At 43.2% G+C, this 71767-nt stretch overlaps 3 protein-coding genes across 3 annotated transcripts in view; all 3 read left to right on the forward strand.

Annotated features, from left to right (window-relative positions):
• The first annotated feature begins 13721 nt into the window (after window positions 1-13721).
• Window positions 13722-31406, forward strand: CEP57L1 (centrosomal protein 57 like 1). The gene is made up of 11 exons (XM_056856389.1): window positions 13722-13790; window positions 17184-17322; window positions 20057-20236; window positions 21085-21206; window positions 22551-22667; window positions 24166-24243; window positions 27164-27259; window positions 28222-28299; window positions 28386-28615; window positions 29472-29616; window positions 31119-31406. Exons 1-11 carry the CDS (start codon window positions 13785-13787, stop codon window positions 31341-31343), a joined length of 1416 nt encoding a protein of 471 aa, XP_056712367.1. The 5' UTR covers window positions 13722-13784; the 3' UTR covers window positions 31344-31406.
• A 4906-nt stretch (window positions 31407-36312) lies between these two features.
• Window positions 36313-49166, forward strand: LOC130483445 (putative uncharacterized protein C6orf183). The gene is made up of 6 exons (XM_056856203.1): window positions 36313-36449; window positions 38973-39045; window positions 41669-41779; window positions 43496-43609; window positions 46550-46744; window positions 48999-49166. The coding sequence occupies exons 1-6, from the start codon at window positions 36313-36315 to the stop codon at window positions 49164-49166; spliced, it is 798 nt and encodes a 265-aa protein (XP_056712181.1).
• Window positions 49167-69602: 20436 nt separating this feature from the next.
• The window catches only part of LOC130483446 (uncharacterized), a 15452-nt gene continuing 13287 nt past the window's right edge, over window positions 69603-71767 (forward strand). Inside the window, exons 1-2 of the mRNA XM_056856204.1 lie at window positions 69603-69713; window positions 69812-70015. Of these exons, the coding sequence (XP_056712182.1) occupies window positions 69621-69713; window positions 69812-70015 (297 nt within the window). The 5' untranslated portion in view covers window positions 69603-69620. The remainder of the gene's footprint in view (window positions 69714-69811; window positions 70016-71767) is intronic.

The following is a 71767-nucleotide window of genomic DNA, read 5'->3' on the forward strand; positions in this document are numbered from 1 at the left end:
GGAAAAAAAAGAACAGGATTGGGCAATGGAGGACTAGAATTGGTACATCAGAACGCAACCGTTAAGCACAGAAGTTGCAATACTCCAATTTAAAGAGAAGAATTTGTTCATAGATACAATGAAAAAAATTGCAGGAAAAAAAAGAACAGGATTGGGCAATGGAGGACTAGAATTGGTACATCAGTACTGGACCATTAATTCTCGATTAAGCTTTCACCCCTTATTTTCATTAAAGGTTCATAATCTCTCGCTTCCTTACCACGCGTTTTATTTTCTGCATTCTCGGTGACACAGACAGACCCTCAGAGTGCTGTTTACTAATTTTTTTCTGTCCTTTAGCACTCGCTGAACCCACCATCGAGCCATTACCTACAGATGGGCTGCCTTTTAGAGTGGAGCTCAGTTTACCAACACCAGCACGCCGCACCTCAGTTAGGCCGCATGTAGCCCTGCGGTTTACATTTCTAGTCAGTGGAGGATCAACTCCCAGTTCAGAACTGTTCTGGCACTCTAATCCTGCCATTAGCGGGTCCTCAGTAGCCGCATTGGAAAATATGCAGGTAGCCACCAAGTGACCGTTGTCCTCTGATGGACAGCTTATTCTCTGCAAGGTCTGGGTCTCCCCAGACGCATGGCATGTGCACAACCCGCCCCCCCCACCAAGGGATTGTATGGCCTGGACTGCTTGCATCATGACTGCACGGTTCATAGCCATGGACCTCATAAGCGTGTACCGTTGTAACCTGGCTTCCCTCAACAATCTCTTCCTATCGTGAGACTCGCACTCAAATTTTCGCTGGTCAATTAGGGAACGGCGCTCCTCCGCCTGCATAAATTCATGATGACGTTGCGCAGCGCTCTCCTCCTCCTGCTCTGATTGTCTGAGCATCTGATTCCCCACCTCAGTTAGCAGTGCCACTCTGCGCACCCTATTCTGCTCCCTCTCAAGCATCCGCTCGTTGGCTGATAGAGTGATCCGTCGAGTATTGGTTGCCAGCGCTCCCACATTCCCTGCAGAGAGCAGTTTAGAGAGAAAAAGAGAAGGTCACATGAGCAGCATAGACCTGTTTTGGAAACACCGCAACTCATTAACTCACCCATGGTTCGGTTATCCTGTGGCGCGATCACCCTTCACCCCCCAAGCAAATCACCCATGGATCCCTGTTCTTCTCCATTTCCCTCTATTAGTAGGGATTGTACTACGAGGATAAGTAGGCCGGTTATTTAATTATTTATTCTGTTCAGGTGCTGTTATAACAAGACAGAAAGGCTGGAGAAGTTGCTGTTGGCTTGGGGTTTTGATGGGCGGATATTTATGTTGTATGGAGAAACTGGATAAATAGTAACTGACATCATTTACAAAACCTGAGCACACAGCAAAAAGCTTGGGATCGTTAGGCTGATGTGCTGAGCAAAGTTATGTCCTCAGTCAGGGCCATTCCTTGGGGGGGGGTTGGTGTTGCTCCCACAGGACAGACAGCCCGGAGAGGACCTTGCAGCCTCTGAGCATCACCATATGGAAAAGCAGCATTATACCCGTCACCGACCATTTTCTCTGCAAAGTTCTGTTCGCTCAAAGTGGCAGTAATAACAAAGTAACCGTAATTCTTTAAACGGTGTGTGGTGTTAAGAATATATGGGTTTCAGAGAAACGGGGTAAACGGAAGTTAAGCACAATCCTCCAAACTACCATACATTCAACACTATCAAGTTTGGGCTCAAAAGGCTGTGTGAGTTGCTCCTGACTCATCCAGGAGAAGAAGAGGGGAGGGGCGGGTGTGAATATCCCAACCTCGTGATCCACTTAATGGAAAGTCAAAGCAGCCAACAGTAATCTTCCCTTCCCCTCTTCACAGGAGATAGTCTGTGCGAAAGGCGTGGATGAGAGAATGGCTGGGGCCGGGCAAACAACCACAGGTGCCCCCTTCATGCTGAGGAATGTGAAAGCAAACCCAGTGCTCCATAGTACAGTCCAAACACTCCAAACCAAAGCCCTGAACCACCACACCTCCCTGCCCCCCTCTGCCGAAGTTAACCAGCCAGACTCTGTTGTCATCCTCCTTCTCCAATGTAGAACCAAGAAAAAATGGGCCAAACAGCCACCACAATGTGTCACAACTCCCCCAAAAGCTGCTGCTATTTCAAAAGCGCAATTTTTACAAACAGCACTAGCAGGAGGGTCTCTTTACCTTGCCCCCCCACACACCAGCGGGTGACGTGTGTGATGTAGATCATGCTTTCACAAGGCTCCCATATTTCAGAGCAATAATTCAGCCGCATCCTTACAGTCACAGCACCAACATGAAGTAACCCCCCCCCCCGGCCCCACTTGGGCAGTAATGTGTAGCAAGCCTGCCCCCCCGGAACACTCCCCAAAAGAAAATGTCGCTTTGTCGGTACTAGCGCAGTAATATAGTAACGGGAAGGTTAACTTGGGATAATGAAAACAACAGTAAGCGCCCCAAAAAAGAGTACATTACCTTCCCCAGGATCACTTTCGGCCACTCCCAAGGAAACAGTAGTCTCGTCGGGGTCCTGAGTCTGGCTTTCTCCGGGGGGGGGAGATGCACGGGAAGCCACCTCCGAGGAGTCTTGGAAAAGGAGAGCGGAGAACCGTTAAGGGAGCATCAGACAGAAACGCAGGAAAAATAAGCGCACAGGAGGTTACTCACCATGGGTTACTGGAGAGGAGGCACGAATATCTTCCGCATTAATGGTTGCGAGTGTGTCCCCAAAAAGGTCCTGCGATCCGGGTGAGATTGTGGTCTCGCTTGATCGTTCCTCCGTTACCAGCAGCAGGTTCATGCTCCTGGCAACTCTCAGCGGGCGAATAGTCTCGTCTGCGCCCAGAATAATGTGCAGCTGGTCGTAGTACTGACACTTTTTGATGCTGTTTCCAGAGATGTTGTTGTGCGCCACGCAACGCTTGTACTCACGGCGCAGAGCTTTAGTCTTTGTCCTGCACTCCAGAGCAGACCGGCGGTGGCCCTTGCGTCCCATCTCAGCAGCAATCTTCTCAAAAACATCAAGGTTACGGTGGGACTTGTGCAAAGCCCTCTGCATGGTATGTTCCCCCCAGATATTCAACAGATCAAGCGTCTCGCGCTCCCTCCACGAGACACCACGCGCCCCCGAATTTCTTTGGCTGCCCGTCATAGCCAACGGATGGTATGGCAGATGTGGTCACGAAAAGGGAGTGCAAACACAAAGCAGGGTCTTTCAGAGAGAATGGGTCGCATATGGCCTTTCCTCGAGACACATTTGGTTTTTGCACGGTGGCATCCCATCAGGAAACGTGGAAACCATAGCAACGGCTAGCATAGGTGAAGTGAGCGACACCTGGTGGCCACGGCAGTAGGCGCAACTCAAGGGCGTTCTCATTAGCGTGCAGGACACACCCCCAACCAATCACTGGTTTTGTGGGAGGGGAAAGTACACATCACGGGGAGGGGCAGCACAAGCGGCGCAAACATTTCTTCATGGGTACCCGAGGGAGTTAACGCGCGCTCCAAAAAAAGAACGGCTTTTAAGTGGTTTAGGTAAACTCGCGTTTTATGCGAGTTTTTCCCCTCTTTCCCAAAAAAGCCGGGTTCCAGGTGAAGAATTTGAAATTAGGACCGATTTTAAGTAGATTCGAAGGCGCTTCAAACCCCCATGAATAAAACTCCTTTATGTGTGGAAATGAGCAACTAAAGCTTTTCATAGGATAGAGGTAAATAACATTCTATTAAGCCTCTATTAAAGGGACTGGACATATTTTTCTCCAGGCAGTCGGCAACCCTAAGGCACTAACATGAGCGTTAGAGACTGAGCAGTGCAATCCTATGTAGAGTTACTCCAGTTTGATTTCCATGCACTTAGACTATGGTAACTTTGTAAAGGATTGCACTATAAAATATGTAGCATAGCAAACAAAAAATAAAAGTATAATCCACTCAATATATGTTAACGTTTCTATATATTTCTGATATGTCATCAGAAATCATGCCACCTTGGCATAACAGATTTTTTTTTTTAAGGGCATTGAAATTCCTGCTCCATGTTCAATTCTAATAGATTAAAGAAGGGATAGGGAAAGAGGGAAATAATGAGTTACTGAACGGGCTAATATCTATTCCCCTCTGCCTCCTCCCTCTTCATAAACACATGAAAATGTTAACTGTGTGTGTAAAGTGCCATCAAATCGCAGCCAACTTATGGTGATCCTGTTGAGATTTCCAGGCAAGAGACGTTCAGAGGTGGTTTGTCATTGCCTACCTCTTTGTGGGCTAAGAGAATTCTGAGAGAACTGTGACTGGCCCAAGGTCACCCAGCAGGCTTCATGTGGAGAACTGGGAATTGAACCCAGTTCTCAGAGAGAGGCAGAGCTAGACACATCATGACCCCTTACTGGCAAACCTATGCCCAAAAGCTTCACAAACAGCAAGCAGTTATGTAAACACTGACTATTTCCCAAGAAACTGAAATTATTTATTTTAAGAGTAATAATTAGGCATATGATACTCAGTGGGTCTGGTCAGTGATTGGATAGGACACACTCTATACATGAGGGGAAAGGTGGGATAGAAATGTAACAAGTAAAAATAGTTTTGTCATTATCAAACAACATGGGCAGCATATGTTGAGTTTTTCAGATTCAGCTCACACACAAAAAAGCATTCATCATATTTAATTTGGAGAGCCAATGTGGTGTAGTGAACAGACTGCCAGAGATGAATGAAAGAAACCTAGATTAAATCTTGATTAGTCTTTGGGCCAATTGTCTCTTAGCTTAAACTACCTCAAAAAGTTTGTTAGGGTAAAATGAGGTAGGGAGGCAGTGAGAAGAATTAAATAGTCCAGAACCATGTAGGCCTACAATCACAAGCCTAGCTACCAGGAAGTAAGCCATATTACTTTATTATTATTATATGTATATCTCACTTTTCTCCCCAATAGGGACCCAAATTGGCTTACAACATTGTTGGCTCCTCCTGTATTTTATCCTCACAACAACCATGTGAGGTAGGTTAGGCTGAGAGTATGCGGCTGGTCCAAGGTCACCCAGCGAGCGTCCGTGGTAGAGTGGGGATTTCAACCTGCATCTCCCACATCCTAGTCTAACAAACTAACTACCACATTGAATTTAATGCGATTTACTTGAGGTAAACTGCAACTTATTTCCATTAAAGCAAGTTATTTCACATTCATATACCCCAGTGGGTGTTCTTAAATGATCTGCAAGTTGTTTTGAAAGGTAAGTGGCTCTAGCATTAGCATAACCACACTAAAGGTAGTAATAATAGCCTTTGTATTACAATTCTATAATCAGATCTTTGATACAATCAAATTCCTCTGCATTTGAACTTCAAAAGAACTGAAACAATTATTCACTATGTATCTGACAAGCGAAAACTAAAATTCAGCAAAAATAGTCCCTACTAACATTTTCTAACCTGTTGACTTTAGCTCTTCTGCTCAGAGCCAAGCATTCCTGGCAAGTAACCACTTGGATGCTTCTTTCTTGTTATGACTGAAACTATTTTATTACTTGTTTTTCTTCTTTTTCATCTGAACAGAGCTAGAAACAGAAAATAGAGTTGCTATCTTACATTAGTAGAACTTAAAAAAATACAGTAGAAACTATAATTATGCAATGTATGGGCCGATCGTATGCAGAGTTATTTTCAGTGACCTTAGGTGCACAATTGTGTACAGGGCAACCACATTACATTTATGAGTGGTAATTGTTTACTTTTATGACCTAAAAGGGCCTATTGCCCATAAAGCCTTTGAAACTAGAAGGCCAAAATGTGCCCTTCCTTATGACAAGGAGTCAGTGGTCTTTGAGGCAAAGGTAATTGTTGGGGTTTTGTCTCACTTATACAGTGTCTCTAGTTGCCTCGAATAAATGAGTGGGTTCTTTTGACAGTTTATGCAAGTAATTAAGAGGGGAGTGGACATATTCATGGAGGAAAGGCGTATTCATGGCTATTAGTTAGAATGGATACTAGTCATGCTGCATACCTATTCTCACTAGTATCAGAGGAGCATGCCTATTATATTAGGTGCTGTGGAACACAGGCAGGATGGTGCTGCTGCAGTCTTGTTTGTGGCTTCCTAGAAGCACCTGGTTGGCCACTGTGTGAACAGACTGCTGGAGTTGATGGGCCTGGGTCTGATCCAGCAGGGCCTTTCTTATGTTCTAATTGATCAGGCTACAAATGGGAAGAAATAGCCACTGTTTCTTGACAGCAGGGGTAACCAGTATCCAGTGGGGGAGAAAAAGTTTTCCCATAATCACCCTGTTTGTGTCCTTGATTACAACCCCCTTGCTTTCTTTCATAAAACTCAGTGTTATATGGACTTCTGACAGATAATAAGTGCCATCAAAATATTGCCAGCATTTTCCTCCTTCCTGTAAAAAATATTTTTAAAAATGTGTTGACAACAGATATATCACAGCTAAACCAGACCTTTTCAACCTACAGACACAGACAAATGCTTCAGTCTTGGTTCAGAAACTTGAATAACGTGTCTGAAATGTTTGCACCAGTATATTCCAATATATATTATACAAGAAAATGTTCATATGATGAACCCATAATTTTGCCTTACACTGAGTCAGACCGTTGGTCCACTGAGGTCAGTATCATGTTCTCAGTGGCAGAAGGTCTCCAGGGTTTTAGTCAGAGGTCTTTCATATCAATTACTACCTGATTTTAACCAGACACTTGAATTGAACCTTCTGCATGCCACACTCTTCCACTGAACCCCAACCCCACCCCAATATCACACCACCAGTGATGTATATGTTCCATATGTTCTCTTATGTCCCTATATAACCCATACTCCAAACAGATGAACTGTCAACAAGACTCTTGTAGTTTCTACAAAATTGGCATTATTTTAGCAACTTGACATGTATTTCAATTGCAATTTTACTGTGACACAGTGGAGGTTTTCCTATGACATTTTGGCAAAGTTGGGAGCAGGAAGACAAGAGAACAGTGCTAGAACACATTATGTTTCCACTAACAAATAATCACTGAAGGAGGAAGAATTTTTAAAGAAACTGTCAAAATAGCCTGTGCAGATGTTCAGCCAACTGTTTCTGGATGGAAAACAGGAGGGGGGAGGAGGAGTTTTACATTCCAAGCTGGCCTTTTTAAATAGTCTCTTGCCAGTCAAATTGGTTCCACAACAACAGCCAGAAAAGCAGGGAGTTTCCCAATATTGCTGCTCATATTGTAGCTATTAGCTTCAATTTCTTTTGGAATGGGGTCAGAACTTTTGAATGATTCATATCACTGAAGGCTGAAATGAGAACAAACATCGTCTGAAGTATGCAAACCACATTAGAGGACTAACAGAATTGTTTTGCTGAAATATAGGCCACAATTGCCATGCTCAGACCACTTTCACTTAATCTTATTGAAGTAAATGATTCTGAAACCAAAGATGTGAAGACTGTGAATAACATTTTAATTTTAGATTTGAATCTGAAAATGTTTGTTAGCCTTTCTGGCACAACTGTTCAGTAATTTTCCCAGCTCAACAATGAGTGTGTGAGAATATATCAGACCTATTTTCTTTCCCTTTGAGATACATTTTAATTGTTAAAATTACAAATATAGCTTCAAGCTAAAGCTAAATTAAGGGAAGTAGTTTTAATTCATTTTTTAGACCGCAGCACATACCAAACACTATTATGAAAGGATAACTTCAAAAAAAGTTTCAAAAAATAGAGGTGTCTATTTTAGTTCCCTGGTCTGCTGTTGACCGGATAGTCACAGTACTTCAGCAAAAGAAATTCTGAATTGTAATGTTTCAGGTCATGTTATACTGTTCAATAAGGTCTCAATTAAGGGTATGAGTTACTCTCACACTATGGGTGTTAAATTAGTTTGGAAAGGCAGGCAAGATTATATTCACATTACTGTTGATATGAATAGTATATATTTGAGCTTTACATGAACATGTCACACACACACCATGTCTCTTACATTTCATTAACTTTTGATCCCAATTTTTTTGTCGATGCCTGTCTATCTGAGTGTGAGTGAGAGAGAGAGAGAGAGAAATGCTGAGGATACACTTAAGGTTGCCAACCCCCTGGTGGGGCTTAGAGGTAAAGGTGCAAGCACCGGGTCGTTCCTGCAAGCACCGGGTCATTCCTGACCCATGGGGTGACGTCACATCCCGACGTTTACTAGGCAGACTTTGTTTACGGGGTGGTTTGCCAGTGCCTTCCCCAGTCGTCTTCCCTTTACCCCCAGCAAGCTGGGTACTCATTTCACCGACCTCGGAAGGATGGAAGGCTGAGTCAACCTTGAGCCAGCTACCTAAAACTGACTTCCATAGGGACTGAACTCAGGTCGTGAGCAGAGCTTTTGACTGCAGTACTGCAGTTTACCACTCTGCACCATGGGGCTCTTGGGGCTTAGATTGCTCCCAGAATGATAACTGATCTCCAGACAACAGCGATCAGTTCCCATGGAGAAAATGGTTGCTTTGAAGGGTCAACTATATGGCATTATACTCCACTGAGGTCCCTACCCTCCCTAAACTCCATCCTCCCCAGGATCCACCCCCAAATCTCCAGGAATTTCCCAGCCCAGAGTTGGCAACCCTAGACACATTTCATGTATCCGCTAATGCTCTGATTCCACAAAAGATTTTGCCATAATAGATCTGTTATTAAGATTCCAGAAGACCCCCTTTTTGTTGCAACAGACTAAAAATTTGATGCCTTTCCAAGGTTGTTGATAGATCACATAATAGTGATAGATCGGTACACCACGCTCAAGCATTAATACATGCTGTCAGTGTGCTTTTAATCCTATGAGAATATACATAAATGCCATCAACATTGTGGAAGCCTACTCACCACTGGCTGTTAGTTATTATGAGCAGTAGGCATCTATAAATGGAAGATATTAAAATATTAATGTGCCTGCATCCTTATGCACCATGGCCCTGATAGTAATGAAAATCAACCAACCTTAAAACAAAATTTAAAATGATTATCATTTGAGTCACATTAGTTATCATTTAATGCGTGCCTTTTGTGTGTATGTGTTTGTAAAGTGCCATCAAGTTACAGTTGACTTATGGTGAACCAGTAGTGTTTTCAAGGCAAGAGATGTTCAGAGGTGATTTGTTATTGCCTGTCTCTGTAAAGCAACCAATTAGTGGTCTTCCCTTAAAGTACTAACCAAGGCCAACCCTGCTTAGCTTCCAAGATCTGATGAGATCAGGCTTCCCTGGGCTATCCAGGCCGGGATTTTTCTCTGTACAGGAGTCTACAAAAGTAGTATGAGAATGAGGGAGATTTCTTCCATCATCGCATCTCCATGCTAAGAAAGCTTAAAATGGATTTCTGTATTGAAGGCTGCTGCTGAAAGTCGTAAAAAGTGCCAGTCTTGCTTCATTTTGCATGTACTGTACAGGACTACAATTCTATCAGTATCTGTGCGCACTGATTGGCGCATGGCAGTGACTGCAAATTAATTTTTCCAGAATAAATAATGCAGGGATGTTATAGTCCTTCCTTGTTAGTCCCAGTATCTCTTACACACACTCCCAGAACCAACTGAGAGAGAGAGAAAGAAACGTGCAGATCAAGCTTTCCTTTCCTTTTATCCCTTAGAAGCTCCTTGACCAATTGATCTTGAGCAGCATATATCTAGTGCTGGAGGGATATAAGGACTGAAACAAATCTTGCCACTGACAATGTAGCCTTGGGGTCCCTATTGCTTAGTAAAAAAAGCATTATGTCAGTCACAGAGGCATTGGATTTGTATATTAAAAGGGGGAAATATAGTGCAATCGAAGTTCCTCGTAAAAGCGGCATTCCAAAAGGGCATGAGCTAATGAGTCAATAGAGCCAGAAGAGCAAGGGCAGGTCCTGTCTGAGTAGGGTATATTCAGAATTCTGCCCTGCATTACCGTAGAAGGGTTAGCATTCAATCTAGCCAAGAAAAAAGCTCTACAGAGACGAGTTGTCAGATAATATGTATAAACCTGGAGAAAATAAGAGGCTCAGTGCTGTATGGATGGGAAAAATCCAGACAGCACTCACAAATTTGACATCATATTGGACTTCTATTATTTATTTTGTATGTGTATCTTCGTTATCGTTGTATATATTTTGCGCTTTTGCACCACTTCACACTTAGATAATGTGTATAGGCAGGCAGACCACATGGAGGGGGTATTGGGATGAAGAGACGCGACGAGCAGGAAAAGTAGTGCTGTTATAATCGAGCTCTTTAATGCGCTTTTTAATTTTGGATCAAGCTTTATATTTGGCATGAGTGAAGGGTAGGCGCTTTTCCCCCCTTTTTTTCCCCCCTTCCAGCATTTTTGTGCTATGGACATCTGCCCAACAGGCAGAGATTCAACAACGACACATTTCCAAGCCAGAAAAATGCAAAAACCGGAAACAACTGCATGCTCCGTCTCTGCATATCGCGCAGTTCCCAAAAGCACGAGAGCCCTCGCTGGGGGAGCGGCCACTGCAGGCCGCCCGGATTTCAAGCCCCGGAGCGCAGCCGCCCAGCACGCGCCTCCCTCCCCAAGGCGCCGCGCAGGGAGCCCGGGGCGGGAAGCTATTGGCGGGAGGGGGAGGGGGAGGAGGAAGGCGCAGCCAATGGGGTTAGAGGGAGGCGGGGCCTAGAGGCTCCGAGAGCGGGCGGAGAGGCGGGCTGTTTCAAACCGAGGCTGGAGGGGCTCGAAGGCGGACGCGGCTGTGAGTGGGAGCGGAAGGCGGGAACCCGGAAGGCGCCTCCCCCCTTGTGACTTCCTGTTCCCCCTCCCCCCCGCACACACACACACTTCCGGCGATCGGATAGTTGGAAATGGGAGCTTCTCCCCCCTGTCCGGCTTGTCTGAACCCCTGGCCGTTAACGGGCCTGTCCCCCCTCTGGGGCCCTCCGTAAGGGCATCCATGGCTCAAGGGTGGGGAGTGAGTACAGTTTTGGCAGAGGAGGGATCGAGCTATCGGTTCTAAAGGGCCTTGGTGGTGGTTTGCAGGCCGCTCGCTTCTCCCTCCTCCTGCTGGCAACGGCCTTTGGGGTGAGGGTTGCCAACCTCCAGGTACTTCTCAATGCAGGTAGGGAGGAGAATTAGCAATATTCAATGAGGGGGGGGGAATTCATGGAGGATACGGCCGTTTCAGATTCTTTGAAAGTTCCTCTTGTATGGCACCTCTTCATAGTGTTTCAAAGTGGTGGACGCGTATTGCTTCCCACAAGGGGTGAGATTCAAAAGTGTACCCCTTGTGGGAAGCGATATGTGTCCAGCACTTTGAAATACTATTAAGGCATGCCATATAAGAGGAACTTTATTGAAGGACGGATGAAGAATTCCTATTCAACGAATTTGAAACGGCCGTATCCTCCGTGAATTTTTTCCTCATTGAATATTGATATTCTCCTGCCTACCTGCATTGAGAAGAGCGCAGAAGAAAGATGTTTGTACTCTCTGAGACGCGTCATATATGAACTGTTCCCTTCCTTCCTTCACCTTTGAGGTGGTTGATTGTATGTTTGTTTTACTGTTGTATTTGTGTGTTGTATACATTTTATAGGTGACTTAGAATATTGATGTATAAGGTTATACACAGTAGCATATAAAGATATTTTTGCACTTTAAATTTGATTTCGCTCCTGTACTGATTTCCTAATCTCCCCGATACTAGTACAGTGGTGTCTATTTCTCCCCCAACCTCCAGGTACTGGCTGGAGATCTGCTATTACAACTGACCTCCAGCCGACTGAGACCAGTTCACCTGGAGAAAATGGCCGTTTGGCAATGGTGCTCTATGGCATTGAAGTTCCTCCCCAAACTCCGCCCTCCTCAGGCTCCGCCCCAACCCCCCCACCCCACCCGCCAGTGGCGAAGAGGGACCTGGCAACCCTGTTTGGGGTGGGTTCCGCCATCACCTGCACAGGCAGCAAGATGTTTGCCTGTGCCAGCCTTTCTCTCCTTCAGGGCCCCTTCGAATCAGCAGAATCAGATTTATTAGTACAGCATGTGCCAGTAAAACATTTGTGTCATCTATACATGAGATGAAAGATTACATCGATTTTAAAAAGACAATACCTGGTTAAAATTCTTGAATAATATTTAAGAAACTAAAATTCACTAAATATTAAAGAATTTTTTACAAAATAATCTAGTTGCCATGACCCAACTTTAAGCAGCAGACTTTGTATGTGACTGCTAATGAGATTTATGAATACGGCGAAGCCATTAAAATATCGCTGGCCCTTCAGACGCGGCTCGCAACAGCTGGCACTGAGGGGGCTGTAGGTGGGCCCCATGCCCTTCAGGGGAAAAGGGGGGCAATAAGTAGCTGTTGCTGCTACAGGCTGAATTATACTATTTTGGAGGGAATGCTCCAGGCGGGTATTGCTTTTTTTCTTAACTGTTTGAGAACGGGACACGGGCACAAAGCAGGTTTTCTGTCCTCACGAATGCTCTTCTTTCATTTTCAGTGTTAATGTTGCAGTATTTGATCTCTAAGGTGAAGGATGCCTGTGTTTGGTAGTTGTTAGCCAGGATAGCAGGAAAAGCACTTTGCATCCACCCAGTGATGCTGCTTTCTTACTTGCATGTTCCAGCATTTACACGCGTACACACAAGATTCTGGATTTTACCACCTCTGTCTTCTGTGTCAAAGTGGCAGACCCTAGGGTCAGAGTTGGCCTCCAGCAGTTTGCAAAAAGGCCTGCCACTTTTTCTGCCCTGCAAAATGAGTTTCTAAAGCATGATCAAATGTATTTTCCCTTCTTTCCCTGGGCAGAGGAAGAGAGTAATTTTATCTGTTCTCTTTAAGCAGACTCTCATCTTTGGCTTAGTTTTCGTATTCGGGAGTGATAAACTGGCATCCTTCAGCCCTGTTTTTACTCACAAAACACATTTACTACGTATATTGAAGTGCTGTCTCCTTCCTACCAGCTCCTTCATTAATATGGATCCACAGAGGGCCGGAGGAGTCCAGCAGTATCTTTTCCATTCCTATGTCAACATAAATAAATAAACGTTGTTTGTACGGTAGCAGCGTAGGTCAGAGAAGCTGTGCACTGGGGTACACCTGATGCCCCAAGGTCATGGTTCATCAAGAGAAGCCCAGATCATTCTCCTTGTTGCATTTAATTTTGTGTGTGGCCTTCTGTCTTTGCAAATGGACCTTTATCCCCGTGCATACCATAATTAACTCATTATTTGGTTGAGCACCTAAATGCTAACCATTGTGCAGAACATTTAAGAAGTCAGGATTGCAGACTGTTTTGTTGGTGGCACTCAGACATTGTGAAGCATCCAAAAGTAACTTCTGCCAGAAAAGTAAAATGTGCAAAATAGTTTGCTGGTGTATGATAATGGCTGGGTTATGTGCGGGGCGGGGAGGAATCATTTGAAAGAAAATAATAATGAAGGAATAGAGGACAAGAACCACTAAGAGGCACAGGATACCCTAAGTTGTCTTTCACGACAAACTGGGCAAAAGTTTTAATTTCTTTAAATTAGGTATAAACTTGCACAAAAGATCCTGAAACAGACCTTGGACAGTAATGGATCATAAAATATAACAACAGGCTGCATTATCTCATAGTGATTTTTCTGTTTCAGCTTTGTGGGGAAACTGCCAGACTGAATCTACCCTCTTGTGTGTAAGCATATACTCTTCACTTTTCACTTGCATATTTTTTCTTTCTAAAGTTAGAAAACTACGTGTGGAATTAAGTGTGGCTTGCTTCCTTTTTCTTTTCAGGTGATAGAACATTGGATCCTCTGTAATGGAGGTGAGTAATCTGTCATAAGAACATAAGAAAGGCCCTGCTGGATCAGACCAAGGCCCATCAAGTCCAGCAGTCTGGTCACACAGTGGCCAACCAGGTGCCTCTAGGAAGCCCCCAAACAAGACGACTGCAACAGCACCATCCTGCCTGTGTTCCACCGTACCCAATATCATGTATCTTTAGCAGGTCTTAGGTCAATTCTCAGTTCCAAAGGAGCAAAACTCCTTTAATGTAATTGTAGAAAGTAGAAGGTAACCCCAACTTGTGGTTTTTCTGCAGATACTGTTTATGTGTGTGTGTAAAGTACTGTCAAGTAACAGCCGACTTATGGTGACCCAAGCAAGGGGCAGAAGCAGAGGTGGTTTGCTGTTGCCTTCATTTGCAGAGCCTTCCTTGGGGGTCTCCCTTCCAAGGGCTGACCCTGCTTAGCTTCCAAGATATGATGAGATCAGGCTGTACCATGCTGCCTTCCCTCCATGCTTTTTTTAATACATATGCTTTATAATCATTGCTAGAAGATGGGCAACTTGAGCCTGTGTATCTGCTTTCCATAGACTTGTGTGTGTGTGTAAAGCGCCTTCAAGTCGCAGCCAACTTATGGCGACCCCTTTTGGGGTTTTCATGGCAAGAGACTAACAGAGGTGGTTTGCCGGTGCCTTCCTCTGCACAGCAACCCTGATATTCCTTGGTGGTCTCCCATCCAAATACTAACCAGGGCTGACCCTGCTTAGCTTTTGAGATTGACGAGATCAGGCTAGCCTGGGCCATCCAGGTCAGGGCTTCCATGGACTTACTCCCACATAAGTGTGCATATAGACCAGGCTAGCCTGATCTCACCAGATCTCAGGAGCTAAGCAGGGCTAGTATTTGGATGGGAAATCCAGGGTCACTACACAGAGGCAGGCAGTGGCAAACCATCTCTGAATGTCTCTTGCCTTGAAAACTCTACAGGGTCGCCATAAGTCAGCTGTGACTTGATGGCACTTTCTACCATCACCAAGTGTGCATATGATCTGAGCCTTAAAAGGTGATGCTTTATATTCTCTACTGGGATGAGAACTCATTTAAATAATTCAGTGGTGACATGTAAAAGAACCACCGTCTGGTATGTATATACTAGTACATATAATTTTCACAGTTTAAGGGAAGTGTGACTAATGTTGTTCATGAAGAAAAAATAACTCAGATCTTTGACCTTGAAAGAAGCAAGAAGTCTAGAGCTGATGTAGTTTCTGTGTTCAGTTTTCTACAATGGTGCCAGAGGGCTTTATCTTAATTGTGAAATCAATTGTGGTAAGTAAACATACAGGCTTCCATGTCAGTTGGGATGCATCAGATGCATCCAGGCAGCTCAGTGTAAGTAAACATAACGCACTGGGGGATATATGTATGCTCATGGATTTCTATGTATCACGTACTTACCAGGCACAGACTTTCTTTGCTTCAGTAACAGAGTTATATTAGATGCCATCATACTATTTTTAGTGTAGTGGTTAGAGGATCAGACTTGATCTGGGAGACTTGGATTCAAATTCTTCTCAGCCATAAATCTCATTGGGTGTCCTTGTATCAGTCACTCTCCTCGTTTTTGACACTTGTAGAGCATGGTCCTGCTTCCATTGCTATTGTGAGGAAACATCCCTTTCTTTTATTATCCACAAAAAATATAGCTTCCATTGCTCAGAAAAGTGTAGCACCACAACAGGTGTGCCCTCTTGAAAGAACCATGTAAACGGGGCACAGAAATTGAGTAATTTGGCTCTTTGCTGGGCCAATGAGAGATTGCACGTTCTTGTTTGTAATTAGCTAAGTATTAACCCTTATACTTGTAATTGTTTCAATTTTTTTACATATTTGTGTATATTTTCCTTCACTGAGTAAGCTCCCCAGAATTGCTTTATCACATTCGGGCGGCATCTTCGCCTCAGAAAGAGCCATTTGAGCAATAGAGAATGAGTCTTTCTGTTTGGAAGGAGCGAAGGCACACCTTGCTTCTTCTTCAAAACGGATCACCATCAATTGGCTATTCTTCCTTCGAAGGGAGAAATGCCAACTGCCAATATTGACTGCCTCCATCTCAGATGAAAGGTGACAGCTTTGCCAGCTCTCTTACCATCCCAAAGAAGCTCCAGTGCCCATTTCCGTACAAAGGACGTGGCGTGTTGGTGTTGTGGGATGTGTCCAGGCTGGGAGGCAGGTGCTGTGATCTGTGGAACTCCAGAGCAGTTGATTAATGGGACATCAGCTTGCTTGGGGAAAGTACAGCTAGCTTGAATTGCAGTTCTTTTTGTTTCTTTGAACTGCTTTGGGTTTCCAGCCATGTGTTTTCCCCCTCCTAAACCCTCCCCTCACTTGTTTTTGTTTTCTCTGTTCAGGTGATTCTTTTAATGTGGCGATGCTTGTCTCTCAGGTCTTCCTGTATTGCTAAAACAGCTTTTAACATCCCTTTCCCCCTTTTTATTTTCTGAGTAAAGCATTTCCCCCCAGAGCTGAGAATGTTTGCATAATTTATACACCTTAGTCTGGCGGTTAAGGATTTTTGAGGTGAATCAGTGAGCATCTCTGTCTGCTCTCTGTGTGCCTGTGTGGACAGAGCTACAGCACTGCCAGAAATCCAGCAGCTTCTATCATGCAGGAGCAGAAAAAGGGTGGGATGCACCGGGAGGGGAGAATGAGCTAACATTGCTCAGGAAATCCTCTTGGAGGGGAAAAGTGATTCCTTTTCTCATTCATGCCCATTACAAGCTACCATAGTTGTTCTTTTTAAATATGTAACAGGAAGGACAGCATAACTAAAGAAATGTGCTGTGGTGCCTTAGACACAATTGCCTCTTCAGGGAACGTGCCTATGGAAGTTCAAGCTTCAGTAACCTAATTGATCTCTGAGCCAATACTGTTTCCTAATCTTCTCTTTTTGGATTTGAAACTAGCTTTGTGTTAGTCAGGCATCAGAGGGAATGTGGCTGAAGTTGTGTGTGTGTTAAGTGCTGTCAAGTCGTTTCCGACTCATGGCGACCCTATGAATCTGTGTCCTCCAAAGTGTCCTTAACAGCCTTGCTCAGGTCTTGCAAATTGAGGGCCGTGGCTTCCTTTATAGAGTCAATCCATCTCTTGTTGGGTCTTCCTCTTTTCCTGCTACCTTCAACTTTTCCTAGCATGATTGTTTTTTCCAGTGACTCTTGTCTTCTCATAATATGTCCAAAGTACGACAGCCTCAGTTTAGTCATTTTAGCTTCTAGGGTCAGTTCAGGCTTGATTTGATCTAAACCCCACTGATTAGTTTTTTTGGCGGTCCAGGGTATCCGTAACACTCTCCTCCAACACCGCATTTCAAAGGAATGTGGCTGAAGTTATGCTTAATTAATTCTATAAGTGACATTGTGTATCTTTTTGCAGTCTGTAGATACTGAGTCAAAGCACAGTTACATAGGAAGCTTTATTCAGCCTCCACATAAGATACCCGTTCCATTTGCTGACTTGTGGCCGAAGACGACAGCAGCTTTTGCAGCAGACACTCCTGCACCAAACAGCCAAGGTAAATCAGTGCAATGTGAATTATTACTAATGTGAAACCTAGGTAGCAAATCCTTGGCTTCTGTTGGATGAATTTTGGACCCCAGGTTTGAGCTTTGAGCTTTGTCAAGATCCAAGGAAAATATCTGAAGAACAATGTTTGGTTGAGTTTCAAATCTTAAATAGTGAAGAGGTTATCTGTGGCATTTATCAAAGCTGGCATCTCTTCCAGGTGCAGCTAGGCAGGGGTGGTGCTTTGTAAGTTTAACATACAGAATAAAGGGAAATTGCCTGAGAGGAAACCATATTCCTGTTTTAGCTTGCTTCAAGTTGGTAGGTGGCCTTTCCTGGCAAGATACAGTGGCTCTGTTGAGAGAGAAAATGCCAAATCATGGCTTACATTAATAATACGATCAAAAAATGGGGGTACAAATCTCTTAAGTAAACCATACTTTAGAACCCAAATGGTGGCTTAAGCTTCCAAAAATGCAGATAAAGTCTTTATTGTTTTCTAATAGCCCTTGTATAAGGTCAGTTGGAACAAAGCTTGTTCGCTAGCTTTCCGAGATTGCTAAAATGTATGCTCCACTTTTCCAATTTCTGCTCAAATCAGCCAACCATATATCTTTAAAAACACTACGCAACCTAAAATCATAAGTCTACCACAAGGAAGGAAAAAATTGCTTTATATTACAAAAACCCATTGTCTCTTCCAAACATCAAATCAAACAGATGTCCATGCAGTGAATTAAAAAAATCAACAGATGGCGAAAGCCTTTTGAAATAAGGAGCCTGCCTTCTTTAGCTGAATTTAGAGGTGAAAATGCATGGAAGGTTTTGCCTTGGATTCGCCTCTCTCTAAATGCACATTTTCCCCAGCCAAATTCTGAAAACTCAAAAATAAGCCCACATGCAGGGTTTTGAGAATTCAGATGGGGAAAGTGTGCATCTAGAGAGCGGCGAATCCAAGGCAAAACTTTCCATGTGTTTTTGCCCTAGGAGCTTTGCAGGCATTCCAAGGAAGGGGAGTGGCACCAGAAAAAAAATACTCCCTATAGATGCCAAGCTCGCTATCCTAGCTGAGGATACAGATAGAAGAGCCTACTGGAAATCTTTAAGCTGGAGCATGGACTTACATCAGGAGAGTTCAGGCTCCAGGTAGGAACCAACATCTTGAACCCAGAAGCAAGTAGGTCCTTGCAACTATTTCAGTGCAGCGGTGATATGCTTTTTCGCTCTCAGTGACTGGGGCAGCCCTTTTATTTTCTCCGCACTTGTTATTGTCAAATGTGTGTGCTCAATATCTTTTATATTTTGAGCTCTAGTACTTGATACTCTTTCTCTTACATAGTAGAGGTCTGCCTCTCTTTTTCCTGGCATTGTAGGTAAACCATCTTGGAAACAATCTAGTAGTTGCTCATCTGAAGGGTACCATACTGTTCAGGTTACCTTATCTATGGTAAACTACCAGCCATTCTGACGTAATCAGTATATGATTACAGTAATGCTAGACTGCACTTTTTTTTGTAAGGGCTATTAAAATGAAACTTAGATTTCTCTATATGTGCGGCCAGGCCATTTGAGAGAGGAAGCACTAGGCCCGTGTTGGCGAACCTATGGCACGCGTGCTGGACTTGGCACGCCGAGCCCTCTCTGTGGGCACGCGTGGGTAAGTTGAGCAGCCGTCGCGTCTGCCTTCCCTGGACTCCCCACCGCCCAGCTTAGGGGCTTTGAACAAACGTTAATTGTTCAAAAGCATGCCAAATGCAAACTTTTACCTTTCAATAAAAAGTTGTTTGTATCATTGAAAGCTCTGTTATTGTGTTTTTCTTTTAAGGCAAAAGATGTTAATAATGTATGTGTTGTTTTTTAAACTAAAACCTCAGTATTCAGGTTAAATTGCCGTGTTGGCACTTTGCGATAAATAAGTGGGCTTTGGGTTGCAGTTTGGGCACTCGGTCTCTAAAAGGTTCGCCATCACTGCACTAGGCTCTTGAAGCTGCCGGGTTTTTTAAAAATCTGAAGAACTTTGATCATGCATATTCTAACGGCAAAGTCTCCGGTCACCTATATTAGGACCTTATGCTAGATGTTTGTTAATTCCCAAATGCTGGCTGCACATGACTGAGTCACAAAGATCCACTGACAAATTGGCAAATTCCATCCTCGACTAAGAAATTCCCTTTTACTCTTTACCTCCAAACTCTCAGAGGATGCTGCTTACTGCCACAGTCTTGACTTTCTTTCCTCCAACTCCTCTCTATATACACAATGCTAGGGGAACCAATGGAGATATTAGTAGAACTACCAAGTCAATCTAATTTCTGTTCGTGTGATTAGCTAATTCTGCAGCTAGGAACAGAGTCTAGTTTCTCATTCTATCTGCTCATCTTCTTCAGTTTGAGTGGTAGTTATGTAGAATTGGATGTCGTAATAGAAAATGAAAGAGACCATTTATCTCTGCCTCTTCAGCTTTCCATTCAAATGAAGGGTGTGTGGTTGTTTAAACAATTGTATGTTTCAGGCAGGTAATGAGGCATGCAGAAATAAAATGACTAGGTATGTAATGTCTCAACTGTTGCAGGTTGATGCAAGGTATTCTAATTCAAGTAGCTTAGCTTGGGCTCTGTTGATATAGCCGGGCTTTAGGCTACTCGAGCCCGCTTCTCCAAACCCCCGATCCTTTCTTTGATAGACATGACTGATTTATGTATGGAGTATAGAATTAATTAAGAATTAAGTTGCCTGTTCACTAGCTCTAGTGTCAGCTCTGAAAAGTCTTCAAGAAAAGATCCATCGCCTTGAGCTGGAGAGGTCACACGCTGAACATGACCTGAACTGCCTGTCCAGAGAAGCTGCCCAGTATAAAAAAACTTTGCAGTGTGAATCAAATGAGAAGGATACGGCTCATCAGGAACTGATGCAAGAGAGGAAAGGTATTTCCTGGTATTGCTGGTAACAGCCTTACCAGCCACATCTGTTACACCTTAATCTCAGAGGAGTGCTTATGTTGCTGGTTTGACATGCGCTATTTATTCCCTCTCCTAATGTGTAATTGGGATCTGTAATAAATAGGGCTGTCTAGTGATTCAGTAATTTTCCTTTCCTTTTATCCCTTCGAAGCTCCTTGATCAATTGATCTTGAGCAGCATATATCTAGTGTTGGAGGAATATAAGGACTGAAACAAATCTTGCCACTGACAATGTAGCCTTGGGGTCCCTATCACTTAGTAAAAAAGATTCAGTAATTTTTAGCTGATTGTCTGCCTTCCGATTCTTTAATCCATTGATGGAATTTGCATGTTGGCCAAACCTTAATGTCGATTTGAGATACTGAAACAAGCATGGGATAACTTACCTTTTAGGAAACTTTGCTCAATCAACGGTTTGGTACTTTTTCTGGCCAATGCTTGGTGCTTATTGTATGAAGGAAAAACCATCTTCAATACTTTTTAAATTCCCTATGAAACCGATTACTAGTAGTATTCCTGTAAAAATTGTACTGGTTTTATGTGAGTCATAACAGATTTCTAGATTTTCTTGTGGGGTGAAAACAATTTAAAAGCACCCAAGTGAGCTCCAGAAGTGGCCGCAGCAATTAATGCCTCTCTTCAGCAGACGCACAAATTTAGGTAAGGTAGAATAATGGCATTGATTCTGTGGCTGTCGATCAGGGCCTCGCTGTCATGAAACTCTTCCTTTATCGCAACATTGTTTTAATCTGGAGTTGTGAATGAAGTTTTAAGTAAAGCAAAGATCCACCCTTCCTTTTCCCCCACCTTAGATGTGAGCGTTCAGTTAAGCGCAGCTCAGTCTTGCTGCTCCTTGTTGGAGAAACAACTAGATTACATGAGGAAAATGGTGGTCAGTGCAGAGCTGGAAAAGAAATTGGTTCTGGAACAGCAGGTACACAGCTTTAATTCTTCATATTCCTTGTTTCCTCTTCCTTTGTTGCCCTGAGTCAAAAAGGCTATACCATGACTTGTGTGTCTTTCTTCCCTTATCTTGGTTGTCTTTTAAAACAGAGACACCCTGCTAAGTTCAAGTTGTGCAAGATTCATGCTTAGTCTTCATAGAGTAGCTACAATGAGCAGGCATAAAGACATTTTTCATTTTGTATTTCCTGCATTGACAAGTACGTGTAACTTACTGGCAAAATTAACCTGTTCCATCCCACAGATAACCAAACTAGCAAAGACCCCTTTGGGAATAAGGGCACATATATATTTATAATTTATTTCCTCTTTTGTTTTCCCTACCTGTGTTGTTGGATAGAGCCCAGAATAAACGAAAATAGGCACTCACTCAAATATTAGTCCTGTATTTTTTAATAGAAGACTTTTACAGGATTATCAACTGAGATTTGAAGTAAACGTTTTAGGATATGAGGATGGGAAGCTTCTCATAATTATACATAAGAGGTGTTCTGGTGTCCAAGAAACAGCTCTTTACATTGTGTAAATAGCTGAGGATGGTTTTGGGATGAAAGATATTAAAAAGGTAAAGGTAGTCCTCTGTGCAAGCACCAGGTCATTACTGACCCATGGGGTGTCGTCACATCCTGATGTTTACTAGGCAGACTGTGTTTACGGGGTGATTTGCCATTGCCTTCCCCAGTCATCCTCACTTTACCCCCAGCAAGCTGGGTACTCATTTTATCGACCTCGGAAGGAAGGAAGGCTGAATCAACCTTGAGCTGGCTACCTGAAACCGACTTCTGTCAGGATCGAACTCAGGTCGTGAGCAGAGTTTTTTCTAGCTATCTGAAAACCTGAACAAACTGGAAATATGGGAGGCTGTTACTTCTGCCCAAATCTAGAAATGTCAAATGTAAATATTACAAAAGAGCTTTTTTCAGGTGTGAACATGAGAGCCATGTGCAATTTACCCCCTAAAAATACATATTCCTAGTCGTATCCTATGACTGATGGAAAGATGCATTCTCACATGGGTTGTGCAGTGGTCATGGGGAATACATTAACCGAGGCAACTATATATACACATTGTAGTACATGGGTACATCCAATCCCTGTCCATCAGCACCGCTTTCCACACACATGAGTTAGTTTACAGTGTTAGTTGGTGCCAGCTGTTTTGTGTAAATTACATGCATGTGTAAGCCTCCTACCATGCGTCTAAGGCATTTGCTGGATCAGGGTTCTACCTATTTTGTGGCACTGAATTTGCTGTGAGTCATTTAAGCAAGGCTTGCAGTTGGTTGCACAATTGTTATCTCGTGTACATTTTCAGATCCAGCTCCAGAAGGAAAAAGATCAGAATCAAGTAGAGATATGTGCGAAACTTGACAAGCTTGAAATTCTGGAACAGGAGTGTTGGCGACTTACTGGCACTCAGAAAGCTGCAGAAGTAAGTAAATCTGAGACCATTATTAGTCAGCTTTCAAGGAGCACCATCCTAAGACCCTAGCGCATTGCTGGAGTGGCGCCAGTGCTGCTAGTCTGGATCCGGTGCTTGTCCAGAAGAGGGATATATGTGAAAGAAAAACTCCTCACCAAGGGACAATGAGTATAACAACCTCAATACATCCCACCAGTCATGGAGTGGTGTGTCTATGATGTCCCCATGATGCGCAGACACATTGAACCACATAGCACTTGCTGACATGGCCCCACTCCTGTGAGGTCAGGCCACCCCACTCCACCCCACCTTCAGACCACATGAAGGGAGGGAACAAAGGGAGCACCGCATTCTACACTGGAAGGAGCACCGCGGTGTGGCCAGGAGGAGTCCAAAGCTAAATATATGCCTTGCTGCTCTGCAGACAGGGGTTTGAGTTAACCTCCTGCGACCAAGTTCCCTTTTGCTAGGTGCAGATGCAGCGAAAGAAGCTTGGCTGTTTTAGCCACAGCATCCACATGCTCATGTAGCTCATTAACAAATTCAGGTCTTGGAGTGCCCAGGCTTAAGGAGCACCATTGGTTAGGGGTAAGGGGGCTGCAGACACTGGGGCAGCACCAAAGGAACGTTCAATGGCATCAGGTGGAAACCCGGGGCCATGAGTTCAGATCCTATGAAGAAGACTAAGGGATCTAGCAAGAAGAAAAAACCTTGCCTTTGGCCAGCAGCAGACAAACAGAAGGACGAGTCAACTTGTTGGGAAGTGGTCTTCTAACCAGCTGCACAAGAAAAAGACTTTACATTAGGATTCCCCCAGCTGCCCTGGTGTCTGTACCAGCCATATATACCAAGACAGGGAGGACAGTGGAGAATAGCATGGCGTATCCAAAGTTGCTGGTTCAAATTCGGCATCTGGCTAGGAAGTCCACAATAGGACAAAATCTCAGCCATGTCTTGAACTGGTAAAGATTCACGAATGTCAGCTCCTTCCACTGACAGACAATTGGATCTCATCCAGCATGTCAATAGGGATTTTTAAAGCTGTGCCAGGGTTCATGCTGAGAGTGTTGCACTGGCGTCAGGGGCATGACGGGGGCTGAAGCAGCTGCTGCTGCTGCTGAAGTCCTACTCCCCCTCTGACATGTCTCCATTTGTGCACTGACTCCAGGGTCTCACTGGCTCAGCACGTATTCCAGCTACACCAGTGTAGGGTTTAGTTGCCATCCTAAACTGTTCAACGGTGGAGTTTAGGATTACACCGTAAGCCTAACATTTGCCAGTCTGTTAGCTGAGACTTTTTCTTAGGGATTTATGTGTTCCTTTGGTACCACGAAGACAATGGTGTGTCTGTTTCCTACTCCTTAATCTCAACTTCTTGCAGTTGAAAACTTCAGTCCTAGTCTTCAAAGCTGCATAAACTTGGTCACGTTAAGCATTTTAAAAATTTGGATCATCTTTGTTCTTGTGAGTCGTTTCTCTGATTTTAATTTTTCCCTTTATTTTTAAGGGAAAGATCAAACACCTGGAGGCAAAGCTTCAGGAAGAACAACACCATCGCAAGCTAATACAAGACAAGGCAGCCCAGGTGGGAAAGTCAAGCTGTAGCATTTCCACAATAATGCAGTGAGCTGGATCTTGCAATTGGGCAGCAGGAAGCACTGATGGTCATGAGTGGTCTAGGCTTTCCCCTCCCCCTGACATGCATGTCCAACCTTGCAAAAGGGTTGCATGACAGATCTGGAATAATAGCTATGAGGGTGGGGAGCAGGGCAAACAGCTCTTTCTGCTTCTTCTTGTGTGAGCAGAACTTTGCCAAGAGAACAGGTAGAAGAGAACAGTTTTCCACTGCAGTCTCCCAGCCTGCATAGCTCCATGTGGGCCCTGCGATTCTGGGAATAAATTTACCTGGGGTTGGAAATGACTGCTGGGGGAGGGGAGAGCGGAGATGATCAGGAAACCTTGCGCTTGTGCTGGATCCAACATGATAGCAGGATCTGCCGGCAAACCTGTGATATATTTCTGCTGTAACTGCCTGGGGTGCTGAAAATAACCCCTTAACATGACACAACTGTGCTTTATTTCCTGTGTCTTTGGACTTCATAGTTATGGACTTCATAATTTGGACTTCATTATTATGTTGCACTGACCATGCGACTTAAGCCACTTGTGAATAAAGCATATGTAATGGTTCTGAACCCTGCACTGCTTTGCTTTTGAAAAATGGCAGTATCTTGAAAACTAAATTGGCCAGATATATATTGGAGAGTTAATCTTTAAACTTTAAGTGATTCAGTATTTTATTTTAGTGAAAAGAGAGTGCTCTTGATATCCTCTCTTTCTGAAAAGAAGCTATTCATTGGCTTGTGCTAAACTGTTTTTCTTTTCTGCGTGGAATCTTTGTTTCTGCTGCTCATCAGTAATGAAGGTCGGTCTTCCATTTGATTGCCTCTGTGCCTTAAATCCCCCAGCTTGCCTCCCGCCCACCCATCTTCCCAGCCAGTTCTTTTGTTGTTGTTGTTGTTGTAAATGCTAAATTTATTGGTGGGATCTGTGCCTGTGCAGAAGCATTTGTATTTGTAAACCATCCTTTGAACTATAGCAAAGGCGGCTTAGAAATGTACCGAACAAATAAATTAGTATTCCTACGGTGGCCCATTCTTGGGGCAAAACGTTTCAGCACAGCAACGGCCTAAATGGGTAATGAAAGTCATTACTCTTTCCTAACAAAGTAGTATCTACTTTCCTGAATAGTGTGCCACTGTACAATCTGTCATAGGTAGCATCATTTACCATAGCCTCACACAATACGCTTAACCCAGAACTTACAATTAATTTAGCTTGTTTGTTCTGTGTTCTGCCTGTGAATAGATCAGGTTACTTAGTCCACCTGTAGGTACAACTGCACAGAGACTGAAGAAGAAAAACAGGTTGCTCATCTGTAAGTGAAGTTCTTCAGGTAGTCGGCTGCTCAGTCACACAACCTGCCCTCTTTCCCTGTTGCTGGCTGTGTTGTCTCTTGACATATGCAGAGGTGCTTATGGCAGCCACAAGAAGCTGCCTGGGAAGACACTCGCCCCTCCCCTTGTGAGGAGGGATTTGAGCACCAGTTATTTGGGTAAAATGGGTATATCAGCAAGCCTTAGTTAATATTATGAACAGATGGGGAGAGTTAATATAATATCTATCAAAGTAGTAAAAGGATGCTTCCTTCCTCCTGGCCTATTCATGCATGATAATGGAATATTAATTTGCCTGAGTGGCTATAAATGAAGAACGGAAATTAGAACTTAGCTTAGCTTCCATTGCAAATAGCACAGGGTGGTGGTGGTGTCTCGAGATTACCGGGCCAGGGTATTCCAATGCCTTACATTTTTGTCCCTGCAACTCCCACGATCATCCTGAAGCTGGTGGCCAATATTGAGATTCCTAGTTTTATTTTCTGATGAGTTATGCCTACCCCAGATGGACATGTGGACTGTTCTGTTATTATAGATTCATGGTAACAACCAGTCAAGTGATTTGTTTTACAGTATTTTATTTGGATCAGGGTCATAACTAGGGGCCCGGTGGAATCTTTGTCCGGGAGCCCTTGGTGGCTCTCAGCAGGCCTGCTTGCACAGTGTTTCCTGGCCAAGCAAAGTATTTATGCGTATGGGATATCTTTAATTGCAAGACTGATTAGCCCCAGTCTCTTCTCTGTAAGAAGGTCTCCCTCAGAATGGTTGAAGAAGGAATGAAGTCAGTAAGATTCTTTGTACATGGAAAGTACTGTGTGAAGAGACACTGTTGATTCTGGTGTCAGCTGGCTACCATATGTTTACAAGTATAAGCTGATAATGATAGGTGGTGCACAGAGCAGATGTTGCTAATGAGTTTAAACATGCAGTGATCTGTTGACAAACGTTTTGTACTGTGTTAACATGGCAAAAAGTGCAGTTTAACCCATTAAGAATATGAGCTCCTTGAGAGCAATCCAGATTCACTGGAGTGATCTTAAATGACTCAGATGGTTCAGTCTATAAAAGCTATTTATTTTAATGATTTCCTGTACTACTCTAAAGAGATGAGGTCCCTGTCATAGTGGACTCCATTGATACCTGTTTTGTAAGAGATTATAAAGGTAAAGGTCCCCTGTGCAAGCACCAGGTCATTCCTGACCCATGGGGTGACGTCACATCCCGACGTTTCCAAGGCAGACTTTGTTTGCGGGGTGGTTTGCCAGTGCCTTCCCCAGTCATCTTCCCTTTACCCCCAGCAAGCTGGGTACTCATTTCACCGACCTCGGAAGGATGGAAGGCTGAGTCAACCTTGAGCCGGCTACCTGAAACCAACTTCCGTTGGGATCGAACTCAGGTCGTGAGCAGAGCTTTTGACTGCAGTACTGCATCTTAACACTCTGCACCACGGAGATTAGTTAGCCATAAACTTGCATATTTTTCTCTCTCACCTATGGATTAAGAAAAAGGTCTTCCTTTTATTCCCTTAAAAACAAAACAAAACTGCAGCTCCAAACAGGACTGGAGATGAATAGAATTTTGATGTCTTCTCTTTCACCTCAAAACGAAGCAAAAAAGAAAAGTGGGAAGAAGAAAGCAGTAAAGGTAAAAAGTGTTTGAGTTCATAGCTGTATCTTGGATGCTACTGAGAAATTAGACAGGTGGTTTCTCTTCTGCAACCCATGGTTTGAGCATTGCCTCCCATGGCTGCCTAGGAAAATGCCTCTTATCTTGGCAAAGAGATTAAAATAAAGTGAGTCATAATTATTGCCATGTCTGGCTATGTTTTCCTAGTCTTTAAAAAAATTAGATAGAATTCTCCAATTCCGTATAGTAAGAGTGTTGGCTTTAGGCATCTGTTCGCTTGCTCATATGTCAGGCAGTTCAAATGGGAACTTCTAAGTAATGTGCAGAGTAAGGTTGTATTCACAGCTCTAGCTCCCCTGCTGTTCCTCCAAAGCAGCAAGAATTTCCAGTTTCCCGGGTCTTTTGCATTTCATTTGGTTAACTTCAGAGTCGATTGCAACAGAGGATTAGGAGCTCAGGTTAACAAGTTAAATCATCAACAGGAAAGGGGTTGGTGATTCTGCAAGCGTAAAATATGACACTCTGGATGGACAATTGCTTGGAAAACATGTTCTGTCAATTGTGACTCTGCTGTATACTTCCAAATGTGGAGAGGTCTCAGCTGACTGGGAACGCAGAAGGACAAACATCTCCAGCACTGACGTGTTCATGGAATAGTTCTCCAATTTGCTTCCTGTTCAGGGAAGCTTAGTTAGGAAACCTTAGGGTGAGAATGAGTGAATGAGAAATTGGCCTGTTGAGACTTCATGGGGAAAATGTTAAAAGAACACTTTAAAACCTAAATAATGGGAACGATGTGACAGTGGGAGAGTAGAGTTCAAGCTGATCCCAAGAGATGAAGGTTCTAGTAGAAGAAAAGCCTGGTAGTCGTGCCTAAATAAAGAACAAATAGATGTAACATAAACATAGCTTATGTTTATGGTTTTTAAAAGGGTAGGACATTCTTATGTGCTGGAACAAATCCAGTTTTTAATTTTCAGAAAAATCACAGTTTGAGGAAAGAATGCAGCTCTCAACCATACCTACCAGCTGGAGGGCTGCCTTTTGTTGCTGGGAAGGTAGCTATTATTTTTTTCTTAAATTAGGTTTTATTGAGATTACTGCCTATTTTTAATAATGTTATAATATGCTGTTTTCCTTCAAGTCTGCCAGCTCAAGTCATTCTGTTGTTGCAAATGTTCAAAGTATCTTGCATTTGGTGAAAAGTCGTGGTGCAGATGTAATTCCACAAGGTTCAGAAGGAGCTGAAAAGAGGACATCTAGATGGACCGGTGTGTGCAGATCTGGATCTTCTTATTCTACATCTTCTTCTGCTACTGACAATCTTTCTGACCTTCTCTTGGTCATGCAGGATGAACTGGGACAAATGAGCTTGTAAGCACTTCTTTTTTCATTTGTATATGAAAGGCTGAGATTATTTGAGTTTGGAGCAAAGAGTTTTGAATTCAGTCTGGGAAATGGCAGAGAACAAAGGGCATTGCACAAGTAGTGCCAGGAATGCTTTTATTTGTACATTCCTTTTGAAAATGAATATAATATAGAAATCAGAAGAAACCCTGTTAAAATTGGATTTATTTTCTGATCAATGTTGCCGTTCATATTTGTAATAGATTCACTTAAGCTGAGATCCAAAAAACCACGACTGACTAGATCCTGCAAGTCCAAGGGAACACTGAGTTTGTATTTCTAGAAACAGCAGCTCCTCCTGCAGTGTGAAAATCTGCTTTTGAGACTGAAAAGACTTCCCAATGCAATTTGGGATCTAACATTGGAAGGAGGGGTGCCATTTAAAGAAGAAAAACAGCTATGCCTAAATTAGAACACTGGCACACAGCCACATCTACGTAGATTCTATAGCAAAGAAGTTTCCAAACAGACTAACATCCACATAACAATAGTGGGGCTCTACTAATGTGTGCATTTTTATATTACAAGAAGTGGTATTTTTTTCTGGAGAGGACTGTAGAATGGTTCTCATGCTGTATTAACAGAAGGCATAACACTGTTATAAAGGAACAAAGATGCATTAACTTCTGGAATGAGCAATATTGCCTAGCAGTGCTAGGGTTGTCATTTGCTGTTGTGTATGACTAAACAGACCAGAGACTAACATTTTTTATGGTAGTGCATAAGTGAAAAATCGTGGAAGGTGAATAGATGGGAAGAAATAATAGGAAGGATGGTGGACAGTTAGTGTAAACAATGGCTGACTAGAGTTTGTCTTCAACAGTGAACATCAGGAACTGCTGAAGCAGATACAAGAAACTAAAAGCCAAGAAGTTCGGGAAGACCTAGAACGTGAACTAGAGTGTCTGGTGAAGCAGATGGAAATTAAAGCAGAGCAGATCACCAAGCTGAAAAGGCATCAGGACAGTGTAAGAGATTTGTTCCAAGAGAATGTTGGAAATCTCTCCTTGCTGATGCGGTTGCGAGCAGCTAGCTTGGTCTAGACTGATCGATGGCCATCTTCACCTGGAAGTCCGACATTTCTTATTACATTAAATTAGTGTGCTGATACATACTGGATGTTTTATTTTGATTATCAGGACCAAGTTAGACTTTACAGGCAAGGAATGTGAATAGGTCCCTGATGGTTTTGTGGGGCGGGGAGCAGTTGTTACAGAAAAAACCTTGAAAGCTGTAACTAGCTGTCCGTTCCTGCAACACCTACTTTCCCACCCTTGTTAGGTAAAGATACGGGGTCATCTGTATACGATTCTCCACAGTGAGAGAAGTAACTTAGAGCAGTGGTCTTCACCCTCCTGGGACCCACCTTTAATGCGCAGGGGACAGCATAGGTCCCACTGAGAAACAACCGTGTGGCTGGAATTCAATCATGTGGCTGGAATACTAAAAAATACACATTAGAAAGCAACATAGGCACAATTTGACATGTGAAGAAAAAAAGGTGCACAGCACCAGAGGTTGCGTTTATATCACAGGTGCTGATAGATGAATTTATCTGCTATCAGATAGGGATCCCTATATTTCCCAAAAAATGGCACTCTGTGGCCTGGCGGCAAAGAAAATCAGAGATAAGCAAATATAAATTGTGGAAAGCTGGATAGAATGGAATAGGTATATTTTAATATATTCCTTTTAATGATGTTGGCTTGTATATTTTAAAATTGTTGTGATATTGTTTTTACATTGTAATGGCCTATGGTCTTATACAATAAAATTGGCTTGCTTATATAACAGGTTATAGCTAATTCAAAAACATACAATATAGATGTTACAAAGGTTCAAAGTAAAACAGGTAATGTTAACATCAAAAATTCCCAAATGGCTAGCCAAATCATGTATTGCAGTACAATTATTATGAACAGAAACATAAGCATTGGTTATAGTCCCCAAAACCACTACAGTGATGGTATGCCGACTAATGTCCTGTTTCAATAGCTCTTCTTCAAACTGTGACCTTATGATTCTACAACAAACAAGAGTATAATAAGTATAGCCATCACATAATGTAAACATAGTACTAATTTCCAACCAGGTTACATAGAACTTATTGTAGCTATCATCCAAACTGAAGAAATTGTCCTGTATGAAATACAAATCTGTAATAAATGAAATAAAGTACACACCAATTACAGTGAGTACTTATGCATAAGTGAATAAAATGGAAAATCTCTCAAACCCAGTGAGAAAACTCACAGTCTAGAACAATGAAGCCATAAATTAGAACAATTTGACATATGACGTATCTGTCCCATATGATTTACAATGATATTTTTGCATGCAATAAAAATGTTCTCATGGCAAATACGTAATACCAGTTTAATTTGTTTATCTATTGCTTTGTGCATGTAACACTGTAAGGCACAAGTACACTTTCTTATTAGAACTGTAATGGATGTTTTTTTCTTTGTAGGTTTATAAACTGAAGCAAAAGGCCCGAAAGCTGAAAAGGAAAGCTGCTAATTTTACCTCAAAGCCCGATGACTTTAAAGGAACTAAAGAGGCCGCAGTCCCTCCAAGAGGCATTGTGCATGGCACTTGCTCTGTGAATAAGACTACAAATTCTCTTCAGCTGTTAAAAAAAGCTCAGAAAATTCAGTCAGTATTGAAGCAAGACGACATCTTATGGGAACCATAGCTCTCAAAACTAGTTTCATAGATCACTATCCATCAGGAGCTGGACTGAATAGAACTTTGGTACCTGATGCTTAAATTGTGCACACATCTAAAATTCTGAGATTTAAATCTGGGGAAATGAACTTCTGTATTTCTGTATTTTTTAAAAATATATTTGTAATTTGGTTTTAATAAAGTGTACATTCCTTTTTTAATTAAAGGCCCTGCCAATCTATATGGAGTAATATGTTTGGGGTTTTTTTGCGGTGTTAGGGGACAGATTTTGAAAATCTGTGATAACAAATGAGCACTTGAGTTGCTTCTGTAGTTATAACAGGATATAAATCTTATATGGACTGAGTATAGGAGCCACACTTTGATTTAGACTCAATCTAAATCCAGTTCTATTCTCTGCATGAGGTGTCATCTCAAAACCGTCTAGCTAGTTGAAACCGAACAAAAAATAAACAACTGTGCTTGAAGATTAGCCTCACTAGAGGATGAAAAATGTAACTGCTGCAAAATGAGTCTAAAGGTTTGAAACGCATCTCTTTACCCAGCTCTTACTAAAATGCTTATCAGTCAGGTAACAGAGTTTCCTGTTTCCCCTCCCCCATACTTGGGGGCCTGTTGCACAAATATTTTGACGTCCACATTTGCTTAATATCTTGCCCAGTAAAAATGTATTGTTCTGACTTGTCCTGGTCTCCAGATCTGATAAAGTATTTGTTTCTTCTATCCATGGCCACGTTTCGCAGATTGAAATGACGTCGTGTGTCTCATTAGAAGCATACTCAATTACTGTAGACAGTTGTGTGTACTGAGGTTGTTATGGTTACAGCCAGGCCTGTGAATGCCCTGTGGTCACTGTTGCTGCTTCATTGCTACTTTAGTGTTTGATCGCATCAACTATAGTAACCTATAGTGGTTCCAGTAATCTACCAGGGCCTTTTCTCTTTTGAAGGCCGTTTAACTTCTGGGCTTGGGAGGCTGTGTGACCTTGCCATCGTGCCAGGTGTTGAATTGGTCTCAAGTAACTGATCTAAACTAGGATTAAAAAAAAAAAAACTTTTAAGAGTTTTAACAAATCGGTTGCTAGTCTTATCACCAATACTGAGGTAAGTGCAATTGCTTTGAGATCTGTTTTGTCGCTGTTTTAAATTCCTGGCAAAATAGCAGCTGTGAGAAGATCTTTGAAAAAGAAGCTTGTCTAAATTCAAATTCAAAAACCTTTATTGGCATAACAAATCGTACAAGGTATTCCAGAATTTGACAAATGATAAAAACATCAATATCTAAATCTGTAGCAATAGACATGAATAAAATGAGGTATGCCGGAGTACAGTGAATATAAGGTATATATAGAAAATGAGTGTCTACAAGTAACCGGAATAGCAGCTATTATATTTTTTGTTTGATTTTTATCATTAGTGCTTGCTTCAAAAACATGGCTACTGTTTCTGTAGTTTCTGGATCATACCCGTTCAGTAAAAGTCTAAACAAAGAGTGGGGGGAAGAGTTCCTATCCAAAATTGATGGCATTAAAAATTTAGTACGTAGGTCCACTAGCATTTCACATTCCAATAAAATATGATAAATGGAGTCTATCTGATTCAAGCCACAGCCACAAATTCTCTTTTCCAAAGGGGTAAAGAGGCTTGTCTTTATCATCTTGGTATTATGGCTCACACAAGGCAGTGTGCTGCTATGACTGACAGAGCTAACTAAAGCCAAAATATCGTTTCTGGATGCATTTCTCCTCCTCAGAGCTCCAGTATCTGAAGCGAGTTTGGGTTTATAGGGAGAAGCTGCATGTGTGGAAGGGGAAGGGGTTCAGCTCTTCTTTCATTTGTATCCCTGTTGCCCGAGAAATGACCTGTGTCTAAAGGCTCTGCTGCCCACGCACCAATTTGCTGAGCAGAGTTGGAGAGCCTGTCAGCCTTTTGCTGTCTCCATAGCAAAAGGGTTTAGGTGTAACTGATATGAGATCTTCTAGACTGGTGAAGGTCTGTCTCTCTCTGCTAATGCCCATTGTGAAAAATTTCAACCATTTTAATTTCATAACATTCAGTGCAGATATTAGGAGAGCAATCTTTAGCTTAAAGTTATATATAAATTCTAAATGAAAAACTTCCCCCCCATAGAATCATAGAGTTGGAAGGGACCACCAGGGTCATCTAGTTCAACCCCCTGCACAATGCAGGAAATTCACAACTACCTCCCCCTCACACCCACAATGACCCCTACTCCATGCCTGCTGCCCAGAAGATGGCCAAGATGCCCTCCCTCATGATTTGCCCAAGATCATAGAATCAGCATTGCAGATAGATGGTCATCTAGCCTTCTTCCAGGGAGCTTATCACCTCCTGAGGAAGCCTGTTCCACTGAGGAACCACTCTAACTGTTTGAAAACTCTTCCTAATGTCTAGATGGAAACTCTTTTGATTTAATTTCAACATGTTGGTTCTGGTCTGACCTTCTGGGACAATAGAAAAGAACTCTGCACCATCCTCTATATGACAGCCCTTCAAGTACTTGAAGATGGTTATCATATCCCCTCTCAGTCTTCTCTTCAGGCTAAACATACACAACTCCTTCCACTTTTCCTCATAGGACTTGGTCTCCAGACCCCTCACCATTTTTGTTGCCCTCCTCTGGACACGTTCCAGCTTGTCTACAGCCTTCTTAAATTGTGCCCCAAACTGAACACAATACTCTAGGTGAGGTCTAACCAGAGCAAAGTGATACCATCACTTTGTACGATCTGGACATTATACTTCTGTAGTTTCAGCCCAAGATTTCATTTGCCTTCTTAGCTACCACATCACACTGCTGACACATGTTCAGTGTTTGGTCTACTAAGACCCCAAGATCCTTTTCACACACACTACTGCTAAGGCAAGTCTCCCCCATCCTATAATTATGCATTTGATTTTTTATACCTAAATGCAGAACTTTACATTTATCTCTGTTGAAATGCATTTTATTAGTTTTAGCCCAATTCTCCAGTCTGTCAAGATCATCCTGTATCCTGGCTCTGTCTTCTACTGTATTTGCTACCCCTCCCAATTTAGTATCTTCTGCTCTGGTATCATTTTGCTCCACACCAGCTCTCCTTGGATCAGTAGGAAGGTGTTGATCTTATAAAACTGGAAGTCTTAAGAAAGCAGGAATGCAGTGCCAGATTTCTTATGGAGAATAAAAGGTTAGAGGAGAAGAATTAATGATTTATAAACAAAGACAATATTTCTGTGAAAATGGGTGTGTGTAGCTTAATCTCAATTTTCCCTATTAGGTACTTGCCCTTGTCTGTGGCTGTAATATAATCCCTTTGTCCAAGGGTAAAATGCTTGGCTAAGCACAGAAATGCTGTTTGGCCCAGAGACAGACATTCCAAGCCAGTGGTAGGGAGGGTCAATTGTGGCTAAGGGAAGCAGGGCAAGGGCATTGCAAGTAAAACACTCTAATTGAAAACACAGAACAGCAAAAGACAGCCAGCCACGATTTTCCATCGTGCTATTCTTCAAGTTCAAAAGCATTGGATTAATAATGGTTGTCCTTCACTCTGGCCTGCTATCCAATGCTCTCATATGAAATGAATTAGCATGGAAGCATATATGGAATTACAGTAATTTATGCAGAAAGACTAATGGCTATAGGTCGCAAACTCAGTATTTTACGGGAAGAAAAACTGGCTAAGAAGTAAAGCAACACTGCTGGGAATGTTTTGGAATTGGATCTACTTGGAACTCGGATGCTTACTAATTGAATTGACCACAGATGTTTAAAAAAATGAGAGTTATCCACAGCGCAGTAATTTAATATTTCAGGAATAAGACAGTTTTGCCGAGTAGAAGCTTTATCCTGTACTCAATGAACCTTCTGCAATGTAATCCCTTGAAAACGTATTTAAAAGTAGGGCTATGCCTACTTGGTTTGTACAAGAGACAAACCTGGATTTCTGACCTTCTCTTTTTCCTGTAGACACAGTTACAAAATCGTGATTTTTCAAAAGTGGAACTGCTCCTTGGGAAAGATTGCAGCAAAGCCAGGATAGCTGCCATGTAGGTGGGCAACTCTGGATTTTCCCAGTGCTTACCCACACAGCAAGTGTTTCCTTCCCACACCACCCGGGGGCTTTGGGGTTTTTAATTGATAATTAATTGATAATTGAATATCACTATAATAATCTGCATGAAAGGTTCTCTGAATTAACATCTTTTTTTAAAAAAAAAAAGGATAGCCCCTTTCATTGTAGAGATTTAAGAGGAAAGGCATATCTCTGCAACAAAAGGGCTATGGAAATCAGAGAACCTTATTGGCAGCTGCAGCAGCAACAGGGAAACCACACAAGGCTGTCTCCTGTGGAAAACACCAAAGGAGGCTCAAGTACATGAACGTTCATTCCACAATAAAATGACTGTGGGTTCTTATTTTGTTTTGAAGATCCCCCCCAAAAAAGACTAAGCATTTACAAACACAGGCCAGAACTCATAATCCAGACTTAACAAGTCACTGTTTTCACTACAAGGTGATCTGGAAACCTTCCTGATTTATCACAGGATTCCCATCACCAAATCTTTCCTATTAACATTAAATCCTAACACCATTCAAAATTAAGACATCAAGGCAGTAATGGTGTTAACTTCTTGCGGGCTCCCAAGTTTTGATTAATGATGATGATGAATTTGAGCATTGTTTTCAAAGTTGAAGTCCTTTTCATAAATACAATTGTACAGATAATTTGAAGTAACCTTTGAATACCTATGCAGGTTACATAGTAATGCATGAGATTTTTAGTTTTCATACCAAAAGTATATCCAGCATAAATTATGACCAATTTCTAACTTCCTCATGCACAGGAGCCTACACCATTACTTATGTTTATATGTACATTAATAAAAATGTGATTATACACCTATACTTACAGTTGAGAGTGAATATGAACTAGGACCTCACATTACATTTCCCTTTTATGATGCAAGGCAAAAATGGATGGAATTTACAAGATCTCTTCAACTGAAAGAGTCCAGCAGGTGGAAAAAGAGCTAGCAGCACAGCTGGCTGAATTGAAGACAGAAATAGAGGAGAACAGGGTTCTACAAGGAACACCACACAAGGCTTATAGGTAAAGATGATCATATTAATCAAGAGAGCAAAAGGCTGTAGTGTAAGTGTAAGTCTGTAGGCGACCAGAATGGTCAAAGGTCTGGAATCCATGCCCTATGAGGAGAGACTTAGGGAGTTGGGTTTGTTTAGTTTGGAGAAGAGAAGGTTGAGGGGAGACATGATAGCCATGTTTAAATATTTGAAGGGATGTCATGTTGATGAGGGAACTAGCTTGTTCTCTGTTGCTCCAGAGACTAGGACACGGAGTAATGGATTTAAACTAATAGAAAAGCGATTCCACCTAAACATTAGGAAGAACTTCCTGACTGTGAGGGCTGTTCGATGGTGGAATGCACTGCCTCGGAGGATGGTGGAGTCCCCGTCTTTGGAGGTCTTTAAGCAGAGGCTGGATGGCCATCTGTCAAAAGTGGTTTGATTGTGGGATCCTGCATGGTGGGGGGAGGGCTGGGGTCACTGGGGATGTGGGGGGGGGGAGGTAGTTGTTAATTTCCTGCATTGGGCAGGGGGTTACATAAGAACATAAAGGCCCTGCTGGATCAGACCAAGACCCATCAAGTCCAGTAGTCTGTTCACAGTGCCTCCAGGAAGCCACAAACAAGACGAGTGCAGCAGCACCATCCTGCCTGTGTTCCACCACACCCAAAATAATAGGCATGCTCCTCTGATACTAGAGAGAATAGGTATGCAGCCTGACTAGTATCCATTCTAACTAATAGCCACGAATACCCCTCTCCTCCATGAATATGTCCACTCCCCTCTTGAAGCCCTGCAAGCTGGCAGCCATCACCACATCCTGGGGCAGGGAGTTCCACAATTTTTAACTGTGCGTTGTGTGAAAAAATACTTCCTTTTATCTGTTTTGAATCTCTCACCCTCCAGCTTTAGCAGATGACCCCGTGTTCTAGTATTATGGGAGAGGGAGAAAAACGTCTCCCTGTCCACTCTCTCCAAACCATGCATAATTTTATAGACCTCTATCATGTCTCCCCTCAGCCGCCTTCTTTCCAAGCTAAACAGCCCTAAGCGTCTTAACCGCTCCCCATAGGACAGTTGCTCTAGTCCCCTAATAATTTTGGTTGCTCTTTTCTGCACCTTCTCAAGCTCTGTAATATCCTTTTTTAGGTGCAGTGACCAGAACTGTACACAGAATTCCAAGTGTGGTCTCACCACAGATTTGTACAAGGGCAGTATGATATCAGCAGTTTTATTCTCTATTCCTTGTCTAATTATGGCCAGCATGGAATTTGCCTTTTTTACAGCAGCCACATACTGGGTTGACATCTTCATTGAGCTATCCACCCCAAGATCCCTTTCTTGATCTGTCGCTGCCAGCACAGATCCCATCAGTGTATATGTGAAGTTGGGATTTTTTTGCCCCAATATGCATCACTTTACACTTACTCACATTGAATCTCATTTGCCAGTTTAATGCCCATTCTTCCAGTGTGCAGAGATCCTTCTGGAGCTCTTCACAGTCTGATTTTGTTTTAACCACCCTAAATAATTTGGTGTCATCTGCAAACTTGGCTGCTTCACTGTTTAACCCCAACTCCAGGTCATTGATGAACAGGTTGAAAAGCACCAGTCCCAACACAGATCCCTGAGGCACCCCACTGGTCACATCCCGCCATTGGGAGAACTGACCATTGATTCCTACTCTCTGCTTCCTAATTTTCAGCCAGCTCTCAATCCATAAGGGTTGGACTAGATGACCCTGGAGGTCCCTTCCAACTCTATGATTCTATGAGTCTAAGTTAATTTCTCTGTTCCAGTATACCCCCAATCCCATAAATGACCTTAGTGTTTATTACAGTTAATTGTGAGAGCAAGTTTTGCATTGTTAGATATTAGATGAAAATCTCACATAAGTTGATTTACCTGTATTGGTTTGTTTTGTTTGTAGTAATACCAAAGACTGGGGTCAATCCTGCCAGCTTCCACTGTCTGAAACTGATCTGTTCCCACCTTCTCATTCTCCCAGCTGCACTCTGTGAACTTCTCCCCAAAGCCAATGTCAATGGTTGTGGGTACAGCAAACTGGACTGAACATTGAATGAGAATCATACAATAGGGATTTTAAAAGGTTCCAGATGTTTTCTATAAGCTTAACTAAAACAACCATTCGAATAAAGAGATGGGACTGTGTTGAGTGAGGGTGATCCATGCAATGACCCTGCTTCTGATGGACACTTATTTCTGCTCTGATGGTTCCTTGTAGTTGTGTGACTTGTTCGTCACAAGGATAACCTGGAATCATCACTTAAGCCATATTGAGGAAGTTTGAATTTTCCATTTGTGATAAATATCTGGATGGCTTAACGTATCAATGGGCAAAAAATCAAAGAAAGTCATAGACAGCGGAGTGACCACGTGCACCAACCCTGAGTTGAACTGTTTGTTTGAAGGTCATAAACAGTGGAGCTTTTCCAATGACTAATATTTTAAATTCTAGATGCACTACTTAAATAATGTGTTGCCAATTTTACACTTGTCTAAAACAAATTTTGATCATTTTTCATAGCTCCGTTCCCCTCCCAAAAGATATTTATTTTTTCAGAAGAGAAAGAGAGTTGGCATTGAAGAAATGTTTACAGGTAAGTGATGGAAACATCCTTGCGAAATACTTCATCAGAACATATTGCAAAGGATAACAGAAACAATTTTCAGATAATGAGTGCTATCCTAAACACCCTTACTTGGCCTGAATTTGCTGAGGTTTCTAAATAAACATGTGTTGAATATGCCTGACATTAGATTTGAGAAGGGGGGATCATCTATGAGGTTTCTATAGGTTTAAGGGCACACAAATTGAGTGATGAACACCCACTGAGACCATGTTAAATTTCCACAAAGGATCTATGGGGTAGATGTCTAAATGTTCTATTGCTGTGCATATGGGAGCTGGTAGATATGGGGGTGGGAGTTTTCAAAGATGGTCAGCAGGCAAGAGTGTCACTGCTTATCTGTCCCATCCCAAGAGATGCTGGTGTAAGGGGCCCTATTTTCTCCACCTCTTTACAATAATTGATCAGCGAGGAACAAAAATGCACTCCTGTTTGGGTTGTTGAAGGAGGAGAACATTGATCTGGCTTCCATGACCAAGCCTTGGTTGAAAGAAAATGGTGTGGTTCATCTGTCTCTGTCAACTCTATCTGGTTATGCTGTCCTTCTTCAACCCCACATGGGGTGGTGATGGTTATCATCCTCCATGAGTCTTTCCCCTTTCTCAGACACCTAGTTCAAACTGTTGCCAGCGTTGGCTTTTTGTTCCTTATGTTGGTTCCAGAGATAGGCTGGACATTCTGCTTGTTTACTGGCTGCTTAGTTCTCTGGTGGGCACCCTGTGTGAGTTGGCAGAAGTGCTCTTGGGCTTGGGGCAGGAGATACATAGGCTGATTGTTCTGGGACTATCAACATTTATGCTGAAGGCACATTTCAAGGGCCAGCTCAAGATCCTGTGGCCTCCTTTGGCTGCCATGAGCCTCTCTCAGATTGTGATAGCCCCAACACATGAAAAAGGACAAGTCTTGGACTGAGTATTTTGCAGTGAGCCTTAGGGGGAAGGTCTGGTTTGGGAGCTGGAGGTTCAGGCTGTGCTGTGGTCTGGCCACTGTCTACTCAAGGCAAGGCTGAATGTGGCACTGACACTCTGCAGGGTTAGGGGACCAGTTAAAATTGTCCACTCAGAGACTTATGGATCCTACTGGATACCAGAATACTCTGGTTGATTTTAGGATCCCATTATGAAGGTCTTTGGGTGCTGAGCACACTTGGCATGTGAAGCTCCAGGAAGTTACAAACGAGGCCCCTTCTTTTCCTCTCCCATCCTCGAGGTAGAACCCAGCTCCTTGGTTTACCTGGGAGCTGGGCTACCTGAAGAGGGCCAGGTATGGTAGCCAGGTCCCTCCTTGCCTCTCGTGAGAGGTTTTTGGGGTAGAGCCTGAGGAGGGTGGGGTTTGGGGAGGGGAGGGACTTCAATGCCATAGAGTCCAGTTGCCAAAGCAGCCATTTTCTCCAGGTGAACTGATCTCTGTTGGCTGGAGATCAGTTGTAACAGCAGGAGATCTCCCGCTAGTACCTGGAGATTGGCAACCATAGGGCCAGGAGATGTCTAGAATGGTGTTGGCAGCAGAGTGTGCTATAGAGCTTATTGGAAGACTTATGAGGCACCACTGACAACGGCAAAGAAATTTTACTTCTTGACTACCATTGAATCAACCTGAATCCTGACAAGACAGAGTTCATGGTGGTTGGGAAGGATGAGGTCTTGAAGGACATTGTGTTTCACACATCTGATGGGGTTCACTTGATGCTTGCTGATGTGGTTGAGCCGAAGTATTATACTGGATCTAGCATTATTCCTGCAGAAGCAAGTTCCTTTAGCCCAGAAGATGGCTTCCTATCTTGACTCAGCCAATCTGGCCACGTGGATCCATGCCATGGTAACGTAATCCACCTTGAGTCACAATGAGAAAGGGGGACTATAAATAATATAAATAAAAATAAATAAATGGTGACCTCAGGTCTAGACTACTGTAACACACTCTACATGGGTTTGCCCTTTAAGTCAGCTTGGAAATTCCAGTTGGTACAGAATGGTGCAGCTCAGTTACCATCAGGCGCTAGGTGGAACATACATGTCATGCCCATTCTGCAGTCAGTCCATTGGCTACCTATCAGCTACTAGGTTCAATTCAAGGCTGTGATTATTACCTATAAAGCCCTTAATGGCCTTGGATGCACATACACACAAGATCCCTGTGCCACTGTGTTTTACACTGGGTAATCTTGGTTGAATGTCAGAGAGAAATGTGGGCCATGAATAATTAATAAATGGTGATTACAGAAGCAATCGTGCACTTTATACTTATGTAAACTGTTTTGGATTTTTGAGCCAAATTATCCATTCTTTCATTATTAGTATTTTCTAGTCCCTTATAACTTGTTAATTAAATCCTCTCTGTCATAAGAACTGAGGATGGAGAACATTAACAGTATTAATCCTGTCTAATGGTTCAGCAAGTACCAGAAAAGAAAAGAGCATGATGAATCCCACTTGCTGGACTCTCAGTCCATGATTTAAAAAAACAAAAACAAATGGAATGTTCAGACAGAGCCTGTGACATCAGCAGAATCCAAATGCTAGATCAAAGGTGTCCGAAATATACAGTTTCACTTCAAAGCTCCCAATTTTGTCTTGATGTCTGTGCTTTATAGGTAGCAGGGGCAAAACCACTTGTAATTCAGGCTGATGTCCTGCAGAGGGAGCTAGAGAGCTGTCTGAAAAGAGAATATACTTCTGAAAGTTTACCTTTATTGCTGCATCAGGTAATTTTGTTGTCATCTTTATGTGACTTGAATACCCATTTAGAATTTTTCAGCATGAATTTTCTAGCATGGGTGAACATTACAGCTGCTTATGCATTAAAGGAGGCTTCATAGTCAAACCATCATGGCCCTGACTGCAGATAAAGAAAATGATGCATGTTTTTGTATTGGAACCTTTTTGCCTAATAACCTAAAAAAATGGTGGATGCAGATGCTGTTTGGCACCAGAGTAGTACAGCAAAACTGTTCTAAATAACTCCTAAATAACGTATGTTAAGGCTTGTACAACTCCAGTGGAATTAATGACTTTCTGATTTTGAAAAGCAATATGCCATCATGCATTAAGAAAGTGGGAGAAGCTGTCTGGGAAAAATAAATCTAAAATCTCTTGATGCTTACAAAAGAAGTGTCATGGTTGCTTGGATTCCAACCATAGGTTCTTTAAAAAAAATTAATGGAAAAAAAATCAGATTCCACGTACTCCATAGTACGTGTGCTTAAGATTGCAGCCTGAGGCTGAAATCCCAAGAGAACTTTCCTGGGCATAAGCCCCATTGAATAAAATAGGACTTATTTCTGATAAACCTATTTAGGATTATCTCTAAGCTTTACAACCCTTTTGGTCACAACAAATTCATGGAGGCTAGGTCGATCAATGGCTATTAGCAGCAGTAAATGAAGTGTTCAGAGGCTGTAAGCTTCCTAGTGCCAGTGCTGAGGCACCCTTTGGTGTAAATAATAAATAAATAAATTTTATTTGCGGCTAGTATGCCAGATAAAACAGGTAAAACGGAAACTGACCATACAGAGTAGATGTTTATAACCAAGGACAAAAAAAAAATAGGAATCACCCAATTTTACATTTCCACAGATTAAGGAAGTACATTAAGGCGACACAGCTTCATTGCTACTGCACAATATTTTGCAACCTGGGTGGTGATTGGTGAGCTGTCTCCCAGCAGACACCTTTTGGTCCATTCACCCTCATCACCAGAGCCCATTTCCCTAATCAAAGGGTCAATAATATTGAAGCGGGCTGACTTGTAGAGGGGACATCTAAAAATATATAAGCTCAATGGTTTCCAGCTCCACCATTTGGAGTAGATTTGGCCTTCGTGCCCTGCTTGTGGGACTTCTGGGAGCATCTGGTTGCCCCCTGAGTGAAACCATTGTTCTTATTGATTACATCATCTGGTTTCCATTTTTTGAGCACTAAGTGGAATATTTTGCACTTGGAAAAACGCAGTGGTCCTGCAACCTTTGGGAAAGCGGTGTGGACTGTCAGCCCATTCATGAGAGCTGCAGCGGCCAGGGACGGCGCGGTTGTGATGGTGCCGCATCACCTCCAAAGAGGTTTTGCCACTGCAGTTGGGGAAAGGGCTTAAAAAATAGGAAAAGGGGGGGAAGCCCCATTGAAAATAGCAATGGTGTGCCAACAGAAAGGTTCCATATAAAAGCCATCAGTATCAAGGTACCAACCAAGATGGGGAAATCTGAAATAATCTTCCTGTGTTTCTGATGAACTAATAATGATAAGTCAAACTATGCTATTATAGTCTGGGCAAAACTTCAGTTGGTTGCATGGTACAAATAATTTTTATTGAGAGTAAGGTATGAATGAGTGACTTGTTTTTCTCAGTTACATGTGGTATGTTACTTTGTTAATACCCAGTGTGGAAGCAATTCTGCAGTGTTAATGTGTGGCTTTCTATAAAGTTTTTCACAGACAGAATCGCTCAGTTGGTCCAAAGCAAATATTTATACATGCTTAGATGGAAGAGATTTTGTCATCACAGTAGTGTTATTGAACAACTATATCCTCTCTACCAGGTATGTAATTTATTTATTCGATTTTCAATCACTACTTACCCAAAGGGTTTCACGGCGATTTGGACCAGTAGCAGTGACTGATCCAAAACATTAAAACAGTATAAATTAGTTAAAAAAATATATAAAACTAGATCACAAATATAAAATATTAGCATTAAAATGTTAAACTATTAAATTATGTGACTAGCATCATACCAGTAACAAAACAACCCAAACATGTAGATTACACTCCAAAACCCAGCTTAAATAATTCGGCCTCAGAGTGTTATAAATGTTAAATAGAAGCAGGTATGTTTTCTTCCACAATAAATAATAGGAGTCAACTGTGCAATTTTCTGGTTTGATTTAAATTGAGTGGTAAAGCTGTAAATATGGCCTTTACAAGAGGTCAAGGTTGCCAGGTCTCTCTTCGCTACCGGCGGGAGGTTTTTGGGGCAGAGCCTGAGGAGGGTGGGGCTTGGGGAGGGGAGGGGGCTTCAGTGCCATAGAGTCCAGTTGCCAAAGTGGCCATTTTGTCCAGGTGAACTGACTCTATCAGCTGGAGATCAGTTGTAATTGCAGGAGATCTCCAGCTAGTACCTGGAGGCTGGCAACCCTAAACACTTCAGATTGCAGAGTTCTCAATTTAAAAATCTAACAGTGCATTTCTAAAGAGAGTTACTCCAGTCTAAGCCCAATGGGCTTAGACTGGAGTAACTCTCCTTAGGAATGCACTGTAAGAAAAGCTGTACCAGATTATTCTGCTGCGTGTGTCAATTGGTTCTCAGGGCACTGACAACAGGATATGGACCATGACAGCAGTCGGCCATGTCAGCCATTGAAAAGTCAGCAGCAGATGGAAGTCTTGGAGGATTTTAGACAACACATTGATGCATGCTAACTTTAGCCTATGAGGTTCGCTCAGAAGGCTTTCAAAACAAAAGGCCTTTCCCAGTGAGTTTTTAATGCTTAGATTTTATCTTGAGGACAACAGTGGCCTCTGTAAATGTCACGCTCCTACTTCTGAGCAAAGATTTCTCACCTCAAGGGAAAGGCTACCCTTTTGCATTTCTAACTAATGAATAAAAGGCTTATCGCACACAGTCCAGGGAATGTTTCTGAACCCTTTATAACACGAAACATTCCTCCCCCCCCCCCCCGCACAACATTTTCCTGTTTTGGTCATGAAACCGTTTTGGAAGCATATAAAGCCTGCAATATCCCAAAACAGTATTATGACGTGGTCTTGGAATTTTCTTTCCTGACGTTTCGCCAGCAACTGTGGCAGGCATCTTCAGAGTAGTAACACTGAAGGACAGTGTCTCTCAGTGTCAAGTGTCTTTGTTAGTCTGGAAAAATGCTGTCATGGTCCATATCCTGTTGTCAGTGCCCTGAGAACCAATTGACACATGCAGCAGAATAATCTGGTACAGCTTTTCTTACAGTGCATTCCTAAAGAGAGTTACTCCAGACTAACAAAGATAACATTCAACAATAGCCATGCAGATTAGTTTTGGATTACACACATTAACAGATCACTTCAGGATACAATGGTTCCATATTAACATACCATACCCTCATTAGCACATTATCTTGATACTTACAGGACAATGATTAGCACATTACTTTTGCAGGACAATACTCAGCTCAAACCCAACCCCTTTATGACTATATATTACTCTTCCTACACCCTGGATACTGAGAGACACTGTCCTTCAGTGTTACTCCTCTGAAGATGCCTGCCACAGTTGCTGGCGAAACGTCAGGAAAGAAAATTCCAAGACCACGGTTACACAGCCCGGATAACCTACCAGAACCAATGAACTCTGACCGTGAAAGCCTTCGACAGTTTTATGACGATTTAAAAACTTACCCCGTTCCCATAATGTTCTAGCCTTGGGTGCGATAACTCTCAGAGGCTTTGAGGACCCTTCCCTCTGCCCACGCCCACTTTTCCCAGCTCCTCTGACTCCTCCCCTCCTGGTCAGTCTTGTGGTCACTCCTCTTTTATTTGCTTGCATCCTCTATTTTTTTATGGCCATCTGCTTTTGCTATCGTTGGGTCAAAGGGAGGCTTGTTCGTTGAGACGGAGGGGAGCGGGTGGAAGAGAGCAGGCTGCAATAGCTGTGCACGCTCCTTTTGATTGGTTTGTGCTTGGACTGTACCATCACTTAAACATGAGCGGGGGATTGTATTGCCAAGCATTCCCCCCCATCACATTGGGGAATTGTCTGCTCTCTACCTAGCCTCAACGGGAATTTCAAGTTTTTGGAGGAAAAAAAACCCCTTCTTAACCTCCAAGCCACCACAGCGAGCATTCCTGGCAGCCTCTGGTAATTGGAGAAATAAAAGTGTATCCTTGCAAGCCCCCCCTTTATTTAAACCATGATAACTTCTAGTGCACACCCCCCCCCAATCTCTAGGCAGAAGGACTTCCCCTATTCTGCTTCTGGGTCCCGACTGATTGCAAGACCCCTCTGTTTTCCCAACCACCCATCTTCTAGGGCACCTTCCCCCCCACATTAGTTTCACTAGTCAGTTACAATGCAATCTGATTAGAGAGTTCTGTGTGTGCACAAGGGTTTGTGTGTGTGCAAGAACTAGAGGTGTCAGGGGAAAATGTGAGCCCATCTTCCTATCGTCCCGTTGCAACGACGATCCCACGCAGGCGCACCAAAATGCCGAGGGGGGAGGTAGAGGGGAACCCAAGCAACGTCACGATTACGTGTTGCTCCTTCCACGCCCCCCTCTCTCTTGTGTGAGTGCTATTTTATTGGAGGTGTGCTCTGAAAGCAGACGTTTCAGAGACGTTAGAACGGGCAGGAGTGCGGGGGGGGGGGAATTGGAACTCGCATCCAGGACAAATGCTTTTAAGGTGTTTTCAACACGTTTCCTGGACTGGGTGCGATAAGCCTCTAAGAAAATAACACCTCTTCTCTGTCTCACCCACCTTCTCCGTAGAAACAGGTGGCTCATATTATGCAGGAGTACAACGATGCAGTTCAGAGGGCTACAAGGCTGTCAAAGGCACGAGAGAACTTCCTTTCAGGCCAGGAAAATCCCACGACTTTAGTGACCCAGGAAGACCTAGTTATTTACACACAATGGCTAATATGTCACCTGCACTCACTTAAGGCCGTGCACAACTACCTTCAGGTAAGGAAGTTGACTGTGAAAAATAATTGCAGAACCTTTGAGCCACATTTCACATCATTAACTTCTGCAATCTGTAACCACAGCTGCAAAGGGCAGGAGAAATATGTATCCTAGTGCAGTGTTCAGCAAACTCATTAGTCAACAGAGCCAAATATCAACAGTACAACGATTGAGATTTCTTTTGAGAGCCAAAATGCCTTTTAACAACCATTCATGCACGGGAGGTTTTGCCTTGAATTTGCCGCTCTCTAGATGCACATTTTCCCCATCTGCATTCTCAAAACTCTGCAGGGGGGCTTATTGTTGAGTTTTGAGAATCTGGATGGGGAAAATGTGCATCTGAGTGGCAAATCCAAGGCAAAACCTCCCATTCATAAAGGGCCAATAACCCCCCCCCCCATGCAGAGTTTTGAGAATCTGGATGGGGAAAATGTGCATGTAGAGAGTACAAATCCCAAAAAGAGAGTACAAATGAATCAAACATGGCTTCGCCCCCCGGGCCCCGACGTCCTTCTCCTCCTCCTCGCCGCCGCCTGGGCTCTTTCCTTCCTTTCCTTCCCAGCCGGCATGCCGTCCGCCCGTCCTCAGCGCCTCGGCCTCCTCCGCCAGCCAAAACCAGTGTGAAAAATCCCGCCTGCTGAATTGGCTGCCGCAACCTGCCTTGGCACCGCCGGCCCTCGAGCGCCGCGTGCAAAACCCGCTGTGGGGGAGGGAAAGGGGGGAGGAGGAGGAGGGCACTTTCCAGAGCCGCACTCAAGGGGCCAGAGAGCCGCATGCGGCTTGTGAGCCGCGGTTTTCCGACCACTGTCCTAGTGCAAGACTTTTGCCAATAGTGGTGGGAGAAGTAAAGACTGGGACCTTTTCATCTTTGGAACAAGACCCTATTCAGAACTTTAGGAAATGAGAATGCTAACTGGATACCCCGGAACACAATTCTTCAAACACAGGATAATCAGAAAAGGCTGATCCTGATCTAGAGCAGGGGAGTACTGGAAAAGGAGGTGAAGCACCGGGAAATCTCCTACCTGGCCCCCAAATGGGCACCCAGCTTGCACCTGCTCTGAAACAGAGGGAGGGAGGGAAGGTCGGTACCTCCTCCTGTTCACCTTGCCAATGAGGGAGGGTCAGCCTGATGCAGGCCCATGTATGCCCCTTCCTTGGACCAGCCTCTCTTTCTGCATCAGGCCCCAGGTGTGAATGCAAGACTGGATTTCTGTTCCCACCACCAGTGGCCAAACCACGCCCCTCCTTTCACTTCCTTGAAGGTGAGGATGGGACAGCCTTCTGACCAGACCACATTCTTAAAAGCATGTAACGCATAGCAGTGTTCGCTATATAAAATGATAAAATTTTATTAATGCCCCATCCAAAGTTTCAAATTCCTGTTTCCCAATTTTCAGTAGGTGGAAGGGATCTACAGTTGCTTTCCTATAATCCAATGGCAAGAATATACAGCAGTGTTTTGTGGGATCCAGAGAATGGGGTCCCCGGCGGCCAGTGCAGCTAGACTGATCAGAAAAGTCACATCAGTTGCAACTCTTCTATTCCAGATACGTTGGTGCCTCTAACCCATCCCCCTAGAGATAATGTCAGTGTGCATTATTCACCACTTCTCCTTTATGGGGTGCGAATATATAACACATTCAGTGGCCCCATAGCTACTTTAGGTCCTCCTAAAGATGTCAATAAGAGCCCCATGACGCAGAGTGGTAAGCTTCAGTACTGCAGTCAAAAGCTCTGCTCATGACCTGAGTTCGATCCCAACGGAAGTTGGTTTTAGGTAGCCAGTTCAAGGTTGACTCAGCCTTCCATCCCTCCAAGGTCGGTGAAATGAGTACCCAGCTTGCTAGGGGTAAAGGGAAGATGACTGGGGAAGGCACTGGCAAACCACCCAGTAAAGAGAAGTCTGCCTAGTAAATGTCGGGATGTGATGTCACCCCATGGGTCAGGAATGACCTGGTGCTTGCACAGGGGACCTTTACCTTTTAAAGATGTCAAGATGTCAAGAATGTGAAGCCTGCTCAGGAGAGCAGCCTGCTGTGATTTTCTTCCAATAAACTGTATGGACTGTATTTCTGTGATGGGGCTGGCAGCTCCACATGGTGGATTCCCTACAAGGGATTAGTAAAGTCAAAACTGTTCCCATGGTTCTTTGGGCAGAGGCCCAAGAGCTGCATTTATTTAAAATCTCATTGATTGTATTTGTTCTTTATCCCATTTCTCATAAAAACAAGATGTGTGTTCACACCTGTAGGTACTCCAGTACTTGCCTGTCTCTCACCGGATGGAGGAGGCCATTGGTAGGCATCAAGGCCATGATGATCAGGATGAAGACAGAGCTTTCAGAAAGCTGGAATCCTTGTCTTCTAATATTCAGTTCTTTATCTCACCTAATGCCTCAGCAACAGATGGTAAGAAATAATATATATATTCATGTGCCTTGGAGTCTTTCTACACAGTGTGGTTGTTTTAACACTAATTGTGCAGATGTTTGGGGGTAAACATCCTGTTCAATTTGTATTCTGCCTATCTTCCTTCATGGAACTCAAGGAGACTTACATGCGACTCTTGGGAGGTCCCGTGTCAGACACTGACCTCACCTTGTCCAGCTTAGCTTCAAAAAGGTGAGTTTGCCACACAGCCTCTAACGGTTCTAACCACTCTATGGGCTCTGCTTCTGTTGCAAAGAGAGCACATTACCCCAGCATTCAAACTGAACTAATTTAGGCTTAGGATAGTACATTTACCCTCCCCCCCGTTAAAGAAAATGTGAGTGCATAATTGTCTAATTACTTGACTGGAATGGTTTGACCATTTAGCAGACGCGCATGGTACATTTCTCACAGGATGTTGTGATTGTTGGGATTGCTCATTGGTCAGGATTCTGCTGGCCCCTTTAAATGGACAAGACTAGAAGGAGGGTAATGTATGTGAAATGAAAAGGGAAGGAGGGGATTCTCTACGCAGATTCTCAGATCGGGAACTTGGACCGATCTGACCTGCTGATCAGAGTGCAGAGGATTGCGGCCCCAGCCCTACGGGGCGGGGGAGTGGTGGGGGCGCTTGTTACCCCCAAGGGAAAACCCATACCCTGGTGACTGACCCTCATGGTCCTATCCAATAATGACTCGTACACCGTTGCTGGAGTGAAAAAGGCCACAACTTTATTGATTACAGCGTTAGGCATTAGCAAGCATGAAGGGCAGGATCCAGGGATCAGCTGACCCGTCTGCTGGGCGCAGCCTGAGATGGCAGTATGCCGGGCCCCACGCGGGCGGAAGCCAACTGTGTGGTCCACTGCCACTTGGGAGGAGGCCAAACTGCAGCCCCCGAGCCAGGCTTCACCAATCCTGGCCTCCCCCCAAAACCCCTTATTAGGGTCCCCAGAGTGGGAAGTGGGGCACGCAGGCCGTCTTTCCCCCAAACTGGATCCGGCCCCATGCCCAAACCACCACAAGAGGCGACCAGAGATGCCTACCCCCGCCTCTCCGGGCATCTCTCATCAACACCTAATGCTGCAACCACCGGCAGAGCCAATGACGTATGTCCTGCAGCCAATGTCCATGCCCCATGACGACAGGTGCACCCCGTCCGGGCGGAACAAGGCCCCCCTCCGATAAGACAGGTCTGAGTGATGGCTCACGGCTCCTCCCGTGGCCATCACCCACAACCACCGTGACCTTCAGCCTGGCCCGGTCCACCTTTTTAGGGTACTGCGCACCCGACCAGTACCTCCACTCCAGCATGTCTGACCACCAGGGTCGTCCTGGGCAGCTGCGCGGCCAGGATCCCCAGGTCTGCTGCTGCCACCTCCCGCAGATCGCGGCCCCTCCGTCTCGCCAGGTCGTTCTCACCCATCTGGATTAACAAGATATCTGGTGCCCCATGTTGCCACCCGCTGTGCCACACCTGCGGCACCAAGGACTCCCAGCGCATGCCGACCCCGGTGTCAGCTAGCTCCTCCGCCCAGGCCCTTGGGTCCGGCATGGTGGGGAAGAACGGCCGAGGCCAGGGGCAGGGCTGAGTTTTATCCTCCCCCTGGTGCGCCGGCCGGCCCCAATCTCATTGGAGCCAACCCGGCCCCGTGACAGCCCTGAAAGGGCCCGCCAAGTCCACCCAGGGGGCGGGCTCACCCCCCACCCCCAAAAGGTGGGGGCGCCATCGCCCCACTGACCCAGAACAGCTGTGGCAGCTGATAAGCCGGGACTCAGCCTCCTGCCCACCCCCCATTCCCACCCCCGCGGGTCCACAAACCCGGATCCCCCCAGAGGGATCTGATGCTTCCTTTCAAGCCAGGGGCCTGAGAAATTTCTCTCATATTGCGCTTCCATACTCATTCCCACTTTGATGCACTTTTTTTGGCCTCTCGGCTTCAGTATGCCATCTATTAGTGCTGGCCAAATGCCTTCACATCAAAATCTCCATGAACGCACAAAGCTGACTTATCAGGGAGAAAGCTTCTGGCCTTCCTCTTCTTGTATAAACTGAGACAGGCAAGCAGTTCAAGTTCAAACAGTAAATGTCTTCTGCATTAAAAGGATCGGTAGTTACCACCGCATATGATCTGAGCACTCTGAATCTAGTTTGTTTTGATTGGTTGGAACCCTTTTGCAATCTTTGCTGTTTACTATATATTCTTCTAAAAAGTGTTTAGGTACTTTCACACAGCTGAAATTTGAAATACCCGCAAAATGAGGAGTTGAACTCATGCTTCCTGACACTAAATCCAGTGCTCTCATTGGCCAACATTTAATCCTGAATGTGTTAGTTATGATAATTTGAACAGGGACTGTGAGCTGCTGTTTACTCCATTCCCCTTTCTACAGGTCATTTGGAGAAGTCCAGAAATTTCAGAGTATTGTCCAGTAGTTTCTGGATACTTGGGATGATATTTTGCAGAATTTACATTTAATGCTAGCTCATATTATGATATCTATATATCTAATAGCCATATGGTGGCTCCATCTGCTGATTGAGCCCACATGGGGAGAAGTGAGATTCTTCGGTAAACATAGGGGACCCCCCGCCCCAGGTTGCTGAAAAATCTTAACCCCCTAATAAAAAGGTGCGGGGGGTTTGATAAATCCTCAAACACCGTGCTGCTGCAGAGTGGGAGGGAAAGAAGACGGGGAAAGCAGCACTGAAGACGCCGCTACTGAGATAATTCCACCCTCAGCTCTGCTTCTATCTACAGTCTGGCCAGTTAGAAGCTGGCAGGGAAGTTTTAAAGGGCAGCCAAGTTGTCGGCTACAGGCTGGGGTGTAGCTCTTAGAGCACTGGACTAGAAGTGGGCAGACTGAGGTTCATAATCTCGTTCAACCACAAAGCATGCTGGGAGACCTGGGGCCGGTCACTCAAGCTCGCCGCCTAGCCTACCTCACAGGGTCGTTATGAGGATATAATGTCAGAGGTTGGACCATGAAAGCCACCCAAGCTCCAAAATGTGGTGAAGTCGCCAAAAGGAACCCAACATATTAGACATGCTCCTCTGATCATGGAGAGAATAGGTGTGCATCATGACTAGTAGTCATTTTGACTAGTAGCCATGGATAGCCCTCTCCTCCATGAACATCTCTCTTAAAGCCTTCCAAGTTGGCAGCCATCACCAGCTTGCTGATGATGATCATTACGCAGGCCTACCTCGCAGGACTGCTGCACCAAGATAACACGCGTGAAGTGCTTTGAGCGCTCAAAAGCATTACTTAAACGTCCAGAATTATTATAGTTGCTTTTTAATAAAGGGGGAGGGAAAGATTCAGCCCTCTGCAGATGTCTCAACAGTTCTGTCCAAGCCTTGAGACCACAGCCGTCCCACTAGACATTTAAAGCTCGACATCAGCAGAAACCTGCTTACTCACGCGGGCTACGGGAACAGCCACACACAACATGTGCCCAGCAGAGGCAACAGCTACAGAGCCCCTGGGTGACAAAGTGCGACACAGTGGCCTGAAGTAACCCCACATTCACTATTGCACCCCCCCTCCAAAAAAAGCACCCCCCTACAGTTTACAGAGCCCTCTTTGCATGTGGTGAGACTGCTATACAAGCATGGATCCCGGGACCTAATTCAGCATCCTAACCATCTCAGCTCTAAACACATGAAGCTGCCTTACACCGAATCAGACCCTGGGCCCATCAAAGTCAGTATTGTCTACTCAGACTGGCAGCGTCTCTCCAGGGTCTCAGGCGGAGGCCTTTCGCATCACCCCCTTCCCTAGTCCCTTTAACTGGAGGTGCCGAGAATTGAACCTGGGACCTTCTGCATGCCAAGCAGATGTTCTATCACTAAGCTATGGCCCTTCCCCGTAACTATATTATTCAGTCTCATGTGTAGTCCAGAATTGCACTAAGTTGAATGGTGCTACTTTTTTATACCCCCTGAACACATGAAGCGGCCTTATACTAAATCAGACCCTTGGTCCATCAAAGTTAGTATTGTCTACTCAGTGTCCCCTCTCCCACTTGCCAGGCCCTGTTGTCACCAGTTTAGCTGTCCCTTTTAAAACTTTCCCATCGGCTTCTAACAGGCCAAACTGTGGAGAGAGGCCGAGGTGGAGGTGGGGAGGATTCTTCGCTCCCACTTGCCCATCTCCATCTCTGCTTTTCTCCTCTGCCTGGACCGGTTAGAAACCAGGAGAAAGGTTTAAAAGGACACCTGGGATGGCAATAACAGGAACTTTGCAAGGAGGAGAGAAGGCTTCTTCTCTCCGCAATCTCTGAAGTTGCCAGCTGTTGGCTTCCAATCTGCCAGACTGTAAAGAGAAGCAGTGCTGGAGTGGGGAGGAGTCTTCAGGATAAGAAATAGAAAGGGAGTAGAGTCACGAAGTAGGGAAGAAAGGGGGGGAAAGAGACATGGGTAGGTTGACAAATAAGGGGAAGAGGAGAAGAGGGGGAAATTTGAGTAGGAAGAGGGAAGGAAGCAAATGGGAGGAAGAGTTGCACTCTCTCCGCACGTTTCTTGCGGGTCCCTACTTGTTGGTTATATTGCTCATTACGACTGACAGCCACTCAAAAATCTTTTGAAACCCAGTGAAGACAGTTCCATATTTTAAAGTACTGACTGCAGCTTTATTTTTGGAACTAATTATTGTTATTGCACAACAGCAAGAAATATGGTGCCATCAACCTGCTGATAACTTCCATAGCACCAACCATGGAATTAAATGGTGGCAAGATTAAGAATCTGGAAATCCTATGCGGAAATGGAGTTTAATAGAAATCCTATGAAAAGACCACAATGGCCTTTATGACAGCTGCAGATACTCTATAAAACGCAACAGACCTTGAGCAAACAGAAGTTCTGAGAAAGAGAAGGTCAATTTGGGATTTCAGCCAGGAGGGATTAGCAGACCATGCAGTGGAGATCTGGGTATCTGTTTTGAAAGGGAGAAAGGGCGTTTATAGAGATGACTTGCTTTTTTGCTGTTTATTTTTCATAACAAGTTACTCAAGGTTTCATTTGTTTTACAGGGTAAAATTAAATAAAGTTTCCACCTTCATCTGCTGTAGAGATCTGAACTGTGTAGATTAAATAGAAAATGATTAAACAAAACATTGAAAGCAAAGACAGAGGGAAGTGTGGAATAGGGGCACAGATGGCCCATTACTGCCAAGCAGTGACATAATAAATTTGATTACATATAGCTCTACAAATCCTCATGAGCCTTGTTGAACTTTAGCAAGTTGTTGCATAGCAATTAAAACTCTCCGTGTGTCGATAAAACTGGTAGGCAAAGGACATCTGTGTGGTATGATTTTATTTAGGCTTTTAAGTGTAACGGGAAAAAGTCCCTCAAAAGAAGTTTCTTCGGGAACAGAAGAAAAGAAGTGATGTTCTTGGGCAAGCGTCCAAAATGTTTGGGGCAGGAATGCTATCTATATAAGGATAAACTAACCAGGAGATACATAGTATTATTATTTATATAGTGACATCATATAGTGCTTACAACGAAAAAAAGTAACTTGAGGTAATAGAGTAGGGAGAGGCAAAGAAGAAAATGCATTCATTCCAGTTGCAAGTGTTCAGTTCCAGTAGGAAAGGTTTATGCCAAGTGCTATGTTGAAAAAATGAGATTGGAAGGAAGTGAGATGTGGCATCAGGCGGGTGCTCTGGGCATAGTGTTGCCAGGTCCCTCTTTGCCACCGGTGGGAGATTTTTGGGGCGGAGCCTGAGGAGGGCGGGGTTTGGGGAGGGACTTCAATGCCATAGAGTCCAATTGCCAAAGTGGCCATTTTTCTCCAGGTGATCTGATCTCTATCGGCTGGAGATCAGTTGTATTAGCAGGAGATCTCCTGCTACTACTTGGCAGTTGGCAACCCTATCTGGGAAGCAGTTCCAGGCAATGGGAGCAGCAAGGGGGGGAAAGGGCAGAGTTATTTAAGGGAGCAAGAAACTTTCAGATGGTTGGTAGCTCTAGAGGAACAAAGGGATGTGGGTATGAGAACAGAAAGATAAAAGAAGGAGTGGCAAAATGTTTGCCACAGAAGCAAGTTTCTGAGTTTCTAAGCCAGGCATCCTCCTACAACAGAGGCAACATTTTCATGTGCACTCCTTACAGATGCAAAGGCAGTGTCTCCTGGATGAATCAGATACTGGATGATCCTTCCTTGAAGCTAGGGTTGCCAGGTCCCTCTTCGCCACCGGCAGGAGATTTTTGGGGCGGAGCCTGAGGAGGGCGGGGTTTGGGGAGGGGAGGGACTTCAATGCCATAGAGTCCAGTTGCCAAAGCGGCCATTTTTCTCCAGGTGATCTGATCTCTATCGGCTGGAGATCAGTAGAATTAGTAGGAGATCTGCTACTACCCCGCAGTTGGCAACCCTACTTGAAGCACAGGACTGGACTTGTGGTTTCTTACGGCCCTACAAGTCTATTAAAAGAGCCACACACAGTTAATCAGTCCACCGGCTAAAAAATCACTAATTCTGCCTACTCTGCAGAGATCAAGGCTGTATAGCAAGAAGAAAGAGTGGAAAGGAAAGTTCTTCCAATTTATGCTTCAGCTCAGCATTTTTAGGGCCCGTAGATTCTGAGCTAGAGAGCTTGTGAATGAGATCTTGCTAATGATTTGCACCGGGGAGATATTTCAAATGCCCTAAACAGGCCCCAAACGTCCAAGACGTATGTAACGTTTTGGAAATTGTTTCAGACACTGCTGCCTCTCAAGGTTTCGCACTGCATCACTTTTCCTGTCCTGCGTAACTTCTAGGATTTCCATCCCGGGAAGCCACCTCTGCCCTGCCCCGGCACAGAACAGAAACGGATGAACTCAAGCCCCAGCTCAGACTTTTGCTTTCTCAGTTTGGTATCAGCTACGATGTGGAAGCCCTGAGGCATTCTGCTGATGAAATGGAACTTTTTTCTATGGTAATTAAACAGCTGTTTTATTATTTACCCTAAGTGCATTTAAATATGTGTTGGCTTTTCAAGCTCCACTCTGTGTGCCCCACCATCCGAAGTCAGACTAGATACAGGGTTTTTTTCAGTAGCGGGGCTTCAGTTCTGTTATTTTTGAGGTGCCAGGTGAAAACAATTACATTTGCCTAGGCTTTTAGTTATTAATATTTTTAGACATCTTTTAGACATCTTTAGCTATTAGGATAAGCTGTGGTTTTTATGGCTGTTCCTCCTGATGTTTCGGTTTTATTTTCTGTTGCTGATTTTATGGTGCTTTTCTCTACAGGGTGTTGCTTTACTGTTTTTCCATTCTTATTGTCTTACTATTTTCCTGTTTTTGGTTTTGTTTTAATATAGTTTACTGCAAGACACTGTAGTGAGTTTTATTTTTTTTTATTTAAAACAATTATTAGCTGACTTACAGGGCTCAAAGCAGCTTTCAGCATAGATAAAACATATAATATCAAATAAAAACATAAAACCCAAGATTTAAAATCACAATTCAGGACTGCAAACAAACTTAACCAAATGAAAGCCTAAACAAAACTATTTCAACTGCCTCCTAAAGACCCAAAGTGAGGGGGCCAGGCACACCTCCCTGGGAAGGTTGTTCCATAATTGTGGGGCTGCCACTGAAAAGGCCTTCTCTCATGTAACCCTGGTTAGTACTTAGATGCGAGACCACCAAGGAATACCAGGGTTGCTGAGCAAATGATGGCAATAGCAAACCACCTCTGTTAGTCTCTTGCCTTGAAAACCATAATGGTTTGCCATAAGTCGGCTGCAACTTGATGGCACTTTACACACATATGTACCCACCTAACAAGCTTCTTCGATTTAAGGGATGGCCAGGAGGCCCTCTAACCGCCTCTAACTGAAATCTCAATTCCCAGGCAAGAACTTATGTGAGAAGATGGTCCTTCAGCTAGCCCAGTCCCAAGCCATGTAGAGCTTTAAAGGACAAAACCAACAACTTGAATTGGCTCAGGAGTGGATTGGTAGTTAGTGTAATTGCTGTAATATCAGGGCCACATGCTCTCAATAGCTGGTCCCGACCTACAGTCTAGCTGCAGCATTCTGCACTAGCTACAGCCTCCAAACACTCTTCAAGGGTAGCCCCAAGTAGAGTGCATTGCAACTCAAAGGCAGCTCTGCCCCCGGAATTCCCCAGGAACGCTACATGACCCACGTTTTGTTGTGTTTTCATCCCCAATGTTCTTTTTAAACCCATAAATGGTTGTGTAGCCCTTCTTTCATATCTGATTTCTGTTTCAATTTGTTTACCCTTATCTAGCCCATTACTGACTCTAAGCGCCAGCTCAGAACATCAACAGCATCCTTGGAATTCTAATTTAAACATGTATTGACACAATGAATGCCACCAGACAAGGATATCTGTTTATAGCATGTTATCTTCTCTTATGCGACTACTGGGCCAGTGTATATCTTGTACAATGGATTACTTTTCATAGTTTTTCCCTCTATTGCAATGGAAAATCCATAACTAAAAACCTAACAATAAAAAACAATTTATTTCAGTATGGACATAATTAATTCCATAACAGTCTTCCTCTGGAATATTGAAGTGCCTATAAACTTCATTTATAGGAAAACATATATTCTTTCATATGTATAAACATTCATAGGTTCATGAGGTGCTATGCTCAAGAATAGAGCATAGCATCAGGCAGATATATTCTACCCACACATGGAAACTTTGGGAACGTTGGCATCCATAACTATAAGAGGCCAACAGAACACGTTGCCTGGTACAGGCTTTCCCCTGTAGAGAAAAACAATGTCTTACCTTCACTGTTAGGAATGTGAATCACAAGACCAAGTGCTTGCTTAGAGACATCTTCTACCAATCTATATACTATGTTAATTAAAGAGTGGCAGACAACCAATGTTTAGTAAGTCAACGTAATTGGAACATCCCTAACCAGAAGTTATAACTGGGGTAGCAATCCTTTGTTCTGTGTGAAGACTGTCCTGCGCATTAGGGCAGTTTCATCCAGTATGTATATTGAGCTCAATAAACTGCTGCTTTGAACTATCAACCTCCCACTGTGTTATATTAATTCGAAATTAATATTATAACACAGACATTACAATATCTAATTTCTGTAGTCCTCAAAGAGACTATAGGGATCTTTGAGTGCAATCTAAAGAAAGTTTATAATTCAGTTCTACTTGAGTCAATAAGCTGGAGAGCATCAAGGTCTCATGAATCTTCATTTTCCCCCCACCCCCAGAGAATAATTGTGTGTGGAAGAGAAATGATGGTGGAGAGCTCTCAACCTGAACTGTGTTTTCTAAAGACTATAATGCTGGCTCTGAACATGAGCACTATAGCTGTACAACACAAAGGGGGGAATTATAGAATTTGGAGCTGGATGCACAGCAAGCTGTGCAGCCAACCTCCAACATAAATTGTGCTCCAGAGGAGGAAGGGTGAAAATTCCTATGCTGTCTGGTTGAATTCCTTTTCTTATTCACTCTCGTTGGCTATCTTTGTTGAATAGGATGTATGTATGAGGCAATGGCACCTCCAGGACCGATTTTCCCCTCCCACTTTCAGAACTTTTAATTGTTTCTAATGTTCTGTTCCTAAGAGAGAGTTTTTGTACAGCCTCTACGTTGTTGTGTTTCACTTCCCTACTGATTGACATGGAGGCTATATGTTTGCTTCCTGAATAAAACATTTAGCAACCCCCCCAGTCCAAAGCCTTTTCTACCAGGATTACATAAACTTTCAGATTTGATCAGGCCAATTTTCTCATCTCCCTCTTTTTTTTATTTGACTGACTCACAACTGCTCTCAGCTTTCTGTGTCCCTGAAAGCCTGCTCACTCCTCATGAAGGCTTTTTAGTTTTTTCTTTTGGTTAACTGACAGCCACATTTTTTTACATAGCTGTGTCTGCCAAGTATAGTAATTAAGTGGAAATGGATTTCTCTACATTGTTCATAATGCGATGTTTAAAGGAAATTGTGCTTCTTCTGTAACCTGGTGGGCATCTTCCTCTGCATATGATGACTAGGTCACGCAGAAGTTTCACAGCATCTTCAATAAGCAGCAGACAATGAGAACCTTTCCTATTTATGATTCCGGAACCCCTGGATTAGAAATGTGGGGTAAAACAGACCCCAAAAGGGTGCTGAAAAAGAGAGCCAACTGGATCCCCTTTATAAAGGTAAATAAAAATGTATTGGAATTGATAAATTGTTTAATAAGACCCTAGCAAGCTGTGTTTGTGTCTCTGGCGTTCCAAAATGCACCCTAAACAGTACTCAACAATGAATCATTGTATACTTGTATTAAATGCAAGTAAATGTCATGGTCTCAGACCAGAAGATCTCATTTGCAGGAACTGGTTGTTTCCATACTATTTCATGCAAAGTCCTATGATGGACTCTGTTAAGTCTGGTGATCAAATCAAACATTTGGACAGAGGAGCATGGTAGTGCCTGGATTAAGTCCCAAAACTGATCATTTATGCTGTCAGGGAGAACAAGCACCAGTCAGGTAAGGGTGGTGGGGAGAGATCCATCAGTGATTTGCATATAACACTCTTATGGCTATGCACATTCAAGTTCTGGTTGCGATTACATTTCCGAGCCTCAGAATTAGGGCTGATTTGGTGGCTCCTCTCTGACAGTTACCATTCTACTTGGAGAGAAGGAATCCTAACAAAAATTAAGTCCATGGGAGTACCCTTTGAATCTGTGCTCCTTCTAAATGAACAGCAAGCTTATAGATTGCTTGAGCAAAGGATCCTTGATATTGAAGGACAGAAGTTACGGTCTATGGCCCGGAGAACATGCTCCCCACTACACTTTGGGATTAACCCGGAAAGAGGCAGCTTGCCAAATTACTTTCCCTCCCTTATCTCCCCACCTCTAAACCTCTTACTGTCTGCAGTTACAAGAGGCAGATACACAAACATCCCCTATGAGGAGAGACTTTGTTCATGTGCCAGAATAAAAAACAACCAGAATCGGTTGTCCACATTCGCCTCACTGTGAACTTCATACCTCGGCCAGAGAGAAATATATAGTACCCCTCTTAATCAACAGCCGAGCTCAAACTGACGTAGGGCTTGTACGATATCTACTAAACAATGGCAACCCGCATGTAACTTGAGAGGTAGCTAGATTCCTTGTAACCTCGCTAAGCATGCCGCACTAAATGGTACCCTGCACTTTACATGCAGCACTGGATGTAGATATATTTTAGCTTTTGCTACCTACTGTTTTAGGAATTTTAAGTAGAAACACTGTATTTATGCCATTAAAGGTTTTTTGTATTTGCATATAACACTCTGAAAACCTAGATCACAACCAGACCTCCTGTGTACTCACACCACCCCAATCTGCCCAGTATCCTTTTGAACGCATTGGAGCTGATCTAAATGGGCAATCTGCGCAACGAGAAAGGCTCCTCTGCACTGACCACTGGATCGTCACGATGAGAAAAAAGTAGTGTTTCTGTATTGCCCTTTCACTCAAAAACATGTAGCTGTTTTTGGTTTCTTGTTTTGATCAAGCAGATTAAACCTAAAAAAGATCCATGGCAAGAAAAACTGGTCATGAAACTGAAACAATGGAAAAAAGTTGATGAACTGCTTCAGCTGCAGTCAAAGTTTTTAGAGGTAAATGGTAGAGAACTCTTTTTTCATTGCCGCCTCTTTGTGGCTTCAAAATACTTCTTGATCAAACTTTGTGTCAGATTTATGATTAATACTAAATGGTATACACAAAAATATATGCCAAGATGCTATTTTTCACTTTTAGTGAATAAAACAACCGAAAGCATATTAAGATGAAGTTCAGAAATAGAAAAGATAATAGAATATGGAGAGATCTGTGGACACTCACCCCAGTCAACTCATTTACTCAGAATATAATGATGTTTCCTTTGAACATTCTTCTTAGCCATCCTATACCTGAAATACTGTTTACGTTTAATACTGCTTATATATATATATCATTCTCCTTAGCATTTAATCATGTTTGATGTTCTTGTAACATTAATGTTCTCCCTACTCCTCACCAAGTTGAAATGCTTTATAGACATTTAAGTCTTGGAGATGCTAATTTTGTGTTTTTCCTTATCAATATCCTTTTGGAACTCTAGCTTACACACACACACACACATAATCTAGTACCTGAGAGAGATGCACAAAGAAGTCTTTTTGTGAACATAGATCAATATCATGAATAAACGAACACTCTTTTATTTTTCTTATATAGAATTTAACTTGCAGCCATGTTTTCTGCTAAGAGAAAAGGAAGAGTTTGTTGAGTTATGGAGGTTGCCATGCTCTTAAAACAAAATGTGTCCCCCATCCAGATGTATATTCTATTTTAACTTTTGTTTTCATTGATAAATCTCTAAATATGTTGCTATTATTTGAAATTAGGTTTCCAATGTGGAGCAGGCAATGGAGGCCCTCCAGAAGCATGGAGCTGCAGTAATAGAGTCGAAGCCAATGACATCAGCTTTGATGACTTCTTTTAACTTAGAACAATATAATGAAATCTGGAAGAAGATTTATTGCTGCCCAGAACTCTCTCTGGTAGTATCCTATGGTGATATCTTTTGACAGACTGGTATAATTTGCAATGCATGTACAACTGATGCCAATTTTGTAACTATTCATTTGTGTCTACTGTGCACCTCTGAACTGTTCAGTGTTCCAGAACACCGTCTGTTTCTCTCTCCCCCCCAGCACTTTGGCTTCTGTGAGAGATTCTCATACTGGCTGGTTTAAAAGTGATTATGAATGTGCAGACTGAAACAGAAACAGCGTATCTTTTATTGGAATCCAGCTAAAAATCACAAAGCAATGAGCTAGCTTTTGACTTTTGCTGACTTCTTCCTCAGGCTGAATGTTAAACAAAAAGGGGGGAAGGATCGGGGAGAGAAATGATGTTGATGAATCAATGTGTTGGAAGGTCAGTCTGCATTATATTACAGTCTAAAATGGAGAGCCGGGAATCCCTTTGCCTACTTCTTTGGCTGCAGGACCCTGACACAGCTACCCCTCTGGACTTTGCAGATTAATTAAATTCTTTCCAGTTCCAAAGAACACAGCTTGCACCAACATACACTGGGATAAAGAAGCCATAGCCACTGTCCCTTTGAAAATGTAGCAGCAGGAATAAATAAAAATAGGGTAGTTTTATAGTAGGGAAAACTGTAAGTTAGTTCTAGATTACACGCTAGGTACAGAGTTCTGGATCCAAAATGTCGTGTGCAATAGTTGGAGGGCACCTCTGCAGGCATGCCCAGGGGGTCCCTGACTTTTTCCGGTTCCCCTCCTCCACTTGCATTGCACGTGATTCCAGAGGGTATACCTGATGTTTGGGGAGTGCAGGGAGGTCAGAAAAAACCCAGTGCATGTACCAGACACTGCACATAATTCAGATCCAAATCACTAGCACATTTCAATTCCTAATTTTTACAGAGGAATTTAGCAGACTGAAAAGAGGTCTTCACTGACTTCTTTTCATTCTGTTTTCAGACCCAGTTACTGGGTCTAGTAATGCTGGTGGATGATCTGCAGCTATAGATCAGTTCTCTGTATGCTGTTGATTCTAGACAGCTGGATTTTAAAAATATGTCTGACCATTTCATTCTTCAGGATCATTTAAAATACCTAGTTAGAATCTTGAGGATGGCTCTCCAGTTGTTTTATTTTTAAGACTAACAGAGTTGTTATTGGAGATGCCAAGTTATCCTCTTAGGATTTGTTATATGAGATTCAGCAGGGGGTCAGTACTGACACTAGTATTGTTTAATATATGAAACCACTGAATGAGATTGTCTCTAGTTTCAGAATAGGGTGTCATCAGTGTGTTAGCTCTATGTTTCATTAACTAAGCACCCAGGAGCAGCCCTCTCTGTCTTGAAACAGTGCCTGGCAGCAGTAGTAGAAGGGATGAAGAAGAATAAGCTGAATTGACAGCTGTCCTAAGCAAGCAACAAAAATAAGTTTATTTCATCTGCAATCAGGGTTGCCAACCTCCAGGCGGTTGGCAGATGGGGGCTCAATAATACAAACCAATGGATAAAGTGAAAGCAGGCATTAACATCATGCCATACACACAAGTAATACAAAAAATAATCAACGTCATAAGCCAAATCAAAAATCAAGCAAAACTATAAAATAAAATATCCACTTATAAGGGCAACCGCCTTTGAAACATAAAACACTTAACAGAATGCAGAACTGGGTTCCAAAATGTCCCGCCCGGGAGTGTCAGGAGAAATCCCGCCCGGGAGTATCGGGTAAACTTAAAGTCCAAGACGATGTTCTGGGAGACCCAAGTCGGGTCAGAGGTAGAGAGGTGATGAAGAGAATGTGTGGCTAGTCTTGTGTCCACGTTTCGGAGGGCTTCTTCAGCTCAGAAAACAATATCGAAGCAACTGCAGCAAATGAGCCGATCCCACGCCCCCTTTTTCTCATTGGTAGACAGCAATATATAGCCATTACCGAATACTGTTAGCGTACTGCTTTTGAGAAGAGATTATGCACACACAATTTGTACTAGACGCATGAATTCTTGGTAAGCGAATGCCCGACTGGTTAATATGATATGAATGTCTATATGTATTATATTTTGTATATTTTGTTCACTTTATTGGATGCAATGTATGTTCTTGTCAATTTGACAGCGCGACGGTCTTTTTGACAACTTGGTGACAATTTACACAATACGTGCTCATTTGCTGCAGTTGCTTCAATATTGTTTTCTGAGCTGAAGAAGCCCTCCGAAATGTGGACGCACTCCAGTTTAAGTTTACCCGATACTCCTGGGAGGGATTTCTCCCGACACTCCAGGGCGGGACATTTTGGAAACGAGTTCTGCATTCTGTTAAGTGTTTTATGTTTCAAAGGCGGTTGCCCTTATAAGTGGATATTTTATTTTATAGTTTTGCTTGATTTTGATTTGGCTTATGACGTTGATTATTTTTTGTATTACTTGTGTGTATGGCATGATGTTAATGCCTGGATAAATCACATGCTTTCACTTTATCCATTGGTTTGTATTACTGAGCCCCCGTGCTGCCAATTTCCTGAAATTATTTAACTCTGGCACAGGTGTTTTCACTTATTGAACCTCCAGGTGGTAGCTGGAGATCTCCTGTTATTACAACTGATCTCCAGGCGTCAGAGATCAGTTCCCCTGGAGAAAATGGTCGCTTTGGCAATTGGACTCTATGACATTGGAGTCCTTCCCCTCCCCAAACCCTGCCCTCCTCAAGTTCCACTCCTAAAATCTCCAGGTATTTCCCAACCTGGAGCTGGCAGCCCTATCTGCAATACATGGGCTATACTCACCTGAGTGGTTCACAAGTTGCTGTAGACTAGGGAAAATACTCATAACTCTATAATCACATAATAACCTTTTACCTTTTATCCCTTAGAAGCTCCTTGATCAATTGATCTTGAGCAGCATATATCTAGTGTTGGAGGGATATAAGGACTGAAACAAATCTTGCCACTGACAATGTAGCCTTGGGGTCCCTATCACTTAGTAAAAAAGGCATTATGTCAGTCACAGAGGCATTGGATTTGCATGCTAAAAGGGGAGAATATAGTGCGATCGAAGTTCCTCGTAAAAGCGGCATTCCAAAAGGGCATGGGCTAATGAGTCAATAGAGCCAGAAGAGCAAGGGCAGATCCTGTCTGAGTATGGTATATTCAGAATTCTGCCCTGCATTACCATAGAAGGGATAGCATTCAATCTAGCCAAGCAAAAAGCTCTAAAGAGACGAGGAGTTGTTAGATAATATGTATAGGCAGGCAGACCATGTGGAGGGGGTATTCCGAAGAACTGGGATGAACAGACACGACGAGCACGAAAAGTAGTGCTGTTATAATCGAGCTCTGTAATGCGCTTTTTAATTTTGGCAAAAGCTTCAGTTTTCCCAAGATCTGATAACATATCCTGCGAGAAGCCCAACAACGACAGTTTCTCATCTAAGATTTTTTGCCATGAGGATTTAAAAGGGTCATGCTTCAGAGAAGCTAGGAACCCCTGAGTGCTAAAGCACAGTTTAAGGTGCAGTTTAAAGGCGGCCAACCACGCCCTAGCTTCAAGTGACATTTGGCCAAACTCTGAACGAAAAGTAACACCAGCAACACATCAAGGGGCATTTAGGAGTTTTCGTAAGAACTGAAGCAGTGGACTATCTATAGATTAATTGATGACTGTAATCCAGATGGCAACACCAAAGAGGATAATTGGGGTAATTTTCAGGTTAAAAACCTGAATAGCCCCTGGAATATATTTGCCACCTTTGGTGTGAAAAAAATTGACAATAGCACCAACCCCAGGTTTAATTTTGTTGGACACTGCTTTTTGATGGGAATTCCAATTTAGGTTATGGGAAAACAGAAGGTCAAGGTAAACAAACTCCTTGACATAATAACAGAGAATGAAAAGCTGTGTGTGTGTCTAACCCTAATCACCAGTTCTTGAACTTGGACAGGACCAAACAAGTGGTGATGATAATCCTAGTGTGGCAATCAGTGAGAAGAATTTAGGAAATGCTAACCATAGTATGTGTTCCACATTGTCATACAAGAAGAAAGACGCAAGGTAATTAATATATCTGCCTCTCTGTGGATTAACATTTACTTTTCAGGTTATTTATTTATTTATATTTATTTTATTAACTTGTATATTAAGATATACATGGTAGGATATATGTGTAACCCAGATGTTGTATTTAATAACAATAAGTATATGAAAAAGCAAGAAATTGACTGGGTTGTGTAATTTGTGTAGCATGAACTCTGCAGTTTGAAGTTCTTAAGGGAGAGCTCATTCATCTGCACACTTCAGAGAAGATCTTATATAAAATAATTACATGAAAGATCTCATTACTTCTTACAGAATAAAACACAGGTTAAGAAAATCTCAATACACAGAGTAATTTAAAATGTGAATAAAAGTTAAATGACACTAAACACACATACATATAGCATGTCTGTGTCAATAAACACATATAAGAGGTAGTAGAAATAGAAGTGCTTCAAGAGGGATTCCTCAAAATGATGGTAGTCCACAAATAATTGGTTAAGATTGAGTCTTAAAGAAAATTAAAAGAATGGACTATAGAGGTAAGGGAAAAAAACCCTGAGGTTGCTACAGTCCAAAAAGGAAAACATGTATGGTTCTCTGGTCTCTCCAGCAATGATGTTACCTTCAAGGGAAGATTTAATACATCTCAAAGAAGGAACTTATGTTCTGAGTTCACAACCTTGTCCACTTAGATAGAGCTCAGAGCTTGCAGTGTCTTATATATGTGTATAATAGATACCACTTACTAGCTGCAAGTACAGCAGAAACCCCAGTTCCCTCACTTAACACAAATTTTAGAGATGTATGTTATAATAATACAAGCAGAGGACTCACAAGGACTTGTGGGGGCGTCTCATTTTCCCCTCCCCCAATATTTCCTCATTCTCTTCCCTGAAAGCCCTCATAGCATCTATCCTTCTCCTGTTTCCTTCGCTCCTTCCCACCCACCACATAGAGTTGCCAATCTCCAGGTGGGGCCTGAAGTTCTTCTGGAATTACAACTGATCTCTAGACTACAGAGATCACTTCCACTGGAGGCAACAGCAGCATCAGAGAACAGATTCTATGGTATACCATGGACAACAAATCCCTGCTGAGTGTCCTCTCCTCCAAAATCTCCATCTCCTGAAAACTCCACCCCCAAATCTCCAGGAATTTCCCAAGCCAGAGCTTAGCATCCCTACCTACTTGTCAACCTACCTTTATCTGAACCCCGTCTTTAGCTTTCCTTCCTTTCCTCCCTGTGCCTGGGAAACCTCTGGACCAGGTCTGTGGTGCCAGCTGTCAGGCCCAGCTGCACAGTGGGAAATGTGCAAAGACTTGCAGGGTTGCACCTTACTTCCCCCTGTATCCCCCTCTCCACAGTTTTTCCTTTTTCCCTCCTCCTGGCAGCCTCACATACTCTTCCCTTTCCCAGCTTCCTTCTCTCCTTCCCCCTCACTAACCAACCTTTCTTTTATCTGACCCCACAGTCTTCAGCTTTATTATTCATTTACTTTATACCCCACCTTTCTTCCCAATGGGGACCCAAAGCAGCTTACATCATTCTTCTGTCCTCCATTTTATCCTCACAATAATTCTGTGAGGTAGATTTGGCGGAGAGAGATTGACTGTCCCAAGGTCACCCAGGCTTCATGGCAGAATTGGGATTTGAACCTTGATCTCTCAGAGTGCCCTGATCCAACACTCTAAATCCTACACCACACAGGCTCTCATTTTTCCCTCCTTCCTTCCCACTGGTAGCTTCTCCCTGCGAAAAGTCTGGCCAGCTTGCAAAAGCTGTGTTCTAGTAAGTCTAGTAAGCTGCACAGGCGATACTGCCAGGACCACCAAGTCACACAACTTGTGCAGAGGCTGCCACGGGGCCCAGACGAATTGTGTGGCCTTATGTTGTTTGGTAGCCATCATCACACCAGGTAGCAAGTTTCCCTGGCTCTGGTGAGTCCTCCACCCAGTGGAGAAAGGAGGGGAGCAAGAGTGGACTGGGGAGGCCAAAATTGCCCTGTAAATGGTTCTCCCTTGTCTTGTACTGACAGAAAATGAGGCTTTTCTTCTGGCAGGGCTATTGTTGCCTAGCAAACCTCCATAATGGCCACAGAGGGCATTCATTTAGAAAGTATTGGCACTGCTTCTATTATTTTGAGGGTTTGTTTTTTCAGATTTTTCTGCAAACCTGGGACTCTTCTCAAGTTTGTAGAAAAATCTGTCTTGTCTGTTCATGGCTCCACTCTCCAAATGTAAGTATGAGAATTAGATACATTGACTGATCCTCAGGTGGTTTTCAGGAGCTGCATTGGGCATTCACACTGGGGCCCACACTTGGCCCCAATCATTGGTGCCTCCCCCCTGATTCCAGGGCTGTATTCAAGCGCAGTCCCACTTATTCCTGTCTCATGTGTGTGTCAACCCAGTTGTCTGCACTTTCTGAATTGGCTCCTTCTGTGCCACTCAACTTGCACTAAGATTTGGGAAAGTTTGGCCTCCCTGAGTTTTGTCTTTCCACTTGCACTGCAAACTAGGGTTGCCAGAGATGGTTCCTTTGCCTCCTTCAGTCCAAAGATGGTTTCATAACCTCCTTCAACACTTATGCAATGGGAGAAACTGCCACTACTGAGCCTCCTGGACATTCTTTCCTGGGTCATATTGTTCGTCCTTGTGCTGCATTATCTGTCAAACAAAAATGAAGTCTCATTTGCTCCATCAGCTTGGGAAGAAGATTAGTGATGGGGCTGGAGGCGCAGCAGTGGATACATTTTCACTGGTATATATACCAGGGGAAGTAACGATTGAAGCAAGGATATGGATTGTCTCGATCTCCTATTGGCTCAAAATAGCTTCACATCCCAAAGGCCTTGTTAACTTAATTTTGTATGACACTTTTGTTTCCCCCTGGTTGAGAAATCTGATGAATAAACTAGGCTACTATGGTCTCTCACAACATCTGCTCCTATCAATGGACTATCCACAGGCCAGAGCCCTGATCAGGCAAAGAGTTCTGGACGTGGAAAGACAGCATGACCTAAGTAGTACAATTGCAGCACTCTTACCAACGTGGTCCTGATGTCTTACCTTTCCCATTTAGATAGTCCAGACTATAGGAGAGCCTTCACCCTGATGCGTTGTAACGCACTCCCTTCAGCCGTTTTGGAAGGGAAATACAAAAAGATACCATATGCAGGACGATTATGCCCCTGCTCTGATGGGAGTACTGAGACCCTTGAGCACGTTGAGTTTGAATGCAAAATCTATAACAATACGAGAAGCTGTTCTTTCTGTATTATCGGGCCTCCCAGGGCAATCCAGAGCTTTTAGTCTTTCTAACATGTTCTCAGACAAGGATATGGAGATAACTTTTAAAGTGGCCAAATTTGGGTGGCAAGCTATGAGGATCAGGCATTCATGGGTCGAACTTAATGGTTGAGCGATTTTAGATTTATATTTATGCTAATTTCAATTATGTAATATTTTTAAAATTATGCGTTTAACAGCTTTTATGAGTGAGAGATTGTAAGAAGTTATAGGGGCACGCACTTGATACTCTTTTATATATGTTATGTTACATATGTATCTCTGTTATGTTTTTATGCTGGTCTTGGACCGTATTAAACTCGTTATTATTATTATTATTATACTTGTATATGTGTGCATGTGCGTGTACGTGCACATGTATATGTGCTCTGTGTACACTAGCATAACTAGTGTGGAGTATTCCAAGTGAGGGTCTTCATTGAGCACTTCAGTTCTAGAAAGCAAATATAAAGAGATGATTTAATTCATATTTAGCTTAGAAATCTCTTTGAGGAACATTAATTTAAGTTTTTTCCTTCTTGGGAAACAGATATAATTACACAACCACCTTACAGCTGCTGGGGTTAGATGAGGACATGGAGGAGGCCAGCAGCAAGGACCTAACCACCACGAAAGGGGCCTACTTGTCGCTCCTTTATTTGCGCCATTTAAGAATTAGAGAACTGCAGGTAAACCAAGTCCTCATAACTATGTTCAAATTATATTGTTTAGGGAGGCCAAGGCAGCGTAAGATACAGTTATGCATAATTCTCTTGTTTTTTGCCAGCGCATTTGCTTAGGAATCCTCAACTACTTCAGATCTATTGAAAGAACGCTCACTATCAGCACCTCAGGTCTGACCTTGAGCGCTGGTAATCTGGTCTCCACTGCTGAAGATCCTTGTTGGGTAAACGCAGCCAAAGGAGGTATAGGTGCCTTTGGTGGTCTTGGCTGCCATTGCTACATGCATTATACGCCAGCTGACTGTAAGGTGAGACATTCAGTAATGTTGTGAAATGTCTTCCTCTATGCACAGACACATGAAATCATGTAATACCACAGCGCAAATAAGCATGCCACGTTTTACAAAGAAAATCCCATATTTTACAGGATGTTCCTTAATAGAGTCTGGTGGGGAGATGAAAGACCATGTTTCTTCTGGAAGTATTTTTTGGGGTTACTGCACTCTGCAAAGCCATGTTTTCTCACCTGCCAGCATGCCTCTCCCAAGATGAGAACTGACCTGTGTGGCAAAGACAAAAACAAACTCCAACCAACCTCCTTGATCCCAGTTTTTCTGAAATACTAGAAGTGTTTGATTCTATAGAGTAACCAGCCTTCCACCATTCTAGTAGAAACACGTTTGCTTCAGGCCTGTTGTGACAAAATAGAGGCCTTCATGTTCTAAACTGCAGGGCAATTTAAATCACAATGGCAATTTAATGAATGCTCAAAGAGAAAAAAGATGGAAAGCTCCAAGGGTGATAATGGTCAAAGAGCAATGTGCAAACCTAATCTTCTGACTACAGCTCTGTGGGGGGAATCTTTGGTGCCCCCCCCCTTCTAGTTTGTTGTGCATGGCCCTCTCTGCCTGCTTCACTTACCAAAAAGCGGCCTAGAGAGATCTGGCTAGAAAAGGACCTTTACAGACAGAGAAGCATTCGTCCACAGTCATTCTTAAACATCATTCAAGCCATATGAGCAGTAAACCATTCAGTTTTATTGAACTTACAAGAAGAATATGAAGCAAAGGAGAAAGCAATATTTAACATATATGACAGTACTTAACAAACGTAAACATATTGACAGACAACAGATACAGAGGCCCCTGGGTCACTTCCAGAGAGAGAGACAGAGATGGCAACCATTCAAAGGGTCTGTGGTCTCTCAGTGGAAGGACAAAGAACTGGGGTTTAGGGTTGTTCCTTTATAGAGAGGAGAGGGGGTCCCATATGACCCCTCCCTGTCACATTCTTAGGAAATGAGTTTTCTGCAAATCATGACTTAATTGTTTAGAAATATCTTGTTCCATAATAATTCTTTCAGCGTCAGTTTTGATATCTGATTGTCTTGTCCATCCATCAATGTTCCCAAAACAATCTCCTCCTAGAGTGGGCAGACAATTTGCCGCCTGCTTGAACGGCCTTGATTTGGAGCACGCAATGTGCTTTGGGTGACTAGCTCCTGTGCCCTTTAGAGTCAAGAGCCTAATTAGAGCTGATGTCAGCTAAAAGTCAGGTCTTGTGTGACTATAGATTATAATATTAAGGTATGCATGTGGTTATTATTTTGTTAACCCAAACTCATTTAATATAAGCTAATATGTTTAAAAATTCTCACGACAAGCTCCTCATCAGGTGTAAATGAATGCCCATCTTTATGCTTGGGAGTTACCTTTTGTAGGGTGCAATAGAAAGAGGGTGGCTAACAAGCCCCAGAAAACTAAACATGGCCTTTTGGATCGTAGCCCAAATAATGGCAGGCTCAAATTTGGCAGGCACCTACTATAAAATGTATGATTAATCCTATAAGTACAAAATGCTGCTGCTGCTGCCTAGGTGACATTAACTCTTTATCTGCTGGGAACTATGGTCATTTATGCATGGGATTTTTACCTGAGGTTCGTCGCTCGCTAGACCCACACCTTCCTGTAGGGAATCTAGGCACCAACAGTCTCCAAGCTCAAATCAAATCCATACCCCTTTAAATGCTGCTTTGTAATTGGTTTACTTTGTAGTGCTTA

This window comes from Euleptes europaea, chromosome 10 (assembly GCF_029931775.1).
Source record: "Euleptes europaea isolate rEulEur1 chromosome 10, rEulEur1.hap1, whole genome shotgun sequence".
Lineage (NCBI taxonomy): Eukaryota > Metazoa > Chordata > Lepidosauria > Squamata > Sphaerodactylidae > Euleptes > Euleptes europaea.

What these genes read in the sequence shown, in the direction of transcription:
- CEP57L1 (XM_056856389.1), top strand. An exon ending in AATTGGTTCTGGAACAGCAG is followed by an intron (nt 21,207 to 22,550) that starts GTACACAGCTTT and finishes GTACATTTTCAG; the next exon opens with ATCCAGCTCCAGAAGGAAAA. An exon ending in TACAAGACAAGGCAGCCCAG is followed by an intron (nt 24,244 to 27,163) that starts GTGGGAAAGTCA and finishes ACAAAACTGCAG; the next exon opens with CTCCAAACAGGACTGGAGAT.
- LOC130483445 (XM_056856203.1), top strand. Translation starts at nt 36,313, where the DNA reads ATGGATGGAATTTACAAGATCTCTTCAACTGAAAGAGTCCAGCAGGTG. An exon ending in ACACCACACAAGGCTTATAG is followed by an intron (nt 36,450 to 38,972) that starts GTAAAGATGATC and finishes CATTTTTCATAG; the next exon opens with CTCCGTTCCCCTCCCAAAAG. An exon ending in TACCTTTATTGCTGCATCAG is followed by an intron (nt 41,780 to 43,495) that starts GTAATTTTGTTG and finishes CTTTCTATAAAG; the next exon opens with TTTTTCACAGACAGAATCGC.